Consider the following 72,089-nt stretch of genomic DNA (forward strand, 5'->3'; position numbering starts at 1 on the left):
TGGGAGGCAGAGGTTGCATTGAGCCCAGATTGCACCATTGTACTCCAGCCTGGGCAACAAGAGCTAAACTCTGTCTCAAATAAAAAAAAAAAGAAAAAAAAAAAAGAATTTTATCAATCAAACTGCTACCCCCAGAAATACTACCACTCTGAATTGTACATATTACAAGTTACCCACATTTCATGTTAAACACGCACACACACAACTTTATGAATTTTTGTAATTGGATTTTAAAATTATAACTTATTTTGTTACCTGTAACTTATTTATTTGTAATTGGCTGTAAGTGCATGGCCATAATTCATGTATAATTTAGAAATTCTTTTGGAGAGAAAAATCTAACCTACAAATTGTTTTCAAATGCAGTTACATTTTTCTAAATATTAAATTTAACAATTAGTGTCATGTCACTTTTTATATTTGTAGACATTGAATTAAACATTTGTTTTGATTTTGTGATTTTATTTTTGTGTTATGGAATCAATACGATTTTTTCCAGCGGTCTCTAGCATTTCTGCAGAGTCTTGAGAAGCACTGTTCATAGTGCCTGATGTTTATAATGGCCCTATTTATAAAATCCTTTAAGGTCATAAAATATGATTTAAATGCATAGGACATTGAACAAGTGGTAATGTTGTATTATTGTTGTGTTCTGTCTCTTGTTCCTATAAGCTAGACTACGCAGGTCTGGGAACCAAGAGTTAGAAGTTGTATTGGTTCTCCAATGTACACTCCTAGTGACCTACTTGTAAAATTCTTACTCCTTGTCCTTTAACTCTTAAGCTCTGCTGGATTGGAAGCCCTGGTTCTTGTGAGAGGGACTGAAGAACTTCCTGCAGGGGATGCAGTAAAGGTACTAGTAATCTATATTTCTATAAATCTGAAGCTGTGACCGCTACCCAATCAGTTTAGGCATCTTATGCTGATGGACCATATTGGCAAGGGTGATGATCATGAAGAACTAGAATTGCTGCCACATAGCAAGGACAGGAAGGAATATATCTTGAACTAAAGGAATTCCTTGGGTCTCTCTAGGAGCTTCCAAAGCCCAGTATTAACTGTTAATGGACAAGGTCAAGAAGCACAGCCCCAAATCAGTAAAGAAACTGAAGGTTCAGATTCTTTGAGCATGATGGCCTGGGTTCACTATAGTGTTGGCTGAGGGGGAGGGAAAGCTAAAACATGTGATTCAGAAAGAAGATGAAAAATATCAGATATGGCTTTAGGATCAGCTGCATCAGCAGGAACTAGGATCTCTACCACAGAAACTTGGGTTTGAAGGTTTTGATAGAGGTTTCAGCTGGCCACCACCTTGAAGATTCTGTGATAGTTTGGACTTAACATAGGGTTGAGCAAAGCTGAGCAGTGTGAGGGGTGGACTGCACTGGGCAGCTTATGTGCCCTGCTTCATATCATGTTGGACCACCTTTTCTCTCCTTTCCCTTCCCCTTCCCCTTCCTTCCCTTTCCCTTCTCTTCTTTCTCTTTTCTTTTCTTTTGGTTTTTTCTTCCCCCTCCCCTCCCCTCCTCTCCCCTTCCCTCCCCTCCCCTCCTCTCCCCTTCCCTCCCCTCCTCTCCGGTCCCCTCCCCTCCCCTCCCCTCCGGTCCCCTCCCCTCCTCTCCTCTCCTCTCTCCTCTTTCCTCTCCTTTCCTTTCCAGAAGGTGTCTCACTCTGTTGCCCAGGCTGGAGTGCAGTGGCACAATAATGGTTCACTGCAACCTCCACCTCCCAGACTCAAGCAATCCTCCCACCTCAGCCTCTGGAGTAGCTGGAACCACAGGTGTGTACCACAATGCCCGGCTAAATTTTGTATATATATATATTTTTTTTCATAGAGACGGGATTGTGCCATGTTGTCCAGGCTGTTCTCAAACTCCTGGGCTCAAGCAACACACCTGCCTCGGCCTCCCAAAGTGCCAGGACTATAGGTGTGAGCTACTGCACCCAGTCTTGGCCCACCTTTTTAATTTCAACATTGCTATAGCAACCAGCTCATGCAGGTATATTCTGAGAACACCTTTCTTCAAACATTCCTCACTTCTCTTGCTTTCTGCCCTGGGACTTCTCGGCTACTGTGATGGGAGATGTCCAGCCATTCTGATACATTAAAAAACCTGGACAGCAGTGGCTCACGCCTATAATCCCAGCACTTTGGGAGGCCGAGGTGGGTGGATGACCTGAGGTCAGGAGTTCAAGACCAGCCTGACCAACATGGAGAAACCCTGTCTCTACTAAAAATACAAAATTAGCCGGGTGTGGTGGCACATGCCTGTAATCCCAGCTACTCAGGAGGCCGAGGCAGGAGAATCGCTTGAACCCGGGAGGCGGAGGTTGCGGTGAGCCAAGATCATGCCATTGCACTCCAGCCTGGGCAACAAGAGCAAAACTTCATCTCAAAACAAAAACAAAAACACCTGGACATTTGAAGGTATTACTACCCTTCGGGGCAACCCTAGACCAGGGATGACAGAACCCTGTGGATAAATGCCCCTATATTCTTTTCTTCAGATGGACATATCCAAGGTAGATTTTATACAGATCCTCAGAGAATCCCCAGTGGGACTGGTCCTCAGGAATTCATAGAGATGATCAGCTTGAAAATGAATGACAGTATAGGCTTTCCCTTTCCCTCTGCTCTGTTCTTCCTAGTCAATCATGCCTGTTTCCTGGGATCACTTCCTAACATAAACTACCTGTGTGCAAGTCCCTGTCTCAGGCTCTGAATTTGGTGAAACTCTGACAGAGAGAGATAAAAACTGTTCTAATTCCCTATCCTGAATATATTGGCTTTTCCCTCCTGCAAATTGTGTGTGCATGTAACATAAATTTATAACAATAATTAATAGATTTATAAAATTAATCAGCTTTACAGTCAAGGATTGAGAGGCTTGGTTCTGAAATCTGTGTGATCATTGAAATTGCTTGGAGACGCCCTCAAACCTACCACAGCAGAATCTCTGGGGTTTTGGTCCAGAACCTTACATTTTCTTAAAATTCTATGATTCATTCTATACCAGCTGTGTTCCAGAACCACTGATTGGGATGCTCTAAGTCTGTTCCAGTGACAGAGGACTAAGAACTCATGAACTCCCAGACATTGTCAAGCAAGAGGATGATGTATAGGACCCTAAACTTTCTTTAGGCAGAGAGAGTCAGAGGAAAGGCAGGTGCACATGAGATTTTCAAAAGGCTGTGTGCTCTGTCAGATGCCTCACAACATTTCCTGGTGTTACATGGGATGGCTGATATTTTGGTTTGGCTTGATAAAATACTTTGTGAAGTTGCTGGCTTGTTCCAGTTTTGAAATTGTCATGGCATTCATTGCTTCAAAAGCTTCTTCTCTTTTCTCTGTAGATGACTATGCTCTCTTCTGCATCTGAGAGCCCTCTATTTAGTTCTAAAGGCATTCAAGTTTACAACACATGGAGAAAACAACAATCATGCTACATTTTCACCTGTTGAAAGTTCTGAGAATATAAGTTTTTAATGTGTAAATTCTATGACATTTGAAAATTCTTTTTTTAAAAGATATTAGCTTAAGAATCACAAGAGATGGTCTCCCTTGATCCTGCCTTAAAGAGGCCTTCAGAGCATTTTATAGACAAGGCCATCTTCCCACTAGGCTATGGGCACAGTGCCAAGGGCCCTCAGGCTTTACAAGGTCTGTGAAAATGGTGCAGGCTGGTGCCCCCTCACTTAGTGCCTTTGTGAAAGGTATGCCCTCTAGGCCCTTTGGGGTAACACAGTTCTGTGGTGGGTTCTCCCATTTTACATAACAAATCCACTTTGAAAATTTCCACTTTTCTGAGCCTTCCATTGCTCTCCTTCATATTCTGCAAGACAGTTTGGTGCATCTCTTGGCATTTTAGTCTCATCATTGTGCCCAAACTTCAAGGAGCCATCCCAGCAGTGTATTAGGACTGGTTCCAGGTGACTGCATCAGGGTGTCAAATCGGATCCATGGGACATTGCTCTGATGTCAGTAGAATCCCTCCTTATTCAGTCTTACATTCAACTTCCAAGATCCACTCCCATGTGCTCCCTCAGACCCCGCCAGCACACATGGGGAGCTCTTGTAGTGTGAGGTTGTGTATGCTGTTTCCTCCCATGGCAGGGACAGTATTTCCTCACTTGAGTTGTGCTTAGACTGACTCTAGTTTTTGGTTTGGAGTGAAGGGAGAGGCAAGGTGTTCTGGAGGAGGATAAGCATCATGGTACAAAGTACCTGCCTCAGGTGAGGTCTTATCCTTGTTTCCAGGTGAGAGGAGGCTGGTTTTCCAGCCAGGGAAAGGGAATGTCTTATTGGTTTAAAGGTTAAAAGGATTCGGAGTGTTCCAAGTTCTCAGGCTCATCTACCCAAACATCCTCATCCTGGGTCTCTAGATCTCATTCTTTCTGTATTAGAACTCTAACTGCAGCACAGGAAAACATTGAAGCTGTGCATTCAGTCTGTGTAACTCTGCTACCCTTCTTTTCAAATTCAGGGTCTGGATTTCAGCACAGCCTGCTCTCTGGCTATAGGAGACAAGTATTATCTCCCAGCTTCAACACTGCGAAGGAGCCATTTTTACTTTCATAGGATGTCTCGAAGTTGTTAGTTGGATAACTTGAGCCTCTTTTTTCTCTTTTTTTCAAAGTGTCTAAAGCCCTTAACAAAAGCTGGATAACTCCATAATTCTTAAAATTATCATTGCCTGGCTGGGCTCGGTGGCTCACACCTGTAATCCCAGCACTTTGGAAGGCTGAGGAGGGTGGACCACCTGAGGTCAGGAGTTCAAGACCAGCCTGGCCAACAGGGTGAAACCCCGTCTCTACTAAAATTACAAAAAATTACAGGTGGCAGGCGCCTGTAATCCCAGCTACTTTGGGAGGCTGACGCAGGAGAATCTCTTGAACCTGGGAGGCAGAGGTTGCAGTGAGCCGAGATCGTGCCATTGCACTCCAGCCTGAGCAACAAGTGTGAAACTCTGTCTCAAAAAAAAAAAAAAAAAAAAATTACCATTGCCCCTACCACTGAAGGGCTCCCACTGCCACATAAGCCAATGCTTCCCATACCACCCATGCTTCATCCAAGTTCCACCTGTGAGAGTTTTAGTAATCATGATGCAATTGCATGCCAGAGTTAATTACCACCTTACTATTAGCAGTGGAGTCTTTACTGCCCTCTGATCCAATTCCAAAATCCCATCTCAAGGGTCTGCTTTTGAGGCCCACTTCTGGTATTCTTTGTCTTAACCTGGGTTTTCCCCAAAAGTGTGAGCCTGAGAGAAGGGCCTGCATTCAGGTAGTTAATTTTAGTAAGTGACTCCAAAGAACAGGTGCCAAGGACTGAGGGGAGAGAGGATAATAGGCAAGGAGTGGGAGTTAATCCAAGAGGGCAGTCATTAAGTTCATGAGCCCATCATCCCTTTGGGAGACTGGAGCTTGATCCCAATGGGGTCCGTCTGAAAAGCTGTGCAGCCTGTGCCTCAGGATGGTCTGCTTGGGAGACACAAGAGAGGGGTGTTTACCCAAGTATCCACTTTCTTCCTTTCTCTATTAGTCAAGGGTTGCTCCATGGTGTGCTAATTCCTCATGCTTCCAAGCTTGTGCATGTTTTAAAAATGCATGGCGTCCCATATGGCGGAATAGAGATATCTGGTACAGCTGCAGCAAGACGTTTTCAGGTTATTCCTGCACTTGACTGTTCCTTGACATCGGCTGGGGTGAAAAGGTGGGCCATGATCACCTGAGGCAGGGCACGGGAGGTATCCTGTCGGGACCCAGCCAAGAACTCATTTGTTAAGTTGAAACCAGGATAGAAAATTAAAAACAAAACACACACACACCCCCCACTAATGTGCATCTTATGGGTTGTATGTTACTCTCAATTAAAAAAAAAAGTATGCGTGGAAAAAATCTTGTTTCATTTTCTCTCCTTTTATTTTTCTCTAAATGTTTAAACCATGGAGAAAATAAAATACCCCTAGGAGAAAGTCACTTGTGTTTTCCAAAGGAAAAAAAAAATAGAGTAAAAAATGAAGAAAGGGAAACAAGTGAAAAGCCAGCTGCCCAAAGGACTCAATGGAAGAAAAATCTAACCCCAAATGATGCCTGATTTGTCTTGAAGAAGATACCACATCCCTCTGCTCCATGCCAACGGCTCCTCAGCCCCAGCACCTTTTCAGCCCCAGCGCCTCCTCAGCCTTCAAGTCCCAGTTGATTTCTCTGTGGTTTCCAGCTCCTTCCCCCTTCCTCCACTCCGCAGGGCTGGCCCTCCCACAGAGTTACTGGCTCTGTCATCTGTGCCCCTGAAGCCTTTGACACAAACCTCTGTTCTAGCATCTATCAGCACAGCAGCTCTCTGTTTAACCTTCCTAATAGATCAGGGCCTCCCTATTTTTTTTTTTTTTTAACCATGGGTGCCTTTTGCAGTCCTTTGTATGAGCTCAATTTCTGAGTTTCACTCATTTAATTATTTAGCAAATGACCTTTCTGGGTCTGCTGTGTGCTGGGCACAGCGAGAGTGTGACACTATTTTATAAGACCCAGGTCCTTGCCTCCGCAGGAGGCAAAGAAATCCACTGGGCAGGTCGGAGAGGTAGCTGATTAAAAGTCCCAGCTCCATTATAAAGCCGGAAATCCTAATTTCAGGTGTTAGACGAATGGTATTGAGCTGGCAAAACCCATGGGGTGAGCTGTGGAGATAATGATTCCATCAGAGGTGAAGACACAGGGTAGCCTGTGGAGGAGGTGGGTGACCCTCAGCTAGGGACCTGAGCATACACTTCCCACCTCACACAGGCGCGTGCGCGGAGGAAACAGAGCAGCTGTGACGAACCAAGGCCAGCTTGGGCGGGGAAGAGTGGGAAAGGGGGATGGGCTGTCAGATCGCTAAATCCAGTTGCATCCAGAAAGGACGAACTTGCTGGGTGCCCTATTAGGACAATAGTTCTGAGGACCAGAAGCAATTTAAGCAAAGTCTGCATTACCTGGCCCAACCCATGTTTCCCCCGCAGCCTTTACTCCCTCCCGACCTGTTGTCCATCTTGGATCAAACTGACCCCTAGAATAAAAGTCAGCATGTGGATGTAACGGGCTGGGGCTGCCCACAAACCGGCCCTGTGAGTGCTTTGGAAAAAAACGCCTTGCCAGGAAAGAATGATTCAGAGACATCAGGGCTTCCACTCTCAATCTCAGGTCTCAGGGCAGTTTCAGGTCTAGGTCAAGAGTTGAAACAGCCCAGACAAACCATCCTCAGCTCCCTCAAAGTGAGGCTGCTCTGAACCTATCTGAGGTTTCTGGTCAGGCCTGTTCAGAAGCTTGACTAGGCCTCACTTTTCCATTGGCGGCATGTTCTGTTAATTTGGAAATTTTCATGAATTATTTTGAAAGCATCCATGACTGGGGGAAAGAAGTGGATGCCTGATTTGTCACTTTTATTTTTTCATTATTATTGTTATTTTTTGAGACAGTGTCTAGCTCTGAAGCCGAGTCACTGTCTGGGGTAAATGACCGAGATTCGTTGTCTCATGGCCATGGAAAACTAGGACGCAGACATACAAAGAGTGAGGTTCAGAGCGGAAGTTTAATAGGCGAAAACCCCGTTTTCTTTCTTTCTTTCTTTTTTTTTTTTTGAGATGGAGTCTCGCTCTGTCGCCCAGGCTGGAGTGCAGTGGCGTGATCTCGGCTCACTGCAAGCTCCGCCTCCCGGGTTCATGCCATTCTCCTGCCTCAGCCTCCCGAGTAGCTGGGACTACAGGTGCCTGCCACCACGCCCAGCTAATTTTTTTCGTATTTTTAGTAGAGACGGCGTTTCACTGTATTAGCCAGGATGGTCTCGATCTCCTGACCTCGTGATCCGCCTGGCTTGGCCTCCCAAAATGGTGGGATTACAGGCGTGAGCCACCGTGCCCAGCAGAAAAAAAACAAAAACAAAAATCCGTTTTCATGGTAAAGGTTAAACTTTACCATGTTACCCAGGCTGGTCTCGAACTCCTGTGCCCAAGTGATCCACTTGCCTCGGCCTCTCAAAGCACTGGAGTTGCAGACATGAGCCACTGCCCCCAGCCATCACTTGAATTTTTTGTTTAACTGAGGTCAATTTACATGACACACAACTAAGCATTTTTTTTTTTGAGACGCGTCTCACTCTGTCGCCTTGCTGGAGTGCAGTGGTGCTATCTCGGCTCACTGCAACCTCCGCTTCCTGACTTCAAGCGATTCTCCTGCCTCAGCCTCCCAAGTAGCTGGGAATACAGGCACATGCCACCATGCCCAGCTAATTTTTGTATTTTTAGTAGAGATGGGGTTTCACCATGTTGGCCAGGATAGTCTCGATCTTTTGACCTCGTGATCTGCCCACCTTGGCCTCCCAAAGTGCTGGATTACAGGCATGAACCACTGCACCTGGCCCAAAACTAAGCCTTCTTTTTTTTTTTTTTTGAGATGGCGCATCCTTAAGTGTACAAGGCAGTGACATTTAGTACATTCATAGTGTTGGGCGATCTGTATCTAGGTCCAAAACATTTTTGTCACCCCAAAAAGTTATCCCATATCCATCAAGCAGTCCCTCCCATTTCTCCCTCCTACAGCCGCTGGAATCACCAATCCACTTTCCATCTCTACAGATTTAACGATTCTGGATACATCACGTAAACACATTATGCAACAAATGGCCTTATGTGTCTAGTTTCTCTCACTTTGTGTAATATTTTCATGGTTCATCCATATCGTAGCATGGATCAGAACTTTATTCCTTTTTTTTTTTTTTTTTTTTTTTTTTGCGACGGAGTTTTGCTCTGTTGCCCAGGCTGGAGTGCAGTGATGCTGTATTCATCCATCACTTTTATTTTTTGCCACCTCTTAATATCTTGGATGTTGAGGCATCTGAAGATGAAACTGGGTCACAGAGTCCCTCCTGTGTTCTTCGAAAAGGAAGCAACTTGTAAAGGAAGTGAGGACAACCCAAAGTGCAACTCCCTAAATTCGGTACCTTTAGGTTAAACACACATTTAGCTGGTTAGGAAAGTCTCCTTCTGACTCTGCTGTGAAGGAGACAAGAGAGATCTTTGATGTATTTATTTATTTTCTTGCTTAAAATAAAGCACTGAGCTTGAATTCCCTAAATGGGTCTCTCTTCTCTGATTAGACAGTTTTCTTAATGCTATAAAGTGGACTTTTTGGGCAGGATAGAAATACGATGGGTGAGTTCAGTTCTCCAAATCTTGAAGTATAAATACAGCAGGGCTTGAACAATGAGATGAGAGACAGACATCTGCTGTGGGGCTTGGTGTTTGGGTTTGGCTTGTCTCCACCCTTGGGGTTCAGCCTCCACCTTATCACCAGCCCACCATTTGTGCTCACAGACCTGGGGTCCAATCAAGACAAGAGAGCTCCTTTTTCTCTGATCTCTTTCCTTACCCAGCCACAAATTACAACAGAGGAGATGAGATAAAGAGAGGAACCTAACAGTGTGTTTGCCACCCAGTAACAAGAAAGCGGCATGAGAAGGGCAAATTGATGTACAGTTAGACCTGGCTGGGAGCAGAGAAAGCTCTCTTTCCTTGTGGGTGACTCACAGTGTGAACCTGCTAATGCTGAGGGACCAGCCAGGGCAAGCGCCCCTTTGACTTTATTCCCAGAGGATGGACTCCCGGATATCCAGGCTGAATTTCACTAGCAGATTTTTCTAGAATTTTCCCCAGAGTCCATTTACTTGAATTAGAGTACTTACAGTGAAGCTGGGGTCTGAACCTGTTAATTAAATGCGATTGGTGGAAACAACAGCTTTATGGGGCTACGGCAGAATTGGTGGATGGATTTCTCCACTCTGAATATAACTCTGGTTTTATTCTAGTATTCCTGTCACTCTTAGCTTTGAGATCCTGTTGGGGTCTTAGCCTTTTTCTGGGACAGCCTATAAGCTTCCAGCATTGCTTTATCCCCAACCTCATACTGAAGTGGTAGAAAAAAGGGAAAACAAGAAGCAGGAAACTCGAATTTTAGATCCAGTTCCTGCCATGGGCAAGTCATTACCATCTCAGTGTTGTGATCTCTAAAATGAAAGAGAGAGGGGAGACGTTTGCCCAGGTGTGTTCTGTATATACCACTTCTGTGTGTCATTGTTTGAAGGATGACCTGGGGGAGGCTTTGGTCCCCACCCCTTTCCAGCCTGCTGATTACTTGGATAGAGGAAGACCTCAGGCAAAGAAATGCAGATAAGTCAGGAAGTGTAAGTCCTGAGGGCATGGCTTACACACATGGCATGAATTTCCCTAGTGTTCTGCATTTAGGATGCTATCAATTTTCACGTTAAAAATCACAGTAAAATGGAACAAAATGTTAATTTTTGTGGTTATTGTTGTTTTTTGTTTTTTGAGACGGAGTGTCGCTTTATCACCCAGGCTGGAGTGCAGTGGTGCAATCTTGGCTCACCGTTCACGGCAACCTCCGCCTCCCGGGTTCAAGCGATTCTCCTGCCTCAGCCTCCCGAGTAGCTGGGACTACAGACGCCCGCTACCATGCCTGGCTAATTTTTTGTATTTTTAGGAGAGACGGGGTTTCACCATGTTAGCCAGATGGTCTCCATCTCCTGACCTCGTGATCCACCCACCTCGGCCTCCCAAAGTGCTGGGATTACAGGCGTGAGCCACTGCACCCGGCCCAAAAAGTTAATTTTTGCTCTTTGTTGTTTTTGTTGTTAGTTATGGTTAGTTGTTAGTTAGTTGTGCTCCCCCACTCCTCCACCCCCACCCTTGGCAAATAGTATAATGACTTAACAAAGAAGGAAGTTCACTTTTATTTCACACAACAGACCAAAGTGGTCCAGGGCCCGAGGGTTGACTCTGCCATTGTCCGCACCCAGCTTCCACCTTCGGTCTAGGATGGCTGCTTTAGGTCTTGTCAAGACCCAGGCAACAAGGAAGGAGAACGGCAGCAGAAGAATAGGGTCTGGAGGCAGGGAGCATAAGGCCGATTCATGTTGCAGTTCTAGAAATAAATCAAACGGAAACACCTCAGCTATGACAGGAAATATCCTCTCCATTTACATAGGGTGTACACTGAGTAAAGGAGTTTGTAACTTTACTTCATCCACTTCATTTACATAGGGCATACACCAAGTAACCAATGAAAACCTCTAGAGGGTATTTAAACCCCAGAGAATTCTGTAATTCCAGAGAATTCCAGAGAATCTCTGAATTCCAGAGAATTCAGCCCCTAATGATCGGACCACTCCCACCCTATGGAGTGTACTTTCGTTTTCAATAAATCTGCTTTTGTTGCTTCATTCTTTCTTGCTTTGTGCATTTTGTCCAATTCTTTGTTCAAGATGCCAAGAACTTGGACACCTTCAACTGGTAACAAAATGGCAAGAGGACACTCACACCTTCCTTAGTAGGATATGATCTGGAAGTGGCACATATTCTACTCGTTTCATTACAAGATTTAGTCACATGGCAACATATTAAGCTGCAGAAAGGCTATAAAATGTTGTCTGTAGCTTGGCTATGTGCCTAATTAAGATTCAGGGCTTTGTTTTAGAGATGGGGAGAATGACTATTGGTGGACCATGCTATTCTCTGCCAGTAGGCTCATTATTTTCCAAAATGACTTGTGTCGAAGTTCAGTGCCACTAAAATTGCATGGTCATGCCAGTTTAGCAAGTGTTTATTAGGGATCTTTTATTGTGTAAAACCTCCAGACACCATGGGAATGTTGATATGGAATATGCAGGCAACGGTTAGCACACAAGAAACAACTATAGACAGGGACTAACTTAAATGCTGACTTTCATAGTTCATACCCCACATATTTTGGAAAGGATCAGCAAAATCTGGAGTATGCAGGAATTTCCCTGGAGGAGGTGACTCCAGGTGGAATCTGCAGGATGGTGTTTCTCACCAACTCCTGTATCGGCTCATAGGGTCAGGGGTCACTAAAGGAAGTCCTCACTTGACCCTCAATGCCATTCTAACCAACTTGTTAACCTTTTCACTGTATCTTTCCACTGTCAACATTGCAAAATGATAGGGTTTTGAAACGTACTTCCTCTTTCTTTTCACTTCATCTTTACGGACATATTAATGAGTGGAGTAAAGCACTCAGAAGAACAGCAGGAAAAGAGGATTCATGTATGTCAGAGGAGCTGAAGGCTCTCAATAGGTTCAGAGAATGCAGGTCTTCCAGCTGCTGAGGGTGTATGCTTCCACTATGCCTCATAGCAACCCCTGAACAAAGTGGGGTCTCTAAAGTTCTATTAACAGGCTCAATTACTAAACACCTTTAACCAGAAAATATCCCCTCTGGGTCCTTTTCCTTTACATTCCATGAGTTGGAGAAGGGAAGGAATTAGTGTAGTAGTTGAATGAATGGCTGAATGAAATGATACAGTTGATAGTGTAAGACTCTACAAGCAGCAAAAGTCTTGACTATAAAAGATACTTCATTAAAACTGAGAAGAAGATATTCATTTTTGTCCCCCGCTCCCCGGATTTTCATCTCTTAGCCATTCTCCACATTCCTCCAAAATGTGTCCTGTTTGGCAGGATCTCATGCTCTACTTTCTTGTTCTACATTTTCTGGAGTCTAAGCCTACCTTCTCTTCTCCCATTCTTCATTCCTCTATCCACCCATCTATCCTGTCATCTACCCATCCAACCATCCATTTGTGAGAAATAAAATTTAAAAGCTGTTGGAACCCCAAAAAACACTTTGAGAGATGTGAGTGTGATTTGAGTCACATACAGTTGCTATTTTTGTTTCTCAGATTATAGATTAACTATTTTTCTTATTTTTCTTGTTCTCTATCATGGCTAGAGGCAATTAAATGACCTCAAGGACAAAAACCTCCTGCCTTCTAAATTAATGACCATTGTTACAGACTAACTTCCCCTGTGTTGTGTTGCTTTGCTTAGACCAGATGACAGACAGCCCATGACTATTACACCCTCTGTAAAAGGTGACAAATGCACCCTTTACAAAAAGAAACTGCCTATAACCAATCAAGTTGCTGTAACTATGTGACAACTTTATGAAAAATGCTGTAATCCTGCTAAAAACTCCTCTGTCTCTGTCTATATAAATGAAACCTTAACTTCTGTATTTTAAACTCTGACTCCATTTCTTTGGAATTGGTGTTTCCGGGTAGGCCATCCTCAAACTGCACTTGAATAAACTCTTTGAAAGTTGGGGTTCCGGCTGGGCATGGTGGCTCAAGCCTGTAATCCCAGCATTTTGGGAGGCTCAGGCGGGTGGATCACCTGAGGTCAGGAGTTCGAGATCAGCCTGACCAACATAGCGAATCTCCGTTTCTACTAAAAATACAAAAAATTAGCCAGGCGTGGTGGCAGGTGCCTATAATCCCAGCTACTTGGGAGGCGGAGGCAGGAGAATCACCTGAACCTGGGAAGCGGAGGTTGCAGTGAGCCGAGATCAAGCCATTGCACTCCATCCTGGGTGACAAGAGCGAAACTCCTTCTCAAAAACAAACAAACAAACAAACAAAAAAAACCAGAGAAAGTTTGGATTCCAACAGCTTTTAAATTTTGTTTTTCACAAATGGGTGGTTCTGACTCTTTAGATTATTTTATAATATTTTATTATAGTTTGACACATCTATCCATCCTCCCATCCCTCTATCCATCCATCCATCCAACCAAACATTCAGGTAAACTAATGTAAACCAGAGTGTTATTGGCTTTAAAAATCATAACATTACATTGTTCCCAGTTGAGAGAATTTCTGGCATAATAACAGACTAAAGGGGTAGATATTGAGGGAGAACACAGAGTGGGTTTAACTATCTTATGTTCTCTACTTAATCAATAGCTGGTTAACTTAAATCTGTTATGCCAGGATAAAAACAAATTTGAAGATGGTTCTGCTCAGTCCACAGTCACTTCTGCCTAGTTGCTATCATTATAGAATGTGAAATAAACTGCAGCTGTGGCCACAAAGTCCCTTTTGCTGAGGCTGGGAGGGCCCAGGTTGCAGCAGATGCGGAGGCCTCTGCCAGGCACCTGCCCTGGTCTTGCTGCTGACCTCCTTGCAGGGTTTCGGTGGTGGAGCTCCTCCTGTGGTCAGGTCACTGGGATTTCGAATACGATCTGTCCTGTCATCACTTTCACTTTGATTAGCTTCATTCTGAAGAACTTTCGACAGCATTCGCAAACATGGGTCGGCATGAGAAAACCAGTTCCTCTGTATAGGACTGATTTAATCTCTTTGTATAGAGGCTGATCTTGGGAAAAAATACACTCCTGTTTACGTCAAACATACAGGACGCGTCAGCCCACAGCCACTCTCAATGCTTCCTGGGTTTTCTTGGTGGGGGCCCCTCTGCATCACTGGGACAGTGAGTGAAGAGATTGGCCCTGATGTGTCAGTCCCTGCTGGGCTTGATGCTGTTGTCTCTGGGTGTAATCAAACAATCTGTATCTTAGTGGGACATCCTGCTTGCTCTGTGTGACTCAGAGCTCTCAGGCAGCTGGTTGAAGCTTTGTTTATAGTAGTGCCACCCACTCACTCCACACCCCCGACTCCCTATAAACTACTCCACAGGTGGCCAGACTTTTGGTGCAAATAAAAGTTTGTCAACTGTTGCACCCTTTCTCCTGTCTTTTTTTTTTTTTTAACTTATCTAAACAAAATTAAGCTGTGGGGAGTTCATTAATAAAAGGTTTCTTTTACAACATTATTGGCACTCTGCAAGGCGCTTTGGAGGAGAGTGGGAAGATCAATATTACCTAGAGTAAAATAGCAGGGCAGATATTACTCAAGGGAAATCGGTTCTTAATAAGAGAGAGAATATGGATTTCTATCCGGGCAGTCAGTTTGAATATGATGAAACAGCGTGTTAGAGTCGGCGGTCTGGTAATTATCTGAGAAGTCTTAGAGACTATAAATGTGTGTGTGTGTTTTAAAAGAACAAACCAAAAAACCTCTCAGCCAAAGCTTTTCAGAAATAAAAAGCAAGTATTTCCACAGATGACCAGACACCAAAAAATTAGAACAATGTGAATCCATTAAATGACAAAAGTGCAGAGCATTTGATTATTTTCTGTATGGATCTAAAACCACAGAAATGGTGTGATGACTGCCTGCGTTTGCCTCTGGGAGGGAGGCAGAGAACAGGGAGAAAATGCAGGCTTCTAGATGGGACCGCTAATGAGAAGCCATTCCTCTTCTTTAAGCCTGGGTCTTTTACTTGTCTCTTGGACGCTTCGTGAACATGTGAAAACGGGCAGAAAGCGCAGTGGAATGGTACTGAGAGCACACCAATTTAATGGGGTGCAGGTTACTCTCCATCCTTGTCATGTGAGCCAATTAACCTTCCGGCTGGTGAAATGCAACTGGCAGTTAATTGGGCCATTGTTGAGAACAGTGCAGAGGCCTTAGTACCATTTGCAAATTGCTGAGATAGGAATCTCTGGATGGCTCCTGGGATGAGGGCAAACCAGTTCAGCTGCAGCTAAGGTGGAACCTTGGCTCTTAGGCCCAAGGAGTTTCCAGGTGACCCCTGGAAGTCCCAGTGCATTGCAGTCTTAGCACATTGCTCGAGAAGGTGAGGGAGAAGAAGAGAGAAATGAAAGAAAATTTCCAGATGAAGAAAAGACAGAGGAAGAAAGGAGGGAGGGAGATTGAATAAAAGAAAGAGGGAGAAGGTGAAGAAGGAAAGAGAGAGAGAGAATATATATAATGCTTTTAGGTGTTACCTTTGATCAGGGCGATTGACCAAGGTCAGCTTTCTTCAACGTGTATTCAGAGGAGGGCTCATGTCCTATAAGGTATTAATTGGTGTTTTACGGGGGAAATTTTTAAAAAGTGGGGCAGGGAAATCCGCTGGTCCCACCCATTTGGGAAGTGTTTGGTTCAGCAGGTTTCTCTGGTGTAGCTCCTCTCAGAGCCTTTCGTAAACTGGAGTGCATTATGGAGCTCCAAGATGGGGCCATAGTATACAATTTCTCCTTACATTATTTTATTGAGATATTGTTTATTCAAGGACAAGCAGTCTGAGAAATGGAGTTTTTGAAATAATGATCCAGGCCTTTCCTGCAACACTTAGCTGTTTCTTTCCTTTTCTTTTTTAACCATGCAACAAAACCTTTATTAGCATTTTGAACAGGTTCAGCTATTACTGAAACTTGTAATTTCTAAACTTAAGTTGGGGCAAATGGCTAGACGGCAGAGTAATGCCATCACTGGGCACTGCGGATGCAAGACTGGAGACTTAACAGCCACCCCTCAAGTGCAGGACCAGGTGCAGGGTCGACTCTTTCTGGATGTTGTAGTCAGAAAGAGTGCGGCCATCTTCCAGCTGCTTGCCTGCAAAGATGAGCCTCTGCTGGTCGGGGCTGGGGGTGGGGGGGTGCCTTCTTTATCCTGGATCTTGGCCTTCACATTTTCCATGGTGTCACTGGGCTCCACTTCCAGGGTGATGGTCTTGCCAGTCAGGGTCTTCACGAAGATCTGCATACCACCTCTCAGACACAGGACCAGGTGCAGGGTCGACTCTTTCTGGATGTTATAGTCAGAATGAGTGCGGTCATCTTCCACCTGCTTGACTGCAAAGATGAGCCTCTGCTGGTCCGGGGTAATGCCTTCCTTATCCTGGATCTTGGCCTTCACATTTTTGATGGTGTCCCTGGGTTCCACTTCAAGGGCAATGGTCTTGCTGGTAAGGGTCTTCACGAAGATCTGCATTTTGACCTGTTAGCGGATATGACGAGGCTCCGAAACACCAGTCATGTCCAGCCACAGGGACACCACCACATACTCACCCAACAAAGCCAGTCGTCCCTACCACTGAGCTATTTCTATGCGGGTTCTTCCCTTGGCCCTTAAGCTGGGATAAATCCCTGTCTTCATGCAAAGTTAGAGACATGATTAGATACAAGATCTACAATATTTGTGGATAAAAACCAAACAGTTCCTTAAGAAAACTACAACTTTTTTTTTTTGCTGACACCAGAGTGAAATTTCTCCCATTTATCCCCCATCAGCCTTTGGTAGGAGCACAAAAGCTACGTGGCAGGGCACATTCCAGCACCATGCCCATGACACCAACTCTCGTTCATTCATTCCTTGACGTATTTACATTCAAACTCCGTCCTTGTTTGCTGCTGTGCTGCTGGTTCTGGCTCCAAGCACTTCTTTCTTTCTTTTTTTTTTGAGACAAAGTTTCGCTGTCACCCAGGCTGGAGTGCAGTGGCGTGATCTCAGTTCACTGCAACCTCCGCCTCCTGGGTTCAAGCGATTCTCCTGTCTCAGCTTCCTGAATAGCTGGGAGTGGGCCACCACACCTGGCTAATTTTTGTATTTTTAGTAGAGAGGGAGCCATGTTAGCCAGGCTGGTCTTGAACTCCTAACCTCAGGTGATCCACTTGCCTTGGCCTCCCAAAGTGCTGGGATTACAGGCTTGAGTCATCACACCTGGCCTCCAAGCACTTCTTACTCTGTCCTCAGACTTACGTGCTCATGCCTGACTCCCATATCTTCAAAGTTGAATATGTCCTGATTTGTTTTCTCGTGTTTTGACAATCAGTACTCTCACTTTTTTTTTTTTTTTTTTTTCGAGACGGAGTCTTGCTCTGTCACCCAGGCTGGAGTGCAATGGCGCGATTTCGGCTCACTGCAAGCTCCGCCTCCCAGGTTCACGCCATTCTCCTGCCTCAGCCTCCTGAGTAGCTGGGAATTTGAGATGGAATTTTGCTCTTGTCACACAGGCTGGAGTGCAATGGCGTGATCTCGGCTCATTGCAACCTCCGCCTCCTGGGTTCAAGCAATTCTCCTGCCTCAGCCTCCCGAGTAGCTGGTATTATAGGTGCCTTCCACCATGCCTGGCTAATTTTTGTATTTTTAGTAGAGATAGGCTTTCACCATGTTGGCCAGGCTGGTCTCAAACACCTGACCTCGTGATCCACCCGCCTTGGCCTTCCAAGCTCTTGCAGTTTTTGATACATTCTTTGGCTTTGCCTTCTCCTCTGAACTCAGGGTTTCTAATGTCTTTACAGTCAACCAGTCTCCAGTGCAGCCCCTCACCTTGGATAACCCCACCTGTCACTCAGGTGGCTCATCTGTGGCTCAGTTCCCTCAGTCAGAATAAGCAACAAGTCTCATCTCCACCTCCTCCTGGGATTCACGTACCATCTATCCTCTAAGCCTCTTCCAGTGTCTCAACTGTGCCAGGGTCAGGAAGATTTTTCTTGTAGTGACCTAAATGTTTCTGCCAATGGATGAGTCAGTTACTTCCTCCTGTTTCTTCACAAGGGCAATGGAGAATGTAGAACGCTGCAAAGGGGTATACTGGGCATTGGCGTGTTGGTGCTGAGGTGGGCAGGTCCCTCTCTGCTGCTTGGCAACTCTGCATTCTTCTTCCTGAAAAGGAACAGCTCCCACCCTAGTGTAGCCCTCCAGATGCCCTCTGAGGACCTCCATGGTGTGGAAGGTGCTGGCACAGTTGCCTTAGGTCTGGTTTTCACTGCCAACCCCCTCATGTCATTGAAATGGTGACAACCCCCAGAACCCCCATCCCTGAGAGAACTCCCTCTAGAGACACAGTTTCAAGGGCTTGTGTCCAAACTCTGGGTAGGATTGCCCAGTGGATACAATCCTCTGGGCAGGCTTATGAGATGCTGCCCCAAATGTCCTCCTTCTGTGCAGATTCACTGCTTCCTCTGCAGACTCACGGCGTTCACTGCTCCCCACTGCAGGCATTTACTCCATTTATCTCTCATTTATGAGAGATATATAAATATACAGCAGGAAAATTACCCTTACCCAGAAGCTTAGGGGGAATGAATAAAGGAATCGAAGTACTTAGGCTTCCCTGGCATACCACCCATGAGCTCTGGGAGGGATTAGAAAGAATAATTAACTACTCTTAGAAGCCTCTTAGATCTACTTTCTTCCACTTTCTACAAATGAGGTTCCAACAAGTTGGGCCAAGCAGGAGCATACAATGTGGGGAAACTTAGGCTTCACTCTGTCTCCAAAATTAACAGGAAAAATAGTAGTGGGAAAGGTGCATGTGGAAGGAGTTATGTTTTTAGAAGGTCCAGTTATTTTTCACCAAATACAATTATGGTCTGCTCATTATAGACATTTTGGAAAATGCAGAAAAGTAGAAAGAATAAAAATATGTCTATGAAGATAAATGTGGGAGATTTCACTCTGGTGTCAGCAAAATAAGTAGTTGTATTTTTCTTTAGCAACTGTTTGGTTTTTATCCACATTGTAGATCTTGTATCTCATCATGTCTTTAACTTTGCACAAGTTGCTGGAAAACTCTGGAATGTTCATTTGTGAAATAACTAATTATTTTTGAACAATGTTTATTAAGTGCCCACCATGTGCCAGGAACTCTGCTAGGCTTTGAGGATGTTTGACTGAGCCAAACAGATGTGTGGTTGCCCATGCATACACACCATTCATAGGCGGTGTGACCTGATGGATGTTGACAGGTGTTAATAGGACTCATGGAGTGTGTAGCTAGCACTGTGTAAGCACTTTGCATCTGTGTCAGGAAAATTTAATTTCTTCATTGTATAAATATTCTTCCAGAATTTTTCCCTTCTCCTCACTCCAAGGGGGCTAGCCCACATGATTGTGCTTTCTCCTATGGGTGAGGTTGACAGAGGACAGCTCTGCCCTCAGCTTTTGTGGAAGTCTCTTGGCATAATGTCTTGGGCAAGATTGTGGCTGGGGTCCAGGAGGAAGAGGGGAGAGAGGAGCGTAGGATGGGGGAGGAGGGTGGAATCTGAGAGACAACAGCTTCTAGAGACCTGAAAGGCAACAGAGGGGGCTGGCTGAAAGCAGTATGGACCTGTGAGTTTCTCCCTGGGGAGACTCAGAGGGGAAAGGCTGGTAGCAAACCAGGGAGGAAGACTCCAGGCACCTGTGTTCCCAGCAATAGCAAAGGCCATCAGACTCCCACTTGGGAAGAGAGTAACCCAGCCACCTGACTCAAGGGACCATGGAGACCTTGACAGTGGGCATCTGCTTGCTCACCAGGGTGAGTGATGACAGGGTGTCCCAGTGTTCCAGGATTCTTGAGACCCTTGGGCATTTGTAGAACTCATCTAAGCTGCTTGGGTCACACACTTAATCCATTTTGTGTTGCTATAACAGAATACCTGAGACTGGGTAATTTATAAAGAACAGAAATTTCTCGCAGTTCTGGAGGCTGGGAAGTCCAAGACCAAGGCACTGGCAGGTTCATTGCCTGGTGAGGGTCTGGCCTCTGCTCCACACTGACACCTTGAATGCCGCATCCTCCAGAGGGGTGTGCTGTGTCTTCACCTGGCAGAGGAAGAAGGGCAAAGAGGAGCAAACTCTGTCAAGTCCTTTTATAAGGGCACCTAATTCCATTCACGAGGGCAGAGCTATAATTAGTTACTTTCCAAAGGCTTTTCCTCCCAATATTGTTGCCCTGCGGTCACCTGAATTTTGGAGGGGACACATTCAAACCATAGCACACACCAGTCTTAAGTTCTCTTTGCAACGTAACAGTAGCCAACATTAGCTCACTCCCATCAAATGCTGTCCCACAGCACTGAACTAGCATGTTTTAGCAAGCAGAAAACACACTCTTCCTGCTACTGGCTCTTATATACTCAGAGTTCCAGCTCTCTGTCCTCCTAGGTGTTTGGAACACTACCTGCTATGCAAGATTCACTCAATACGGATTTAATATTATACCATAGGCAGGATTTTTGTCCATTTATAGGGACAAAAGCAACTGGATTTTTCCAGACCAATAGTTCAAGCAACTGGAATTTTCCAGACCAATAGCTCAGCAAGGGATTGTTCGTAGATTAAGTCTCTGTGCTGTACCTACATGTCCAAGCTGAAGGTCTTTGCTAGATTCTTATACTCAGTGTATGCAAAGATGATGAGTATCTCTCAATTATTTCAATTAGTCTTCATAGTTGACCAGTGAGGGCCTATTTCTAGCATCTTCAGGTGGACTAACATACTATTACTATTATCAATTATATTAGTTTCCTGTGACTGACATAAGAAATTTCTGTAAACTTGGTGGCTTAAAACAACAGAAATGTATCCTCTTTCAGCTCTGGAGGCTACAAGTCCAAGATTAAAGTATCAGCAGAGGTGTGTTCCCTCCAGAGGCTCTAGGGAAGAATTTGTTCCCTGACTCTTCTAGCTTCTGGTGGCTCCAGGCATTCCTTGGCTTGCAGCGGCATTGCTCTAACCTCTGCCTGTCTTGACATTACCTCTTCCTCTTCGGTAGGTGTAATCTGCCACTGCCTCTTTCTCATAAGGACATTTATCATTAGACTTAGGGTCTACCTGGCTAATCTAGGATAATCTCTTTATCTGAAGATCCTTCATTACATCTGCAAAGAGTCTTTTTCCAAATAAGGTAACACTCATATTCACATTGATGAATAAGGCCCCCTAAAATGATGTATCAACATCCTAATCCCTGGAATCTTATTTATCACTGTGAATACGAGTGTTGCCCATATCTGTTTACATAGCATCTGTGTGTGTATTAGTATGTCCTTGCACTGCTGTAAAGAAATACCTGAGACTGGGTAATTTATAACAAAAAGAGGTTTGATTGGCGCACAGTTCTGCGGGCTGTGCAGGAAACATGGTGGCATCTGCTTGGCTTTTGGGGAGGCCTCTGGAAACTTACAATCATGGCAAAGGCAAAGGGGGAGCAAGGCATCTCACATGGTGGGAGCAGGAGCAAGAGAGAGGTGGGGAAAGTGCTATACACTTTTAAACAACCAGATCTTGTGATAACTCACTCACTATCATGAGAACAGCAGCAAAGGGATGTTGCTAACCCATTCATGAAGGACCACCCTCATGATCTGGCCACCTCCCACCAGGCTCCACCTTCAACATTGGGGATTACAATTCGACATATCAGTGTGGTAGAGTGCCTTGTCCTCAATTCTTCACCCCTCCCTGTTTCCCATTGCCATGTGGGTTTGCAGTTCCTCCTCCTAGAGGCAGAATATTGCCTCATCCCACTGAGATTGGACTTGGCCACATAACTTGCTTTGACCAATTGGATGTTATTAGATATGATGTGAGCAAAAGCTTTACATGTGCTTCAGAATTGAGCCTGTGCTCTTGTGCTTCAGCTATTGCCATGAAAAGAACACAATCCAGCTAGTCCACAGCTCCAAAGTGGTTTAGAGAGACATGGAGATGGCATGGGTTCAGCCTGCAGTTTGAAATCTGGCCTAGCTAAGCCTAACCTAGATCAGCCAATTGATGGGTAACCTACTGGTACCTAGGTAAGACTCATTGGTTGTTGTTTTAGGCCACGCCACTCTATTTTGGAATGGCATATTGCAGCGATGGCTGACTGATACATTCTGCCTCTGTACTTGTCATAGACACCTCCCCTCATCCACATCCCCACTGTTACTGCTACATTACTTTTCAGCGGTACCAGCAGCACTAGCAGGACTTACAGCCCTAGGTGCTAAGGTCACTCCTTGCCATAGGGCTGGGTTCCTGAGGGGCATGCTCAGGCCTTGGGAGAGAGGGAGATGGGTCCTTTTCCTATCTTGCACCATGCTGCAACTGCCCCCTCTCGCAATCTTCCCAGGAGAGACCTAGCGTCTGCATATAGCCAGTTTTCTGAAGATGAGCCTGCAGATATAGCCACCCCCCTCACCCCGTCTGTAGGTGTGGCATCTCCCTAGCTGGTTATAGACATGGATATTTGCAACTTGAATTGAACTAGCCAATTTAAATTGACTTCCATCCTTTCTACCTCTCTAACTGCCCACACCCAGGCCTTTGCTTCTAGCAATATTGAGGGGAATGGCATTATGGCAGAGAAGCTTTTTGGAGACACAAAAGGGGACAGCCAATCTAAATTCCTGTGACTTCGGTAATTAGCAGCCAGCCAGGGTGGCCACCAGTGGTTTTCTCTGAGTGGTAGAATTATGGAGGTTTTAAAAACAGTTCTTTGTTCTGCGGATTTTCTAAGTCCTCCAAATTGGATATTTTTCTTGAATCTGAGAAACAATAAATGTTAATAAAAACCAATGAAACAGCCCCACTGCTTTGAGTGAAGCCCTGAGGGCTGGGACGAGTTGGGAGGCAGGCAGGGTGGCTGTGACAGTAGATGAAACCATAGCCAGGGGAGTCAGCACCCAGCGCCTCTTGCAGCAGCAGCCCACCACTGTGGAGTTCACCTCGTCACTTGGTGCTGGCCTCCCCTGAGGGTCAGGGCTTCTAACCTTAGCTGGGCAGCTTGCAAAGAAGGTATGGGGGATACCTGAGGACTCAGTGAGGGAGTAGGACCAAATCAGACTAAATGCATCAGCACTGTAGGGGTTCCTTGCTTTGTGTGGTAAATGGATTTCTGAAAAATCATGCGAGTTACAATTCTAAATCTAAAACCATTTTACATGTGCCTGGGGAGTTTCCTGAATAAAAGGATCCTATTGTGAAGCCTTGAGTTAAGTGAATAGTCCTTCTCCATTTTGTCTTTGGCATAAATCTGGATTTTCACTTAGAGTTTTTTGGGTTTCCATGAAAAGGCAGATGATAGGAGTTCTGGAAAAGCGTATCGTGGAACTTCTGCTTAGGGTTTATGGCCAGTGGCATCATCTCTAATTGGATTATGGCTCCTGTTTAAGTCCCAGTCCTGGACCTAACATGCTATGTCCTTTGCATGTCCTGCCTGGAATGCTCTCCACCTAGATATGCCTATGGCTCCCTCCCTCTCATCCTTAAGGCTTGTGCTCAGATGCCACTCATCTTCTTAGTGAAACCTTGCACATCATCCTATTTAAAATTGTAATTCTCCAGTACCCTCTTGCCCTTTTGCCTGCTTAGTTTTCCCCATGGTACTTATTACTACTCGTTGTACTGTAGGCACACCTGGTTTTATTGTGATTCATTTTATTGCACTTCACAGATACAGTGTTTATTACAAACTGAAGGTTTGTGGCAACTCTGAGTGGAGCAAGTCTATCAGCATCATTTTTCCAACAGCATGTGCTCACGCTGTGGCTCTGTATCATATTTTGGTAATTCTCACATTTCAAACTTTATCATTATTATTATATCTGTTGTGGTGATCTGTGATCAGTGATCTTTGATGTTACTGTTGTAATTGTTTTGGGACACCATGAACTGTGCTCATATAAGATGATGAACTTAACCCATAAGTGTCATGTGTGTTCTGACTGCTCCACTGATTGTCCATTCTCTCATCTCTCTCTCTCTCTCCTTGGGCCTTCCTATTTCCTCAGAAACAACAATATTAAAATTGGCCAACCAATAATTCTACAATATTCTCTAAGTGTCCAGGTGACAGGCAGAGTCACACAACTTTCACTATAAATCAGAAGCTAGAAATGATTAGTTTTAGGGACGAAGGCATGTAGAAAGCCAAGACTGGCCGAAAGCTAGGCATTTTGTGCCCCTTAGCCAAGTTGTGAATGCAAAGGAAAAGTTCTAGAAGGAAATTAAAAGTGCCACTCCAATGAACGCATGAATGATAAGAAAGCAAAACAGCTCCATTGGTGATATGGAGAAAGTTTGAGTGGTCTGGTTAGAAGATCAAACCAGCCACAGCATTCCCTTAAGCCAAAGCCTAATCCAGAGCAAGACCATAACTCTCTCCAATTCTATCAAGGCTGAGAGAGGTTAGGAAGCTGCATAAGAAAAGTTTGAAGATAACAGAGGTTGGTTCATGAAGTTTAAGGAAAGAAACCATCTCCATAACATAAAAGTGCAAGGTGAAGCAGCAAGTGCTGATGGAGAAGCTGCAGCAAGTTATCTAGAAGACCTAAGACAAATAATGAAGGTGGCTACACTAAAAAGATTTTCAATGTAGTCAAAACAGCCTTGTGTTGGGAGAAGATGCCATCTAGGACTTACATAACTAGAAAGGAGAAGTCAATGTCTGGCTTCAAAGCTTCAAAGGACAGGCCCACTCTCTTTTTAGGGGTTAATGCAGCTGGTGACTTAAAGTTGAATCTAGTGCTGATTTACCATTCCAAAAATCCTAGGGCTCTTAAGAATTATGCTAAATCTTTGACTCATCTTGAGTTAATTTTTGTGTAAGGTGAGAGATAAGGATCCAGTTTCATTCTTCTGCTTGTGGCTTGCCAATTGTCCTAGCACCATTTGTTGAATAGGGTGTCTTTTTCCCACTTTTAAGTTTTTGTTTGCTTTGTCGAAGATCAGTTGACTGTAAGTACTTGGCTTTATTTCTGGGTTGTCTATTCTCTTCCATTGGTCTATGGGCCTGTTTTTATATCAGTACCATGCTGTTTTGGCGACTATGGGCTTATAGTATAGTTTGAAGTTGGGTAATGTAATGCCTCCAGACTTGTTCTTTTTCCTTAGTCTTGCTTTGGCTATGCCAGCTGTTTTTTGATTCCATATAAATTTTAAGGTTGTTTTTTCTAGTTCTGTGAAGAATGGTGGTGGTATTTTGATAGGGATTGCATTGAATTTGTAGATTGCTTTTGGCAGTATGGTCATTTTCACAATATTGATTCCACTCATCCATGGGCATGGGATGTTTCCATTTGTTTGTGTCATCTGTGATTTCTTTCAGCAGTGTTTTGTAGTTTTCTCTGTAGAGGTCTTTCACCTCCTTTGTTAGGTATATTCCTAAGTTTTTTTTTTTCTTTTTTTTTTTCAGCTATTGTAAGAGGGGTTGAGTTCTTGATTTGATTCTCAGCTTGGTCACTGTTTGTGTATAGCAGGGCTACTGATTTGTGTACATTAATCTTGTATCCTGAAACTTTGCTAAATTCATTTACCAGTTCTGGGAGCTTTCTGGATGAGTCTCTAGAGTTTTCTAGGTATATGATCATATATCACCAGCAAACAGCAACAGTAAAGACCTTTACCGATGTGGATGCCCTTGGTTTATTTCTCTTGTTTGATTGCTCTTCCAGTATTATGTTGAATAGAAGTGGTGAAAGTGGGCATCCTTGTCTTGTTCCAGTTCTCAGGGGGAATGCTTTCAACTTTTTTCTGTTCAGTATAATGTTGGCTGTGGGTTTGTCATAGATGGCTTTTCATCACCTTGAGATATGTCCCTTCTATGCCTATTTTGCTGAGGGTTTTAATCATAAAGGAATGTGGGATTTTGTCACACACACACACAAGAATTATGTTAAATATACTCTGCCTATGCTCTATAAAGGGAACAACAAAACCTGGATGACAGCACATCTGTTTACAGCATGGTTTAGTAAATATTTTAAGCCCACTGTTGAGACCTACTGTTCAGAAAAAGAGTCCTTTCAAAATATTACTGCTCATTGACAATGCATCTAGTCATCCAAGAGCTCTGATGAAGATGTACACGGAGATTAATGTCATTTTCATGCCTATTAACACAATATCCATTCTGCAGCCCATGGGTCAAGGAATAATTTTGACTTTCAAGTCTTATTATTTAAGAAATACAATTCATAAGGGTATAGCGGCCATAGATAATGATTCTTCTGATGGATCTGGGTGAAGTATATTAAAAACCTTCTGGAAAGGATTCACCATTCTAGATGCCATTAAGAATATTCATGATTCATGGGAAGAGGTCAAAATATCAACATTAACAGGAATTTGGAAGATGTTCATTCCAACCTTCATGGATGACTTTGAGGGGCTCACGACTTCAGTGCAAGAAGTAACTGAAGATGTGGTGGAAACAGCAAGAGATTTAGCATTAGAAGTGGAATCTAAAGATGTGACTAACTTGTTGCATTCTCATGATAAAACTCTAACAGATGACGAGTTACAAAAGCAAAGAAGGTGATTTCTTGAGATGGAATCCACTTCTGGTGATGATTCTATGAATATTGTTGAAATGAATACAAAGGATTTAGAATGTTAAATATTCTAATTGATATACTTAGTTGATAAAGCAGTAACAGGATTTGAGAGGACTGACTCCAATTTTGAAAGAAGTTCTACTATGAGTAAAATGCTATCAAACAGCATTGCATGCTACAGAGAAATCTTTTGTGAGAGGCAGAGTCAATCGATGTGGCAAACTTTGTTGTATTATTTTCAGAAATTGCCACAGTCACCCCTGCCTTCAGCAACCACCACCCTGATCAGTCAAGGTCCTCCACCAGCGAAAGGATTGCAACTCACTGAGGCTCAGGTGATTGTTAACATTTTTAGCAATAAAGTATTTTTTGGTCAGGCATGGTGGTAATCCCAGCACTTTGGGAGGCTGAGGCAGGCAGATTGCTTGAGGCCAGGAGTTCAAGACCAGCCTGGCCAACATGGCTAAACCCTTGTCTCTACTAAAAATATTTAAAAATTAGCTGAGCATGGTGGTGGGTGCCTATAATCCCAGCTACTCAAGAGGCTGAGGCAAAAGAATGGCTTGAACCTGGTAGGTGGAGGTTACAGTGAGCCAAGATTGTGCCACTGCACTCCAGCCTGGGTGACAGAGCAAGACTCTATCTCAAAATAAATAAAAAAAAAATAAATAAATTTTAAATTAAGGTATGCACATTGTATTTTTATACATAATACTATTGCATACTTAATAGACTACAGGATAGTGTAAACATAACTTTTATATGCACTGGGAAACCAAAAAATTTCTGGGACTTGCTTTATTATGATATTTGCTTTATTGCAGTAGTCCAGAACTGAACCTGCAATATCTGTGAGGTAGGCCTGTATAGGTTTTCCTGATTTTTCTTACAATCTGTGTCTCTCACTGGACTGAAGACTCCATGGGGTCAGGATTTTGGTTTATTTTGATCACTGCTATATCCCTGGTGTCTTCAATAATGTCTGGCACAGAGTCTATGCCCCATTAAATATCTGCTGACTGAATTAAATGTATGACATTAGGTATGTGAATTTTTTTATGTGTGCGTAAAATATAAATGAGCGAAATGGGCAACTGCCCCCTGGGCTGAGTGTTGCGGGGACGGTAGGTGTTGGTGGAGCTGGGACAACCTGCAGAGAGAAGCTCTTCTTTGTCTGATGGGGCAGAACTCCTCAGCACTGGCCAACTCTTGTCACAGGGAATCTGGGCTGTATTGTCAGATTGTAAAGTATTTTTTTAAAGAAAAGCTAGAAAATAAAATTTAAATAAAGTAAAATCACCTGATTTTGTTTTATTTTGTTTCATTTTGGTTTTTTTTGGAAATGGAGTTTCACTCTTGTTGCCCAGGCTGGAGTGCAATGGCACAATCTCGGCTCACTGTAACCTCCACCTCTTGGGTTCAAGTGATTCTCCTGTCTCAGCCTCCCAAGTAGCTGGGATTACAGGTGCCCGCCACCATGCCCGGCTAATTTTTTGTATTTTTAGTAGAAATGTGGTTTTACCATGTTGGCCAGGCTGGTCTTGAACTTCTGACCTTAGGTGATCCATCCGCCTTGGCCTCCCAAAGTGCTGGAATTACAGGCCTTAGCCATGGAACCTGGCCAAATCACCCGATTTTTAAATATTAGTAACCAAGTCATATTTTCACCAAGACCTTGTGTAGGTCAGACAAAAACATCTGTGAGTCAGATGACAGGTGGGTACCCAGGATGAGACCTCTGCAGTAGATATTCCACCTTGAAAATTCTCTTCTGTCCTATTCTAGCCTATTCTAAAATTCTGTACTTCCATTAAATTGTTTCCATATGTCCCACTGTAGTGGGAAGCATATTGACTAATCAAACATAAATCAAATTATGCCTTAAATGGTAAAGACGGGGCCAACTTATTTGTCTCCCTAAACTGACGGGGGTAAATTTGCTCTCTAGAAAACCCAGCCGCCTCTTTAATAGCACAGAGAAAACCGACGTGCAACGTGGACAGATTGGTTCAAGGAGCGAGGTGATGGGACTCCTGTCACATTATTTATCAGGTTTATAGAATGTAGAAGATTTCCTCCATACAAGATAGCGACCCCACTGGGCCCTAGCTCTGTGCTTATTGGGTGGCTTGCAGAAAAATAATCCCTTCTTTTCCACTCGGTCACTCCAAATTTCATTTTGTACATTGCATTTTATTCTCACATCATGGTTTCTGCTGCTTGGCTGCTATTAACAATCCTTAATGCATGTATTTGATAACTTGTGAAATGTCCCAGCAGGTCCACTGGGACCTGTAAAGGACTGTGATGAAACCATGGCTGAAACAAACAGGAAAATGTCCAACAAATGGAATTGCTCTGATGACCACCAATCCCAAGGCCACCGTGATGAATGACGCTCTTTTGCCAATTACATGGGCTGTAATTGGACCCCTTCCTGCTGCAGAACAAGTTATTTTATGACTGTAATATGGTGTATGATATGGAAATATGGGCCTTGGGACGCATCGGGAACTGTAAGTTCCTGGACAGGGTCAGACAATAAGAGGTGAGAAAGAGAGGAGCCAGGAAATGCTGGTATGCACTAATGCAGAGGTAAAAAGAGTGCTGGGGAAAAGAGAGCTAAGAGGCAAGAAACAGCAGTCATCATGGCCGGTGGCAAGAATCGCTCCAGAGGAGCACAAAGAACTCTGGCTGGAGGCTCACAAGACCTCAGTTGAAATATCAGCTCAATTTTTTTTTTTTTTTAAATCAGCTGTGTGTGACTATGGGCAAGTTCCTAAATCTGAGACTCAGTTCCATCATCTGTAACATGGAACTAGTAGAGCCTTCTCTCCCAGGGTTGACATGAAAAGCAAATGAACCAATGCATGTGTGATGCCAGGTGCAGCCTAGAGATCTCAACAGCTCCCCCTCCACCCCAGATCCTGGGCCTCGCAATCTTCAGGTATAAAATGGTAACTGGGATTGAGCCAGACCACGGGTGTAAACTCAAATGCTGACAGGCTTGAGACAGACAACCTTAAGGAGCCAGAGAGAAAACTGCTGCACGCTGCTGACCGCTTCAGGCTGACTGGAGACTGTTAGCCCTGCTGCGTGCTCTGAGTTCTTCAGCACTTACAAGAGAAGCCTCAACCCTGATCTCAAGGTGAGACCTCCTGACTTATAAATGTGGGCACCTAACTCCCCACTCCCTGTTAAAAATGCATTGCCTGGGCCACCAGTGTGTAACAGGCCAAACAAAACTCAGATCTTTCCAGCCCGTGCACCACCATTTTGCAGCCTCTAAACAGAGGATTTAGAAGGATTGTAGAAGGATTGTTTATCAGGGCCTGGGTAAATAACTCTGGGATCAGATGACCATAGGGAATGTAATTTTGACTCAGAACCCAAGCTGTGCTTGGAACTCAACAGAAAAGTCAGAAAACTTTGGTGACCCAAATCTAGGATTCAGAGAGGGTCCATTCTTTGTAGAATATGGGGAGAACCAAAAAAGCCAGACATACATCAAATAAGTGGTTTTTATACCCCCAACCAATTGCACCAGAATCTCTTGTGGTGATGCTGGGGTATTGGTATTTTTAAAGGCTCCCCAGGCCGGGCGTGGTGGCTCATGCCTGTAATCCCAGCACTTTGAGAGGCCGAGGCGGGTGGATTACCTGAGGTCAGGAGTTTGAGACCAGCCTGGCCAACATGGTAAAACCCTGTCTCTACTAAAAAACTACAAAAAAAAAAAAAAAATTAGTTGGGCATAGTGGTGGGCACCTGTAATCCCAGCTACTCAGGAAGCTGAAGCAGGAGAATCGCTTGAACCCAGGAGGCGGAGGTTGCAGTGAGCCGAGATTGTGCCATCGCACTCCAGCCTGGGTGACAGAGTGAGACTCCATCTCAAAAAATAAAAGGCTCCCCAAAAGTTCCTTGGGAGACTGAATGATGCAGCCATGATTGTGACAACCACTATAACATTTTGAAAAGGTAATCTGGGCTTACATGGAATCATAATTCTAATTTATCTTGAAATATATATTCTGTGAAATAAACAAGGAAATTTGTTTTCCAAGAACTTTTTATTTTGTTCTGTAGTCTCATCCCTCAAATTGCAGAATAATAAAAATACCTGCCCTCTCCACCTAACTCATCAACATCTTCACCTGCATAAATAAATTAACATACGTGTACCTATAAGATCAGTATGTACAATAGAAAGTTTTGTTGCTGTTGCTGCTAGAGAATTGCATTTACGTTGGCTATCAATTTTTAACTATGGAGAGTTGCAAGTACATTGAGTGGTAAATTAAACCTGGCCACACGTTATTTGAAGCTCCTTTCCTGAAGGGCTGGAGGCTGTTTCCACACTCATGGAAGTTGGGCTAGGCTTGTGACTTGCTTTGACCAATAGAGTGTGATGAAAGTGATGTGTGACTTCAGAGCTCAGGCTTCAGGGGACTTTGCAGCCTCCATTCTCACGTTCTTGGAACCCAGCTGCCATGGGTGGAAGCTGTGCTATCCTGCTGGAGTGGCCAGAGAGGAGATGCAAGTTGCTCTCATGGACAGCCCAGCTGTCAGACTCATGAGCAAGGCTGTCTGGGACCATCCAGCCACCAGCTGACTTGCCAACTGAGATCTGCCAACAGATTGCAAATGTAAAGTCGGCCTGACTGACACCATATGGAGAAGAGATGGGCTGTCTCAGCTGAGCCCAGTCCAAATTATTGACCCCCAAAATTGCGAGCAAATAAATAATGGTCATTTTAAACCACTCCATTTCAAGGGTGGTTTATCACACAGCAAAAGATCACTGATACACCTTGCCTATCTTTTAGGCATTTCTTTAATCATAGGGAAACTCTTAGAAAGTTGAGCAAATACTCATTCATTAATATCTGGGAGGCCCAGAAGTTAGCGCAATATTTCAAAAGGAATACTTACTGTTTGGATCTATTTATGCTTTGAATAATGGATAGGCATCTGAAGGAGGGAAGGGAGGTGCTGAGGTCTGGGGAGGATTTAGGAATCTCTGGATAGAATTGGATAGTGCTGGCTGGGTGTGGTGGCTTATGCCTGTAATCCCAGCACCTTGGGAGGCCGAGGTGGGGGGGTCCTTTGAGGCCAGGAGTTTAAGACCAGCCTGGACAACATAGTGAGACCCTGTCTCTATAAAAATTAAAATAAAAATTGCTGGGTGTGGTGGCACACGCCTGTAGTTCCAGTGACTTGGGAGGCTGAGGTGGGAAGATTGCTTGAGCCCAGGAGTTCAAAGCTGCAGTGAGCCATGATCGCACCACTGCATTCCAGTCTGGGTGATACAGAGAGACCCTGTCTTTTTTTTTTTTAAAGGAAGAATTAGATAGTGCCCTTTAGTCCATTTGGATGACTATAACAAAATACCATCGGCTGAGTGGCTTATAAACAACAAAAATTTATTTCTGATAGTTCTGGAGGCTGGAATGTCCAATATCAAGACACCAGTGGATTCTATATCTGGTGAGGGTCAACTTTACGGTTAATAGATGGTGTCTTCTCACTGCATCCTCACATGGCAGAAGGAGCAAGGGACCTTGCTAAGGCCTCTTACAAGGGCACTAATCCAATTCATGAAGACTCTTTATGGCCTAATCACCTCCTAAAGTTGCCATTTACTATTACCATCAATTTGGGGGTCAGGATTTTAATATATATTGAAATATATATTTCTATATATATAAAATATATATAAAAATATATTTCATATATATAAAATATATATAAAAATATATTTCACATATATAAAATATATATAAAAATATATTTCATATATAAAATATATATATAAATATATTTCATATATATAAAATATATATAAATATATATTCTATATATAAAAAATATATATAAAATATATATTCTATATATAAAAAAATATATAAAAAATATATAAAATATATATTCTATATATAAAAATATACATTTTATATATAAAATATATATCATATATATAAAATATATATAAAATATATATAAAATATCTATTCTATATATATAAAATATACATAAAATATCTATTCTATATATAGAATAGATATAAAATATCTATTCTATATATAGAATAGATATAAAATATCTATTCTATATATATAGAATAGATATAAAATATCTATTCTACATATATGAAATATATATGAAATATATAAAATATATATGAAATATATATTCTATATATAAATATATATAAATATATATTCATATATATAAAATATATATGAATATATATCTATATATAGAATATATATAAATATATATTTTATATATATAAAATATATAAGTATATATTTTATATATATATAGAAAATATATTTATATATAAATATATATTTATATATATAAAATATCTATAAATATATTTTCTATATATATGAAATATATATATATAAAATATGTATAAATATACATTCTATATATAATATATAAATATATATTATATATACTATATATAGAATATATATTGTATATATGAAATATATATACTATATGTAGAATATATATTGTATATATGAAATATATATACTATATATTTCATATATAAATATATATAAAATATATATACTATATATTTCATATATAAATATATATGAAATATATATTAATATATATGAAATATATATTAATATATATGAAATATATATTAATATTTCATATATAAAATATATATGAAATATATATTTCATATATAAAATATATATGAAATATATATTTCATATATAAAATATATATGAAATATATATTTCATATATAAAATATATATGAAATATATATTTCATATATAAAATATATATGAAATATATATTTCATATATAAAAATATATAAAATATATATTTCATATATAAAAATATATAAAATATATATTTCATATATAAAAAATATATAAAATATATATTTCATATATAAAAAATATATAAAGTATATATTTCATATATAAAAAATATATAAAGTATATATTTCATATATAAAATATATGAAATATATATAAAATATATATTTCATACATATAAAATATATATTTCATATATAATATATATTTCATATATATAATATATATAATATATATTTCATAGATAATATATATATTTCATAGATAATATATATATTTCATATATATAATATATATTTCATAGATAATATATATATTTCATATATAATATATATTTCATAGATAATACATATATTTCATATATAATATATATTTCATATATATAAAATATATATTTCATATATAATATATATATTTCATATATATAATATATATTTCATATATATAATATATATTTCATATATATAATATATATTTCATATATATAAAATATATATTTCATATATATAATATATATTTCATATATATAAAATATATATTTCATATATAATATATATATTTCATATATATAAAATATATATTTCATATATAATATATATATTTCATATATATAATATATATTTCATATATAATATATATATTTCATATATATAATATATATTTCATATATAATATATATATTTCATATATATAATATATATTTCATATATAATATATATATTTCATATATATAATATATATTTCATATATAATATATATATTTCATATATAATATATATTTCATATATAATATATATATTTCATATATATAATATATAGTTCATATATAATATATATATTTCATATATATAATATATAGTTCATATATAATATATATATTTCATATATATAATATATATTTCATATATAATATATATATTTCATATATATAATATATATTTCATATATATAATATATATTTCATATATAATATATATATTTCATATATATAATATATATTTCATATATAATATATATATTTCATATATATAATATATATTTCATATATAATATATATATTTCATATATATAATATATATTTCATATATAATATATATATTTCATATATATAATATATATTTCATATATAATATATATATTTCATATATATAATATATATTTCATATATAATATATATATTTCATATATATAATATATATTTCATATATAATATATATATTTCATATATATAATATATATTTCATATATAATATATATATTTCATATATATAATATATATTTCATATATAATATATATATTTCATATATATAATATATATTTCATATATAATATATATTTCATATATAATATATATATTTCATATATATAATATATATTTCATATATAATATATATATTTCATATATATAATATATATTTCATATATAATATATATATTTCGTATATATAATATATATTTCATATATAATATATATATTTCGTATATATAATATATATTTCATATATAATATATATATTTCGTATATATAATATATATTTCATATATAATATATATATTTCATATATAATATATATATTTCATATATAATATATATTTCATATATAATATATATATTTCATATATATAATATATATTTCATATATATAATATATATTTCATATATAATATATATATTTCATATATATAATATATATTTCATATATATAATATATATTTCATATATATAATATATATTTCATATATAATATATATATTTCATATATAATATATATATTTCATATATATAATATATATTTCATATATAATATATATATTTCATATATAATATATATTTCATATATAATATATATATTTCATATATAATATATATTTCATATATAATATATATATTTCATATATAATATATATTTCATATATAATATATATATTTCATATATATAATATATATTTCATATATAATATATATTTCATATATATAATATATATTTCATATATTATATATATTTCATATATAATATATATATTTCATATATATAATATATATTTCATATATTATATATATTTCATATATAATATATATATTTCATATATTATATATATTTCATATATAATATATATATTTCATATATTATATATATTTCATATATAATATATATATTTCATATATAATATATATATTTCATATATAATATATATATTTCATATATAATATATATATTTCATATATAATATATATTTCATATATAATATATATATTTCATATATATAATATATATTTCATATATAATATATATTTCATATATAAGATATATATTTCATATATAATATATATTTCATATATAAGATATATATTTCATATATAAGATATATTTCATATATAATATATATTTCATATATAATATATATATTTCATATATAATATATATATTTCATATATAATATATATATTTCATATATAATATATATTTCATATATAATATATATATTTCATATATAATATATATTTCATATATAATATATATTTCATATATATAAAATATATTTCATATATTATATATATTTCATATATAAAATATATTTCATATATAATATATATATTTCATATATATAAAATATATTTCATATATAATATATATATTCATATATATAAAATATATATAAATATATATTTTATATATATGAATATATATATCATATATAATAGATATAAAATATATATTTCACATATGTGAAATATATATTTCTATATATAATATATAAAAATATATATAATATATATAAAATAGATATATTATATATATATATAAAATATACATATTTCAATATTTGGGTTCCCCAAATGGGAAGGTGGTGGGAAAGAAGGTTGTACTTTCATGTGGCTCTATTTATAAGAGAATAAAATTTTTCCTAGGAGTTTCTTAGTAAACTTTTTCTTATGCTTCATTGACTAAAGTGAGATTACTTGGCCACCCTACTGCACAGGAGGGTGGGAAAGTAGCCATGTGTTGTTTCCAGTCCCTGTTGTGAGAGAGGGGCTCTGCCTTAAGAAAAAAAGGTTAAAGATGGCTGTTAAAAAGCAACACACAGAGGCGGAGCTGGCCTTTGCCCTCTTCCAGAGGACAAGTGCAGAAAGGAATGAGTGCCTTAGGATTCCAAGGTTGTGTGGTCAAGCCAGGGGTCTATTTGGGTTGCATAACAAACATCATATACAGAATACATAAATATGTCCCCGAATTATCCAAGATCTTAGATCTGTGAAAAGTGACTTAAAAAGGAGAAATATTTCAATGTTCTGACAAGACATCAAGACAGATATTTCATAGCTATTTGCCTTTTGTATGAAGTGCTTATTGTGAATTTACTCTAACCATAACACAGAAACTTTTTGCTGTTATAGTGAACAGACATTGGGCATTTGCAGAACTGGCTGACTACATTAGCAGAATGGAAGGTGGTTGTGATGGTCTGAGTGGAAAATTCCCATTAATCCATTGTGTCTTGGTGGCAGGAAGTCTGAGACAAAGGAGCTTTCTCTGTGGATGCTTTGGGAGGTTGGGTCAAAACCAAGATGGTGCCCAAAGTAATCTCTACACCTTAAACTGTTAGAGAGGAACATCATTCTCTGCATCTTTCAAAATAATGCCTGCTTCATGTTACCTGTTAGCAGAGTTGAGAGCGGATTTGGAGCCTGAGGGAGGCAGGTAATTGTTGGATTCCTCATTTCTATCAGACTCACTTTAGGCTACCAAGGTGGTAGTGGTTTCCAAGGCTGGCTTGAGACTTGACCTTTTCAAACCAACTCTTCTAATTTGCTTCAGACTATTTCTCTGTTCTTCTAAAAAGCAATTTGGTAAAGCTTCACAAATCACCTATTAAATTTGAGTTTTGTTTTGTTTTGTTTTTTTACCTATGGTAATTTGTTGACTTTTTTCTTTCCTTCTCCTTTTTTTGGGGGGTGGGGAGGTGCTGGGATGGAGTTTCACTCTGTAGCCCAAGCTGGAGTGCAGTGGTGCGATCTTGGCTCACTGCAACCTCTGCCTCCCACATTCAAGCGATTCTCGTGCCTCATCTTCCTGAGTAGCTGGGATTACAGACACTAATCTTCTGGATTTACTTGACTCTTTGGACTCTTCTTGACTGCTTTGTATGTGACACTCAGTATCTGGAGTTGTTCTAACGGTTTCCCCAGATAGCATGTAGCTAAGGATCCAAATGTCCAGTCCTGAGGGACATTAGCAGCTCCCTGAAGTCTGACTGGGAGCTGCAACCTTAACTACTTTGACCATGCAGTGGCCAATTCAATAGTTTGCTTTAAAAAAATTCTTTCTTCTTAAACTTTAAGAGATATGGACTAGTAAGAAAGTAAAATATAAATAATTTATAATTGTTATCAGAGATAACTCTCCTTTCCATGAATATCCTATTCTTTTTGGGGAAATAGTATATGTATATACTATACATATATATGCATAAATATTATATATGTATAATTTCCCCTCAAAAAGATATATATGGGAATTTATTATATATACAGTATTTACAAAATGGAATCACATTGAACATTCTGTTCTATAATTATTTTTTTCATTTCATTTTTCATTTAACAGTATCTCATGAACATTTCCCATGAGCATTTTTTCTCATGAATGTTTAACTATTCTCTAACAAGATTTTTAAAATTATTATGCCATCATGTATTTAATCTTTCATTTTTAGATATTTACATTGTTTTCATTTTTTTCTATTATAAGCAATGCTATGACATAAATAGCCATGGGGCTAAATATTCAAATAATCATATTTTAGAGTACATTCTTTACAGTGGAGTCAATTGTTTGCTAATAAACTGCCTCCTGGTACTGACCCAGAAGTGCTATGGGGTGGCATGTGTAGGGTGTGGCCAGGTGCCAGTGGTTTCGGGGCATTTGTTGTAGGGTATGCAATGGAGATGCTTGACACGGGGAGACTGCATGGACTCTTCCAATGAGGTCAGTCTGAGAAACTCAGCACTTGACAAATAGGGGTTATGTATATCTCTAAAGTAAATTCTGCTAAATTAATTTCTGTTCAGTGACACAGACCCACTTGGCCTTGGCTTTGGACTGCAGTGACCAGCAGAACAAAGTTATATGGGGTCAAGTATACATTCCCCTCCCCACCCCCCATAGTCTCAAATGCGTGGTTGAAGTCTGAGAAAGAAATTGTGACAGGAGCAAGAGCTGGAAGATTTACTGCTCTAAAGATGACTGGGTGATATGGTTTGGCCCTGTGTCCCCACCCAAATCTCATCTTGAATTGTACTCCCATAATTCCCACATGTTGGGGGAGGAACCTGGTGAGAGATAATTGAATCATGGGGGTAGTTTCTTCCATACTGTTCTCATGGTAGGGAATATGTCTCACAAGATCTGATGGTTTGATATGGGGAAACACATTTTGCTTGGTTTTCATTCTCTTCTCTTGTCTGCCACCATGTGAGATGTGCCTTTCACTTTCCACCATGATTGTGAGGCCTCCTCAGCCACATGGAACTGCGAGTCCAATTAAACCTCTTTCTTTTGTAAATTGTCCAGTCTGGGGTATGTCTTTATCAGCAGCACAAAAACAGACTAATACACTGGGTCATATTTTTGCTTATAAGTCTAGCCTCTGTTTTGTGATTTCAGGATTGTAATCTAGGATCCATGAATTTAAGAAGTCAGTAACTGATAAAATAGAAACTCAGCCAAGATGGTGGTGAATTCTGGTCCTAATTATTACTTTGCTGGAATGTTTATCTTTGGTATCTTCCCGACTTTAACCACTGTTTGCTTTTTTGTGCCCTTTTTCTCTGTCATGTGTTCTAATATAATATATAATTTTGCTGGATAAACACTTGGGGCATTTGATAGAAATGGATAAAATTAAATTAATAATTAGCCCAGTTCTCTGACTACAAGTATGGGTGTGGGAGTTAATAGTAACTTTTAAATTTCTCTTTATACTTTTTCAAATGATATATATGTATTTGAAAAGTGCACTCCCTCCACCCCTCCTTCTCCTTTTTTTTTGAGCTCTCAGGAGGATTTAAGGTGATGTGAGGTAATGACAGGATGGTAAACTCAGAAACCAAACTGTCCTGCTGTGGGTCCCACTTTGCTATCTTCTGGCTGCAGCGTCTTGGGTTAGTCATTTAATTCCTCTAATCTTCAGCTTCTTTATCTGAAAATAAGTATTTCATTAGTTTCTTTAATATGTGAAACGGACTCTGGTTAACTTAAGCAAGAAAAAGATTTACAGGAATGATACTGGGAAGCTCATGAAATGGAAGAAAGAGCTGAAGAATGGAATCTTTGTAAGGACTGGGTCAGGGATTCTACCCAGGGAGAGCAGACTACAAACGCCCTAAGCCCTGACCTGCCTCCAGCCCCGGGAGGAGGAACCTCATTGGCTAGCATTGAGTCAACACATCCTCCTCTGGCCTCTCCTTTCCCTAGAGGGGTGTTACTGGGCAGTTTGATTGGCAATTCCACCAGAGTCACATGAAATACAGAAAGGACACTTAACACCAAGGAGACTATTACCAGAGGAAGGCACATAACGAAACCCAGAATACCACCTCACAGCTCTTAGGAAGATCCAGATACTGTACCTAAGGTACCTCAACAAACAACAGCTATTGTGGTCATTATTTCTATCAGAAGTTAAGCCCAAGGTTACCCATTGGGTTAGTATGAGAGTAAGAAGGGAAATGAAGTGTTTTCTTTTTTTTTCTTTTGAGGTCAGTACATTCTCTTCACATGACATTTTACTCAGAAGTAGATTGTCTGTGCCCCTTCTCAGGCAGACTGAATCAGAATCTCTTTGGAAGAGGGTCCCGGGACTCCCCCTCTTTAACAAGGAACCCAGGCGAACCTTGTGCACACTAGTTTTGAGACCCAGAGCCGTTACTGAGTAGGTGGGAGAATTTGACTACCTGCTTAGAAAGCATTTTCAAAGGTGAGATTTTTCTCTACCACCATAGCTACAGAGGGCCTGTGTTTTGCTTGAAGGAGTAAAACAACCTAATCAGACAGATTGGTCTATAAGCTGTGGCTCACAACACTGGCTGCACATTAGAATCACCTGGGGGGCATTGACAACATACTGGTACCTGGGACCCATCATGAAGAGCCCCCGTGTGACCATTTCCCACCAGCAATCAGATGTTTTCAATGTGCTCCCAGGATGGGAGCTGCGGAGAGACATTTTTCAACCCAGTCTGGAAGCCCAGTGGCCTTGCCCTTCTGGGAAATGGCTAAGGATGCTGTGGTTTCAAAGCAAGTGCACTTCAATGACCTTGTTTGATCCTAGGGCAGATGGGGGCATGTAGTGATCTCCTGCTTCTGATTTTACAGAGGCAGAAACTGACTGCTCCGAAAGATTCATTGACTGCAGAGCCTAAAAAAGGCAGTGTGAGAACTGTTGTTCCAGCCTGAAGCTCGTATTTCCATCCTCTTCCATCTCAGAGACTGGAGGAGCATCCAGATTTTCCAAACTTTCTTTCCATTACAGGTTCAAGGAAACCTAAACATGAGCCCCTATACCCCTTACAAGAGAGCTTATGTGAGAATTCTTACTCTTCAGGGCCTTCAGCCACTTTCTGGGAGGTCTCCTAAGTCATTTCTGTCCCTCAAGCTTTGATTTAGCCACCAGTGTCATGAGTGTCGTGCCTTCCGGGAATTAAGGGAGTGAGGGCAGCACGTGTAATGACATTGTCCCTGCCAGCATCGTACTGGCTGGGCTCATCTTCTGAAGGAACATTCCCGAAGGAGCTGTGAACTCTGCTGCAAACAGAGCCTGCCTTAGAGTTCTCTTCCTTCCATGCAACACCAGACTGAGCGCTAAGCATGGTCAATACTCCATGATTAGACACAGTGGGAATCTTCTCACCCTCTGACCTCTCCCGCATCTGCCTTCTCGTGACCACCTTTTAAAGCTTATTTTTTCATTAAAAAAAAAATATATATATATATAGTCACCAAAGGACATACAAAAGCACATAAAATGAGAAATAGGAAAAAACCACATGTGATTAAAAGTATTTATTACAAACACTATGTATCTACTAAACTTGTCTTCTGTTATCTGTATAACAGCCCTTCACATGAGGAGCTTCAGAGCCTGAGTTCTTACCCCGCTCCACCTTCCCTTCCATAGCCACCAGGAAAGCACACGGCCTCTGCTAAGGCGTGAGGTACTTCCTTCTGGACCTCTTTCCTGTTTTCCACCTGTGCAAACCTCTTGTTGTTCCCTGAAGGAGGGAGGAATTGGATATTTCTGGGTCTTTGCTCTGCTAGGCTTGGCATGAAGAATAATTCCCTGTTCTGCCCATCAACTCTGCTATCAAGGCACAGCCCAAAGATAACCTCTCTGTTATGGGCTGAATGATGTCTCCTCCAAAATGTAGGTGTTGGAACTTAATGGTCAATGTGATGATATTGAGAGATGGGGTCTTTAAGAGGTAATTAGGCCAGGTGTTGGGGGGGGTCCTTAAGCTGTAATTAGGCCAGGTGGGGGTGTTTAAGAGGTAATTAGGTCATGATGACTTCTCTCCTCGTGAATGGGATTAGGTGCCATTATAAAAGGGCATGGTAGAGAAAGGTGGTCCTTTTTGTCCGTCCTTCTTCTGACATGTAAGGAAGTAGCATTCCTCTGGAGGACGCAGCATTCAAGTTGCCATCTTGGAAGCCGATACTGGATCCTTACCAGACAAGCAACGTGCCAGGGCCTTGATCTTGGACTTCCCAGCCTTCATAACTGTAAGAAAATAAATTTCTGTTCTTTATAAATTTCTCTTAGATATTTTGTCATAGCAGCATAATTGGACTAAGATAGGGCCTTTAAAGAGTTAAAATAATGCTGTTAGGTTGGGCTCTAATACAACCTGACTGGTGTCCTTTTAGGAAGAGGAAATTTGGACACACAGAGATATCAGGGATGTGCCTGCACAGATGATAGGCTATGTGAGAACACAGCAAGAGGCTGACAGCAAACCAAGGAGAGAGGTCTCAGAAGAAACCAAACCTACTGACACCTTGACGTTGGACTTCTAAACCTCCAGAAGTCTGAGAAAGTAAATTTATGTTGTTTAAGCCACCGAGTCTGTGGTATTCTGTTATGGCAGCCTGGGCAAACTAATACACCCTCTGAATCCTTCTACCACCCGGCCCTGCTCCTAGGCAGAGGTGATACCTTTTCCTTGGTGCACTCACCATGTCCCCTTTATTTAACAGTTCTCCCATTTGTCATCCCCTCTTTGCAATAAGTTCTTTGAGGGCCAGGCCTGGCTCATTTCTGCATTCTCAGCATCTATCACAGCACTGAGTACATGCCATACTTGGGAAAACATATTTGAATGAATGAGGGAATGAATGAATGAGCAACAGACTGCTTTAAGCTCTTGCCTGGTATCCTGGGCTCCTACAAGGAGCCCAACAGCTGCTTGTGGGTAGATGGACTCATGTATGTGGCAGACCTTCAGGGAAGGGCTCAGGGACTCCAGACATGGAGAGAGGTCAGGGAGATGGGCAGGACGCAGGGATGATGGTCCAGACCCCCACCCACTGCACCCCCTCCTGCTGACTCACATACCTTGGAGCAGTCCTGTGCTTCACAGCCTGCCAGCCTAGGCCCTGGCTCCCAGCCCTGCTTTCCGCCTCCACCAGCCACTTAATCAGATGCAGAAGTTGTAAATTCCCTGAGGCCCCGTTGTGTGGTCCTCTCCTCAAAGGCTGTCTCCCCACCCCAGTTTCTGGAAGTCCCTTTGGAGGGTCTGACAGACGGTCCTCCTTTCCCACCCCTCCAGCTGGACAGGCTCAGGGAACAGAAGGAGTTTTCTGGGAACAGACCGGGGAGGAGGAGCCAGGAACATTGACAAAGGCACAAATTGGGGCTTTCTGTGCTCTGTGCTTGCTGTTCAAGCGGGGATCTGAGCTGCCCCCGAAGTGGTCCATGGGCAACAGTGAAAGAAAAGAGATTGCTCATGGTGTAGTGTTTGCCTGGCCCACCTGGGATTCAGCCCTGATGCTGGACAGCCTCTTTGAATAGGAAACCCTCTGGAGGAAACAGTTCTAAATGAGAAAGAAGCCAGGCAAACAAGCCTGGCCTAGGATCAAAGCTATGGGCCTTAGAGGGTGGGCTCAGCTTGAAGACAGGCTGCATCTATCTACTGGGTCAATGTCATGAGCAGGGCGGCAGGAACCAGGCCAGGCTTAGCATGACACAGGGAGAGGGCAGCATCCCCTACTTTCAGAATCTGGCCCGTGGGCACTCTGGGGGCTCCTGCAGTGCTGAGAGGTGTCAAAAAATCTGCAGTGGCAGGATATGTTGGCTGGCAGAGTCGGATGTGCTCCAGGGAAGGCGGGAGGTTGCCTGGGAGCCAGGACTGACTTCTCTAGCAGGCGCAGTGTCTGGAGCCCATGACACTTGGGCCCACAATAATGCCTTACATTCTTTTAAAATTGGGAAGGAAAACAACATGAACTTTTAAGACACAGAATGTCTCATATCATTCTACGTATACGAAATATCCAAATTAGGCAAATACAAAGAGACAAAGTAGCTTAGTGTCTGCCAGGTGCTGGGAAAAGACAGGTGTGAGGAGTGACTCCTAAGAGGCTCAGGGTGTCTTTCTGGAGGGATGAAAATGTCTGGAATTAGTGGTGAAGGTTGCACACCTTGTGAATACACTAACACCCCAGAATTGTATGCTTCAAAAGGGTAAATTTTGTGTGGTGTGGCTTTTCTCAATAAAGCTGTTGCTTTACTTTTGAAAGGCAAGAGATTTGTGGACAGAGGAAAATAGAAGAAAATAAAGAGCAACTGTACAATATGTAGTCTTTAACCCAATGAACAAGAAGTGTATTTAAACGAACACAAAGATGAGATGTTTAGACAAAATTAAAATTGGGAAAAAGTTCATCTGGTGTACAAACTGTTGGTGGCTTTCTGGAATGCTGAGCTAAAGATAATTTAAGGCTGCATAAGTCTTTTTTAGACTCAAAAAGAACAAGCTGTGTGATCAATTAGTGATGCCTGCCCTGGGCACAGGAGAGGAAGGAGGAGGAGGTACAGGTGACAACTATTTGCCATCCTTGACTGGATGATCTCTGTGGTCCCTCCCCAACATCAAGCTCCCTCATCTGAGTCACTCTGACATGGAGTGGGTGGGGAGATGCGGGCCACAGGGAGCGGGGTTAGAAGAGGAGGGAGGATGGAATAAGGCAGAGGCCTTTTTCCATCCAACAGATGAGACAGAGAACTCTCCTTGGAGAAGAGGCAGTGGAGCCAGCGATTTAGAACAACCCCTCCTGGCGCAGACACTTATTAAAATACGTGCATCGATAGCACACTTCTTTTTCCAGTGGGGCTTAGCAATTAAGATCCTCTGTCACTTCTCGGTGGGTAAAGAGACTCGCTCTGGGCAGCGAAGAAAAATACATTTGTCATTGGAATGACAGCCACAACTGCCAAAGCCATTTTTATTAGTGGCAGTGGAGCTGGCCTTACCCCTTCTGGGAAAAATAATGAATATTAGAGGTTCTGTTTACAAATATGCACCTTTCACTGGTTTCTCTCATGGCTCAGCAATTTTTCAACGGGACAGCTTTCCTGGAAACAGTGTACACGGCCAAAAGATGATAAAATGTATCCAGAGAGATGCCTGGGGCTCTGTTTAACTGGGTAATTGGGCATAGACTTGGAAAGGTCAACCTCCCGCAGCCAAGTTGCCCCAGGTGTTGTTCTAGAAGGAGCCTCTCTGGTTAAGTAATCAGGTCTAAAGGTGTTCCTCCCTCCTTTCACCTGCTTCCCAAAGGGGCACCCTTTTACAAACCCCCTACCAACCTTTATTCAAGCAAATCTTGAGCTCACTTATCTGCACAAACCTTTCCAGAAAGAGCCCAATCTGTGAGAATCATTTCCCCCATCCCTTTGCTGTTTGAAACTCAATCTGCTTTCTCTCCCGGGCTCACTAACATACTTAAACCCTGGAACTGCTAATGAGATCAGAAAGTGATCAGCTGTCAGTTCCCAAGTGAAATTGATCAGCAATTGTCTCAGGCTAAGGAAAGAAAATGCTTCCCATGACAGCCTACAGATTTCTCTGATCCTATTTGTGCTCCTCTTTATCATCTATGAAATTTATTTTAGGGGCTATTGCCTCTACAAGATTATCTGCAGAGCCTCATGGCAGGTGCTGTCCACATGTCCACTTTAGAAAGCCCAGAGCAACTATTATCAAAAACCAAGCTCAGGGATGAAGGCACAACAGTCAGTTTGTTGCAGCTGTGATTTGTTTAAGAACTAAATACTCCTGGCCAGGTGCTGTGGCTCACACCTGTAATTCCAGCCCTTTGGGAGGCTGAGGTGGGCGGATCACCTGAGGTCAGGAGTTTGAGACTAGCCTGGCCAACCAACATGGTGAAACCTCATCTCTACTAAAAATAAAAAATTAGCTGGGCATGGTGGCACGTGCCTGTAGTCCCTGCTTCTCAGGAGACTGAGGCAGGAGAATCACTTGAACCTTTTTTTTTTTTTTTTTTGAGACAGTCTCACTCTGTCCCCCAAGCTAGAGTGCAGTGGCGCTATTTTGGCTAACTGCAAACTTAGCCTCCCAGGTTCAAGTGATTCTCATGCCTCAGCCTCCTAAGTAGCTTGGATTACAGGTATGTGCCATCACACCGGGCTAATTTTTGTATTTTTTACTAGAGATGGGGTTTCACCATGTTGGCCAGGCTGGTCTCGAACTCCTTGTCTCGAATGATCCACCTGCCTGGGTCTCCCAAAGTGCTGGGATTATAGGTGTGAGCCATGGGGCCCAGCCAAAACTAACCATTTTAAAGCATGCAATTTAATGGCATTTAGTACAGTCAGAATGTTGCTCAGCCATCATCTCTCTAGTTCCAAAACATTTTCCTCACTTCCAAAAAGGATTTTGTCCCCATGAAATAGTCACTCCCCATTCCTTTCACTGAGCATAAGGTTGTCAAGTTTCATCCATGTTTCAGAACTTTATTCCTTTTTGAGCTAAACAATATTCCATGGTAAGGACCTACCACATTTTGTTTATCCATTCATCTGGTGATGGACATTGGATTGTTTCCACTTTTTGGCTAGTAGAAGGAATGCTGCCATGAACATTTGTGCAGAAGTTTCTATCTGGACGTTTTTCATTTTTCTTGGATATATACCTAGGGGTGGAATTTCTGGGTCCTGTGGTGACTCTAAGTTTAACTTTTTGAGAAACTGCCACTATTTTCCAAAGGGGCTGCACCATTTTCCATTCTCACCAGCAGTATATGAGGGTTCGTCGTTCACATCCTCTCAATGCTTATTATTGTCTGTCTTTTATTGTAGCCATCTTAGTGGGTGTGAAGTGGCAGTCCTCTCATTTTGAGAATGAATAAGCTGAGGGCAGAGAGGAGCTGTGACCTGTTTAGCATCATTGTCAGTCAGTCTCTGGACAGCAAATCTCTGTAACTCCCAATCTGATGCATGTTCCCATCAGAACAGGCATCCTTTCTCAACACTGAGAGAGGAGCAAAGGCAGAGCAGGAAGTGAGGCTGCAATGAAGCCAGGCTTCCCCCACCAGCTATTATGATAGAACTCAATGGCTCACCATGAGTGGAGGATGGCAGCAGTGGGCCTCGTGGGAGGGGGTTCCCACCCAGTGGGCAGTCTGGCTGGGGTTTGCCCAGGCCCTTGCAGGCCTCACTTTACTTTCTAAACTTTTGTTTGATGGCAGAGAGCTTCAACAATGACATAAATTGGCTTCACCTACACATGATTGAGAACCTATTCAAAACTAGTCATAGTTTTACATGTTGGAACCAAGATAGGAGGTAAATAAGATGGGGCTGAAATTCAACATACAAATGTGTAGTCTCAATATGATTCTGTCAAGTGTTGACAACAGAAGGTAGAAGTAGGGCACAAAGGGAGCACAGACAAGGGGCTCCAACCCATTCTGGAAAAGTAGAGCAGGAGCCGAAGGTTGAAGGCCTTAAAGTGATGGTGGGAAGCTTGCCAGGCTTGCTCTGCAGACAGAGGTGGGTGAAGTATACAAGCAACTTCCCTGGGAAGGGAGGGAATGGCTTTGAAAGTCAAGTAGCAAGTCCAACAGCCCAAGGCTGCAGTGCCTTGGTGGGTCTCAACAGAGCTTTGCACAGCTGAAAAAGCATTCCTAGCAATGGGCCTATCAGCTTTATATGTGCCGGACCTATAAGCAACCCAACACATAGAATGCAAGCTGAGGACTTTTGGACAAGTGCTAAGAGGTGGAGTGAGAAAGGCGAGCATGGACTAGCTGAGAAAATAACCCTCACAGCCACGAATCAAGCTCTGTGCTTGAATGTGTACCTTATGGAAAGTATGAGGTATCAGGCTGGCTTTGTTGGTAACTCCTCCCCGACATGCAGCATGACTATTTTTCAGTTATGAAGGAAATATTATATCCCAAACAGCCCTACAAATAAAGCCTACTTTGATTCATCTTTTCCATCTTGGTTTGCATAATGCACCATTTTTTTTTTTAAACATCAGTGTGGTTTCTGCCCAGGTGGGCCTCAGCAAATTGTGAAATAGCTGAGGTTTCTTCCTCAGACCATGTAAGGCTATCATAACTCCACCTCCTCCTGATATACTGTGGAGAGTGATGTATACAGGTGTAATGTGCCCTAGGTGCTGTTACTGTAAAGTTGAATACATTTTTTATTTTAAACCTTGGTTTTAAACTCTTTACTCTTGCAAGTTGTGTTTCCAGTGCTTTGTGCTGGTAGAGATATCTGCTGAGTTCGCTTTGAGGGTCTTTTATATGAAAATCTAAGATCGGTTGACTAGTGACCGTGGCACGCAAACATGAATGTTTGCAGCAAATTTCAGCTGATATTCAAAGTTATTTCTAGTGTTAGAATTCTGGCAGGCTCTAGAATTTATACCTAGGAACATGTAGGAATGGTAATTTTTGAGTTATAAGAGGGTGAGAGAGTAGGAACCTGTCTAAAGCTTTTAAAATAAATTGGTTAGATTATATATTACCAATTGATAAAGAAATATTTCTTAAGACATTTAGTCACATTTTAAGTAGGTGAGGAGATGGTAATTGTTCATATCACAGAATGTTATTTTTCAAAATTGGGATTGCTAGGTGGGTGCCCCAGGTCTCTAAACTAGTGGTCCCTAACCTTTTTGGCACCAGGGACCAGTTTCATGGAAGAAAATTTTTCCATGGACCCAGGGAGGGGGGATGGTTTCAGGATGATTCAAGTGCATTACATTTATTGTGCTTTCTTTTCTTTTTTTTTCTTTTCTTTCTTTTTTTTTGAGACAAGGTCTCTCTCTGTCACCCAGGCTGGAGTGCAGCCAATCTCGAGATTGCACCAACCTCCACTCACTGCACCTCTGCTTCCCAGGTTCAAGCAATTCTTCCACTTCAGACTCCCACATAGCTGGGACCACAGGCATGCACCACTATGCCCAGTGAATTTTTGTATTTTTAGTAGAGACAGGGTTTCACCCCATTGGCCAGGCTGGTCTCAAACTCCTGACCTCAAGTGATCCGCCTGCCGTGGCCTCCCAAAGTGCTGGGATTGCAGGCGTGAGCCACTGCGCCTGGCCTGTGTAAATGAAATAATTATACAACTCACCATCAGGTAGAATCAGTGGGAGCCCTAAGCTTGTTTTCCTGCAACTAGATGGTCCTGTCTAGGGGTAATGGGAGACAATGACAGATCAGCAGGCCTTAGATTCTCATGAGGAAAGCACAACCTAGATCCCTCGCATGTGCAGCTTTGCGCTCCTATGAGAATCTAATGCCACCTGTGATCTGACAGGAGGCAGGGCTCAGGCAGTAATGCTTGCTCACTGGCCACTCACCTCTTCCTGTGTGGCCCGGTTCCTAACAGGTCACGAACTGGTACCGGTCTGTGGCCTGGGGTTTGAAAACCCCTGCTCTAAACCATCCATAGCACCACAGTTGTGGAAGAAGAAACATTCTTTCTCCTTTAGAGAATGAATATGACTTTCTTCTGGCTTGGAAGTAAGGCCTACTCTCTAGCCTGTTAGAATATAGACATATAGTATGAACCCTGTCTTCCTCTTTTTTCTTCCACAGATTGTGGAAGGGTTCTAGAGAGGGCACAGGCATCTTCATTTCTCTTATTGGTGCTAGGTCCTGGGCAGCATCTGGCAAAGCCTGGAGGGAGGGCTGAGAGAAGCCTGAGGGATATGGTAGGTCAGGAAGGAGAATTTCCAGGGCTGCATTTTTGGGGCACTCCTGGAGTGAGGGTGAGAAATGAGGGAGTTTTGGAATTTGATGTCTCACCTTCCCTTCTTCCTTCTCTCTCTCCATCCATTCCTTCCCTCAACAACTTTTTAAATGAGCACCTACTACATGTCAGAGAGTCTATGCTATTGGTGTGTGAGAGAGGCATGAGCCAGGGTTCCCGTGCTCCCAGAGCCTGTGGTGGATCCAGTGGAGGATGTGACATGTGTTCTCGGGGAGAGTATGCAGAGGATGAGTCTCACCCATTGATTTCAGGCAGTGTGGTTGGTTTATGAGTGATGTCTTCACAAGAGCCCCTGCAGTGGCTCACACTGCTCTGCTTTCCTGCAATTTAGTTGGCTCCACAAATACCTGCTCGCATTGCCAAATTCAGCTGGAACATCACTTCCTGACACTGGACATAGATTGCAGCACTCCTAATGCCCTGTTTGTCTCTGCCTCCTGCTTCCAGGTGGAGAGGTCCTTGAAGCCTGAGACCATGGTTTACTCAGCTGGTATCCACTGCTCAGGACAAAGAAGATGCTCAGCGATGGTGCTTGAGTGAATGAATGAATGAACCTCAGGACTTGTATTTTGTTCTCAAGCACTGCTTGTTGAGGTCATTTTCTTCCCTGCCTGCAGGCTCCTGAGTTACCACACAGCCACCTAATTTAGTCAGGGGCACTATGGAGAGGGCCTGGAAACCTGGTTACACAAGTGTTTGGCCTATTAGTTCTCTATGGCTGCTGTACCAAGTTATCACAAACTTAGTGGCTTAAAGCAACACAAATGTATTATCTTACAATGCTGGAGGTCAGATGGAGGACACAGGGTTTGAGCTAGCAGGGATGCATTCTTTCTTCAGGCTCTAGGAGAGAACCTATTTCCATGCCTTTTCTAGTTTCTTAGGGCCATCCACATTCCTTGCTCCCAGCCATTTCTTCCTGTTGCTTCTACCAGCAACAGCGGCTTGAGTCCTTCTTATACCATCATCTCTCCAGGTTTCTCTCTTCTGCATCCCTCTTCCACTGATAAAGACCCTGTGATTCCACTGGGACTACTCCAAATCCAGGATAATCTCCTATGTCAAGGTCACCTAATTAGCAAACTCAACTCCATCTACAACTTTAATTCTTCTTTGCCATGTAATCTGACATGTTCACAGATTCTGGGGAGTAGGTCATGGACATCTTTAGAGGAGTCCATTATTCTGCTTACCACTGCCTGTGATACACTTCACATCCCAGATAGGGAATCTCTTGGTTACCTTCCCATAATTCTCTTCCATTCCTGTGAATAACTGAGAGTTAACTGCTGTAAGACTTGCCATTCAAGCCAAAGACCAGTGTTAGATCCAGAAAGAACCAGGTGGGTGCTGTGGGTGAACACCTTCCTCTACAAATGGGGGTGAAAGTAAATGAGTCATGTAAGGTGCTGGCTTCTCTTTGGTTCTGAATCATGACCACAAAGATGTACTTGACCACAGATGAACCAATCTTGGGTCGAGATGACTGTTAATAACCTTGTGCCAGGAGCTCTTTTGCATATATCATCTCAATTACCACTATCACTGCAGGGTAGGTATTATTGTCCCCGTGGTTCAGGTAAGGAAACTGAAGTTGAGCCAAATTAAGGTCATGCAATAAGTGGCAGAGCTGAGTTTAGAGCTGGGGCTTAACTGATTTCACTCAATTTATGGTCAGCTCCAGGAATCCATTTCTCTTAAAAGTCCTCCTGAGGCCGGGTGCGGTGGCTCATGCCTGTAATCTCAGCACTTTGGGAGGCTGAGGCGTGCGGATCACCTGAGGTCAGGAGTTTAAGATCAGCCCGGCCAACATGGTGAAACCCTGTCTCTACTAAAAATACAAATATTAGCCTGGTATGGTGGCGCATGCCTGTAATCCCAGCTACTTGAGAGACTGAGGCAGGAGAATCGCTTGAACCCGGGAGGTGGAGGTTGCAGTGAGCTGAGATTGTGCCACTGCACTCTAGGCTGTGCGACAGAGTGAGACTCTATCTTAGGGGAGAGGCTGTGCACTTGAATTACCTGGTATGCTTTTAGATAATACCAATGACCTGCTGCAAATCAATTGCAACTGAATCTCTAGGGGTGGGGCTTGGTTGTCTGCATTTTTTTTGTTAGTTTCCCTAATTGTAAACTGCGGTTGAGGTTAAGAGGCGCTGCCATAGGAAGTGCTGTGTGTTCCCTTCAGAACCAGCTTTGTAAGAGCACTTTGTGCTCTTAACCTCAGAGTACCCAGAACTGCCCCCATCGTGTTCTGTGACTAGGGAAGAAAAGTCCAGCAAGCTGGTTTCTCTCACTCTTTTGGGACTGCACTTCTTGGCAGACTTCTTGATGAAGTTATATGGGAGCCTCTCCAACTGCCCTTCACCCCTTTCTTGACTTAGCCGCTATAGGTGGGTGCCTTTGCCTGGGTGTCTCGGTCTCCCTAAGTGAACAGGGAAGCAGAGAAACAGCTCCACAGAGTGCAGGAATATATACGTTGCACTTCAGAGGATAAAAGTACTTCATTTTCACTCTCTTCTTCCCCTTCCCCTCATTGATTTTATGTTGGAATAAGTTCAGTACCAGCAGAAAATACTAATTTGCAAAGACAGTGATTTAAGTGTCTCTCCAGACTTCTTGTTGGTTTAGTAAATCCACATAACACTTTAGAGTGGAAATAACTTGAATGCTTGCCCAGAATGGCAGACATGTGCTGTTGCCAGAAAGAGCAGTCAACTGGGGTAGAGGGAAACGGAGGTTTAGCCATGTTTTCGTGACAAGTTTGCTGTATGGCATCAAGAAGGTAATTAAAACCTCTATGCCTTACACAAAAAACAGACCCCAGGAGTGTGGTGGGGTACGTTAGGGGATTCCTCACCTTTCTAGGCCACGTGTGTTTTAACATATTAAGAGTTCTTATTCGTGAAACACTTCAAGAATACAGATTAGAGGAAATAATATAATGCCTATATATCCATTGCAAAATTTAGATAATGGTTATTATTTTGCCAAATTCATTTTAGATTTCTTTTAAAAAGAGAAAAATACATCGATGCTTACCAACCTACTGTCCCTTTCTTTTTTTTTCCTTCCTTCCTCCAATATGACCATGTACTTGACCTTGATATGTTATTCTCATGCAAGCTTTTCTGTTTTTTCTGCTTGTGTATGTATGTTTAATTTTGTATTTTCAAATTAATCATACATTTTCTTCTGTTTGTGATTTGAAAATGCTTTTCTATCCCAAATTCAAAAATATTTTCCCATCTTGTATTTTAAAGCGGTTTCACAGTTTTGCTTCTCATATTGAGGTCTTTAACCCATTTAGAATAAATACTTGTAGAGGATTGCTCGATGCCAGGAATTGGAGGCTAAAGTGATCTATGATTGTACCACTGCAATCCTGCTTGGGCAACAGAGTGAGACCCTGTCTCTAATAAATAAATAAATAAAATCGAATCCATATTTGTAAAGTTGTGCAGGAGAAACAATTTTTTTTCTATGATTTCAATAGTTCATTATTTCTCTACTGATTTATAACATCACCTCTATTCCATGTCAGGTCTTTGTATACGTAGGTCTTTTTTTATGCTCTGAATTCAGTTCTATTGGTCTAGTTGTCTATTCCTACAACAACACCATGTGGATTTAATTACTGTAACCTCATAAGTTTTTCAATTAATTTTAAATTGAGATATAATTTGCATACCATAAAATTCACTCCATTAGAGTATAAAATTTGGTGTATTTGCAGAGTTGTACAACCATCATCACTATTTAATTGCAGCACATTTTTATCACTCCCCAAAGAAACCCTGTACCCATACAGTCAGTCCTCCTTCCGCCTCCCCCTAGCTTCTGGCAACCATTAATCTACTTTCTGTCTCTATATATTTGCCAGTTCTAGTCATTTCATATAAATGGAACCATACAATATATGCTCTTTTGTGTTTGGCCTCTTAGCATTTTTTAAGTTTCATCCATGTTGTAGATTATATCAATACTACATTCTATTTTATGACTAAATCATATTCCGTTGTATAGATAGATGCCAAATTTTATCCATTCATCATTGATGGGCATTTGGATTGTCTCCACTTTTTGGCTATTATGAATAAGCCAGCCAGTATGTACATTTCTGTACCAGTATTAGTGTAAACATATGTTTTTATTTCTTTAGGATATATACCTAGGAGTACAATTACTGGATCAAATGGCAACTCTATGTTCAGCATTTTGAGAAAACATCAAATTATTTTTCAAGGTGGCCTACCAGTAATATATGAGGGTTCTACTTTCTCTACATCCTTACCAATACTTGTCTGTGTTTTTTATTATAGTTATTCTAGTGGATGTAAAGTCATATTGCATTGCGATTTTGACTTGTATTCCCTCCTGACTAATGATGTTGGGTGTCTTTTCATGTGCTTATTGTTCATTTGCATACCTTCTTTGGAGAAATGGCTATTTAAATCCTTTGTCTCATTGTATGTTTTGACATATAGTAGATGGTTCCTTCCTTTTACTTCTTCAAATTGGTCTTGGCTACTCCTGATCCTTCACTCTCTCATATGAAATTTATGAATGGACTTATCTCACACAAAAATTCATTGGGATTTATAATGGAACCTGAGCGTGTAATTTGAGAAAGTTGATTTCTGCAAATGTCTACAAACGTAAATATTGTTGGTTTCGCATTTTAATACCATCTCTGGAAGGCCTACCACCAAATTGTTACATGAGAGAGAAAGAGACTAATAGTTTAAACAAACCACTATAATATAGGTCTCTATTATACTCAGTGAAATTCATATCCCAAATAATAAATGATACATTATCTATTTAGATTCATTAAATATACTCTTCAGTTAGTTAAAAATTATTTTGTCTATAAAGACTTTCACATCACTTGTTAGATGTATTTCTATGTTCTCTATATTTTTTGTTGCGATTGTTACGTGTATCTTTTTCAAAACCACATGTTCTGTTATTGTTGTTAATATATAAGGACATTATTAACTTTGTATACCAGCAACTCTACTAAATTTTCTCAGGACTTCTATCAGTTTGTCTTTAGATGTTTCTGACTTTTTTGTGTTGATTAGCATATATGGGGATTCTGACCTTTTTCTCTTTCAATTCTTAAATCTTAAAATGTCTTCTTGTCTTTCTGCATTGACTAACATTGACAGTACAAGCTGTAATGATAGCTGGCATCTATATATTTTTTCTTATTTTAAAGAACAAAACTATGTTCTCACCATTAATGGTTAAGTTTGCTGTTCTGTTTGTTTGAGATGGAGTCTCACTCTATCTCCCAGGCTGGAGTGTGGTGGTGCAATCTCAGCTCACTGTAACCTCTGCCTCCTGGGTTCAAGCAATTCTCCTGCCTCAGCCTCCCAAGTAGCTGGGACTATAGGCATGCACCACCATACCTGGCTAATTTTTATATTTTTAGTAGAGATGGGGTTTCACTATATTGGCCAGGCTGGCCTCAAACTCCTGACCTTGTGATCCACCTGACTCCTGACTCGGCCTCCCATAGTGCTGGGATTACAGGTGTGATCCACCATATCCGGCCTTGTTTGTTTTTGATATTTTCATCTGGTTAAAAATAAATCTCTGTTCTATTTTTTTTTTTTTTTTGAGACGGAGTCTCGCTCTGTTGCCCAGGCTGGAGTGCAGTGGCATGATCTTGGCTCACTGCAAGCTCCACCTCCCAGGCTCATGCCATTCTCCTGCCTCAGCCTCCTGAGTAACTGGGACTACAGGCCCCTGCCACCACACCCGGCTAATTTTTTGTATTTTTAGTAGAGACGGGGTTTCACCTTGTTAGCCAGAACGGTCTCTATCTCCTGATCTCATGATCCACCTGCCTCAGCCTCCCAAAGTGCTGGGATTACAGGTGTGATCTGTTCTTTCTATTAACAGTTTTTTTTTTTCTGGAAGTGACGTTAGTAAGATGGTGAAATAGGAGGTCCCTGGCTCTAGTTCCCCTAACAGAAATGGCTGTTAGCAACTAAATATCAAAGGAAATATTAACAGAACTGAAAGGAAAAACAAGCAGCAATACAGTAATAGCAGAAGACTTTAATACTCTACTCATCAATAGATAACTCATCCAGACAAAGTCAATAAGCAAACAGAAGACTTGAACAACACTGTAGACCAAATAGACACACCAGACATATACATAACATGTCAGCAACAGCAGCAGAATAGACCATCTTCTCAAGCACATATGGAACATTCTGCAGAATGTTAGGTTACTGAACAAGACTTAAAAATTCAAGAAGTATGTAAAGTATATTTTTCAACCATAATGGTATGAAAATATAAATTGACAACAGAAGGAAAGCTGGAAAATTCACAAATACATAGAAATTGAACAACACACTCCTGAACAAACAATGGGTCAAATAATCAAAGGGGAAATTTTTAAAAAATCTTGAGATAAAGTAAAATGAAAACAGAACATACCAAATATCATGAGATGCAGCTAAAGCAGTTCTAAGGGGACTGTTTATAGCAATAAATGTCTACATGAAGAAAAGATCTAAAATAAACAACCTAACTTGATATCTCAGGAACTAGAAAAAGAACAAACTAAGCCCAAAGTTGGCAGAAAGACAGAAATAATAAAGATCAGAACAGAAATAAGTGAAATAGGAACTAGAAAACAATTAAAAAAATGAAACCAAGAATTGGTGTTTTTTTACGATAAACAAATTGACAAACGTTTAGCTAGACTAACCATGAAAAAGTCTCAAATCAAATCGTAAATGCAAAAGAAGATAGTACAACTGATATCACAATAATACAAAGGGTCTATTAACAGTACCAACAAATTGGATAATCTAGAAAAATAGATAAATTCCTAGAAACAATCTACCAAGACTAAATCATGAAAAATAAAAAATATAGACACCAATAACAAGGATATTGAATCAGTAATAAAAAATCTGTCAACAAAAAAAAGTCCAGGACCAGATGGCTTCATGGACAAATTCTATCAAACACTTAAGAATTAATGCCAACCCTTATTAAACTCTTCCAAAAAATTGAAGTGGAGGGCACACCTCTAAACTCATTCTATTAGACCAGTATTACCTTGATACAAAAGCCAAACAAGGACACAAGAAAATTACAGGCCAACATCCTTAATAAAGAAAAGGATGTAAAAATCTTCAAAATATTAGCAAATCAAATTCAACTGTATATTAAAGGGCTAATACCATGCAAGTAGAATTTATTCCTGAGATGCAAGGATGTTGCAACACATATAAATCAATAAATGTGATATATCACATTAATAGAATGAATGATAAAATCATATGATCCTCTCAATAGATGCAGAAAAAGCATTCAACACCCTTTCATGACATAAATGCTCTGTAAATTGGGTATAGAATGTACTTCGACATAACAAAGGCCATACGTGACAAGCTTCCAGCTAATATATTAAAAGGTGAAAAGCTGAAAAGTCCTCAAAGATCAGGAACCAAAAGGTTCTTCCTCTCATCATTTATATTCAACATAGTAGTGCAAGCCCTAGTCAGAGCAATTAGGCAAGAAAAAGATAAAAAGAAATTCAAATCAGAAAGAAAGTAAAAGTGCCTGTTTGCTGATATAATCTTATAAATATATTAACCCTAAAAGAACTAATAAATCAGTAAATTTGTAGGTTACAAAATCAACATATAAAAAACCAGTAGCATTTTTATACACTAACAATGATCTGAGTAAGAAATTAAGAAAACAATCCCATTTATAATAGCATAAAAACTAATAAAATACTTAGGATTAAATTTAACCAAGTCAGTGAAAGATCTGTACATTAGAAACTATATGACATTGATGAAAGAAATAGGAAAAAAAAACACAAATAAATGGAAATATATCCTATGTTCATCAATTAGAAGAATTAATATTGTTAAAATGTCCATACTAGACTATCTAAAGTGATTTATAGACACTTTATAGACATATATAGTCTAACATTTGACGAGGGTGCTAATAATATGATAGGGAAAGGGCAGTCTCTTCAATAAGTGGTATTGGGAAAGCTGGATATCCACATGCAAAAGAATGAAGCTGGACCTCTATCTTATACCACTTACATAAATTAACTCAGAATGAATTACACATTAAATGTAATACTTAGTAAAACTCCTAGAAGAAAACAGGAAAAAAGCTCCTTGACATTGGGCTTGGGCTTGGCAAAGATTTTTTGAATATAACACTAAAAGCACAGGCAACAAAAATGAAAATAAACAAGTGCAACTACAGAAAACTAAAGTGTCTGGATAGCAACAAACCAATGAACAACACAAAAAACAAAAACCAACAAAATGAAAGGTAACTTATATAATAGAAAATAAATGCAAACCGTATATCTGGAAAGAGATTAACATACTAAATATATAAGAAGCCCACACAACTCAATAGCAAGGAAACAAAAAAATCCAATTAAAAACTCAACAAAAGACCTAAATAAACATATTTCCAAAGAAGACATACAAATGACTGGCAGGTATCTGGAAAGGTGCTCACCATCACTAACCATCAGGGAAATGCAAATCAAAACCACAAAGAGATATCACCTCACACCGTCTAAGATGGCTATTACCAAAAAGATAAGAGAGAAGTGTTGGTGAGGATGGGGAGAAAGGGAACCCCTTGTGCACTGTTGATGGGCATCCAAATTGATTCAGCCATTATGGAAAATGGTATGGAGGTTCCTCAAAAAATTAAAAATAGAACTACCATATAATCTAGCAATTCCGCTTTTGGGTATATATCCAAAGGAAACAAAATAAGACCTCTTGAAGAGATACCTGTACTCCTATGTTCATTAGTTACAGTAACCAAGACACAGAAACAATCTAAATAAAGAGATATGGTACATGTACAATGCAGTATTATTCAGCCTTAAAGAGGGAAATTCTTCCATGTGCGGCAACGTGCATGAGCTTGACGGCTTTATTCTAACTGAAATAAGTCAGACAAAGGTGGATACTGCATGATTACACTTATATGTGGAATCTAAAGAAGTTGAACTCATAGAAACAGACTGGTGGTTGTCAGGGAGTAGGGAGAGGGGAGAAAGAAATGGGGAGATGTCTGTCAAAAGATACAAACTTTCAGTTATATGATAAAATTCTGGGGATCTAAGGTGTAGCATGATGACTATGGTTAATACTATATTATATACTTAAAATTTGCTGAGAGATCTTAAGTGTTTTCACTATTTATAAAAAATGGTAACTATGTGAAGTGATGGATATGTTAACTTGATTGTGGTGATCATTTCACAATGTTTGCTTATATCAAAACAACATAATGTACTACTTAAAGATATACAATTTTATTTGTGAATTATACCTCAGTAAAGCTGGAAAGAAGAAAAACTCAAGAATGAGAGTTTAATTTCATCAAATGCTTTTCTTTACTTCTATATGTTTTTTTTAAAAAAATTTATTGTACAGATTATATGAATAGATTTCCTAGCAATAAACCTTTCTAGGATAAAACCTACAGTCGGGATTTTTTGGTACATTGCTTAACTTATTTTGTGAATAGTTTATGAAGTTCTTATGTGTTCCTGTGTTTGTGAGATTGGCCTACGGTTTTCGATTTTTATACCATCCTGTCTGGTTTTGACATCAAGGACATATTGCTCTCATAAAATGAATAGGGAGCATTCTCTTTTTCTCTTCTTTGAAGCAATTTGAATGAGATTGAAAATATGTATTTTTTATGTTTGTTAGAATATACCCATGGAATAATTTGTTTGGGTTTTTTGATGAGTATATTTGTGCATGTGTGTGCACGTGAGCCTCTCTGCTTGTATGTGAATATATTTTAAAGTACTGTTTTACTTCCTTTAATAATAGACCTATCTAAATTTCATACGTATTCTTGGACAGTTTTGATAACATATTTTTCTAGAATATTATACCTTTTCTGGAATATTGTACCTTCAATCTAAGTGTTCAAATGTTCATAATTGTTATTCATAGTATTTTCTTATAATTTCTGAAAATCTCCGCTGCATTTGAAATTAGGTTCTTATATTTCTTCATTGGTGGTGGTTTGTGTGTGTATAATTTTTAAATCGATCTTAATCTTTGTCAGAAGTTTGTGAAATTTACTTAGCTTTTTTCCAAACAAATGCTTTTGGTTTTGTTGACTTTTTCTGCTTCTCTTTTCTCTTTTATTATTAATTTCTCTACTCATCTTTATAATTTCATTTATTCATTTTTTGATGGGTGGGGGGTTTACTTTGTTCCTCTTTTCTCAACTTTTTAAGTTGGATAGTTAGCTCACTAATTCTTGGACTTTCTTCAGTTATATATGCATTCTATACAATTTCCTCTAAGTGATGCCTATGCTATATTACCTGAAGTTTGACATATGCTATTTTTATTTCCTTTCAATGCAAATTATTTTCTAATCATTAAAATTTATTGACTCATAAATTATTTCCAAACACATGGGAGTTTGGAGGGTTGCCTTTTTTGTAGAATATTTTAATTTTTATTGTATTATGATCAGAAAGCATGGCTATGTGATATTTGTTGTTTGACATTTGTTAAGTTGACTGAATTGTAATACTATGTATTCTCTAATTCTTAGGTACAGGGATTTTGATATATCTATTAGATCAACTGTGTTAATCATGGTCTTCAAAATTTCTACAGGCTGTCTGTTATTGTATTTTCCTACAGCTTTCTTTTTATTTATTAGCTATTTAATTATTTTAACTATTACCAAGTTTCAGTTTGTAATTCTATTACCTCAAGTTGTTGAGAGTCTAATCTTGCATTTATAGTGTATTCTACCTTTTGTCTATGGTAGATTTCTCCTTGTGGATTTTGAAATTTTTAATTGTCAGGTTGACATTTTTCTTCCATGAATTTCTTTTGGCATTAATGGTTTTGCTTTTTCCAGCTGATCAGAATTATCACTGGCCTAGAAAAAATTTTTATGCTAATCTCTCAATGAGGAATTCCTAGAAAAGGTGAGTAAATTTGAACTCCAGGTCATTTGGGGGGTTTCTAATTCCCAAGGGAGACATTTTTGCTCATCTAGAACACAGGCACAGACAGATAAGACTCCTTGTTTATCTGTGCTGACAGATTTTGTTCCAGTCTGTCTTTTCTGAGACGGTATCAATTTTTGAGAGTTCCAGTTTGAGGGTTCTCAATTCCAACTCTCCTCCTTGCATTGGCCCAATATCTTGTCTCTTATACTTTTAAAAACCAAGTCGTCGTATTATTTCCCTTCTGGTAACTATATTATCAGCTCCTAAGTTGCCACTCTGGTTTTATGCTTCTCTTTGGCACCTGGAAATTTCTACTTTCTTTTTATTGTGAGCCTAATCATATATTTAAAATATTTTTAAAGTTATATTTTGTGAAGAATTCTTGGTTTTGGGAGCAAGAACTTTCACAGTTGTCATTGGTCTTCATCTCAGTGTTCCATATTTCAGGAACTGGAATTCATCCTTAGAGTCTTTTAATTGTGAAAGATGAATGTTTCAGGACATCACAAGGCAAACACCTGTCAAAACGTTTTGACTGTTCATTTTCTACTGAATTCAACATCTCAACAGTATTTAGATAGGTGCTTCATTGCTGTCAGCCAGAATGAGCCAGAATTATTCCTGGGTTGGTGCTGGGTAGAAGACCCTGGTGGGGGCTAGCAGCCTATAGGGGGGCCACTGGAGGGAAACTGAGCTGTGGTTCTCATATATGGAAGAGACATCTTATGTTCTTTTTTTTTGGAACGGAGTTTCGCTCTTGTCACCCAGGCTGGAGTGCCATGGCATGGTCTAGGTTCAGTGCAACCTCTGTCTCCCGGGTTCAAGAGACTCTCCTGCCTCAGCCTCCTGAGCAGCTGGGATTACAGGTGCCTGCCACCATGCCTGGCTATTTTTGTAATTTTAGTAGAGATGCAGCTTCACCATGTTGGCCAGGCTGGTCTTGAACTCCTGACTTCAGGTGATTCACCCACCTCGGCCTCCCAAAGTGCTGGGATTACAGGCATGAGCCACTGCGCCCGGCCTATCACCTTCTTAAAACCCCTTTCCCGGGGCAAAAAATAGCAGGCCCATGGTGAAATTTACTTGGATTTGTTTCCTGGAGAAGTCCTCTTTGATTTCTGCTTATGGGGAGACCCTGTTATAAGATTTTTCTTTGCTTATTCCAGAAACAAAGGGCTCTCCCTGATCAAAAGAAAAAACAAGCAGAATTTCCAAATGGAGTGCCTCCAGGGGAGGATTTTTCTATGTTATTCATTCTCCCTCTGTGCAAATACACAGATATATTATGGGGAAATATGCAGAGGCCTTAGTAGGTGTTCCTTGCTTAAGAAAAATGGTGACATTGATTAAAACCCTCTATTCCCTTATAAAGGAACAATTATTACACAGCAATACCAGGAGGTTCAGGCCCCATGTGGAGATTTCTTTGTGGCCTTCCCATAGTAGCCAGGAGCAATAATGCAGCCAGAAGAACTATAATTTCAGTGTCTTCTAAGTGCTAAGCCATGGTGTTGGGAATACAGAGATAGAGGAATCTTGTGGTCTTTACCCTGGAGGGGCTCACAGACGAGGTGTGTAGAAGCCACTAGAGAATGAAGAATGATAACAATCTGTAAAAGAGAATGTTGAGGAATTGAACTTCATCACAATTAAAAACTTTTATTCTTTAAAATACACTGCCAAAAGAATAAAAAGACAACCCACGGACTGGGAGAAAATATTTGTAAACTACATATCTCATAAAGGACTTGTGTCAAAAATCTATAAAGAACACTCAAAAAACAAATACCCAATTAAAAAATAGGCAAAAGATTTGAAGAGTCAGTTCACCAAAGATATATAGATGGCTAATAAGCACATTAAAAAGATGTTCAACATTCATCATTAGGAAAATGCAACTTAATACCACAATAAAATATCACCACCGATCTATTTGAGTGGCTACAATTAAAAAGATTGATCATATCAAGGGTTGGCTAGGATGTGGACTGCAGCCCTCATGCATTGTTGGTGGCAATGTAAAATGGAACAATCACTTGGTAAAACAGTTTGGCAGTTTCTTAAAAAATTAAGCACACTCCCATCATATATCCACCCACTTCACTCCTAGTTATGTGCCCAAGAGGAAAGGAAATATATAACCACAAAGAGACTTGTACATGAATATTCATAGATGCTTTATATGTAATAGCTGCAAACTGGAAACAGCCCAAATGTCTACCAACAGGTGAATGAATAAACCAAACAGGGCCCATCCATATACCAGAATACCCCACTCGACAGTAAAAAAGAATTGAACTATTGACACACAGACAGATGGATGAATGTCAAAATAATTATGCTGAATATGAAAGAAGGCAGACCAAAAAAAAAGAGTACGTGCTACATGATTTCATTAAATACAAATCTAGAAATTGCAACCTAATCTAGAATGAGGGAAAGCAGATGAGATGTCGTATGGGGATGTCGTTGAGGGAGGTGAGGGGAAGCATTACAAAGAGTCATACAGAAACTTTCAAGGGGGATGGATTGTTTACTATCTTGATTGTAGTGATGGTTTCATGGGTGTATACCTATGTGAAAACTTAGCAAATTGTTCAGTTAAAGTATATGCAGTTTACTGCAGTCCAATGATACTTCAAGAAGGCTACTTAAAAATAGGGTGATAGCACGTTAGAAAAGGCATGTTCAGACTGCCATCAGTAGACAGTACCTGGGAGTATCTCTTGACTCAAACTAACCAGTGGTCAGGGAGAGGGGAGGATGGATCTGAGATTTGAAATTTGAATGCAGGTTATTCAAGGAAAAAGGAGTGAGGAAGGGCAGGAGGGGTGGAGGCTTCTCCATGTTGGGGCTATAACAAATGCCAAGGTCCAAGCGTGTCAGAGTGTGGTGTGTTCAGAGACCTGCCAGTGGCTTGGTATGATGGAAACATAGGATGCTTATGAGCAGGAGAGAAGAGAAGAAAAAAGGAGAAGAGAGAAGAGGGGAGAGGCAGGAAATGACTGTCTCAGATCTCTTTCCATCTCTGGGTTTATGAAATTCTCATTATATGTCACTTACTTGTGTCACCAACTTGTCCAGGCATGCCCAACCCTGCATACAAAATGAGATCAGAACTCCATTTATGTACAAATTACAACGGTACCACTCTCTAAGTCCCTTCCTGCCCAAAGTATGCCCTAGTTATTTGGCAAAATCCCCGAATGGGGCCTCATATGTTCTGGAAACAGTCTGCCATGTTCTGTTCTTCCTTCTCAGCTCATACTTTTTGCTGTCTACTACTCAGGAAGCTGATTGACAGAGCTGCAATGATTTTCCTGTTCAAAGTGCCTGCTGGGAGTACTCCAGAGTTCATGTCAAGATGCATGAAATGCTGGGTGGGCCCAAAGCTTCCAGTTTCAGGTACCAGAGCATGGAGACAATCTTGTCACAGATCTGCATTGTGTTAGGCTAGCTAAGTGAGAATTACCCTTTGGAGAATTCCCTTTTCTCTATAGGTCCAGGATAGCATTGCTCACGAGAGATATTTTGCGTGAGATCTGTAATGCAGGAGTAAAGCATCAATAGTGTTTTTTCACTGCTGATCAGTGTAGGTGCCATGGCAGCCTGCCCACGTTTGTCACTGATCAGCTGTCTCGCTGGGGTGACTCTCACCAATCTCCTGCTTCTTTGAGTCCTTGGCCAGGTGTGTGTGCAGCTTTGTGGTGAAGGGGCTGGCATCCTGCAGCTCAGCCAAGGCATCGCATTGAGGCTGAAGGTGATAGATGCAAGTCCCACTTCATCCTTGTGGGCTTCAGTTTGTCCTTGCTCTTGTCAACAACCAGCTTTGCTTTGTGACTGCCAATCCAGCTGACCTACAGCAACTTCAAGGTCAACACTAGACACAGAGGGACCAGGCTGCACAGAAGGGTCTCTCACCTCCCCCAATATAATAAATCCCTTATTTTATATCGCTCACAGTGGTTCCTCTTCCCTGAACCCTGACTAATTCAGGTTTCCTGCTCACCTTTGTGCCACCTGGATCTAGGAGCAGCTCTGCTTCCCTAAAACATTTGTAAAAGCTTCTCATGAAAGCCACATCTCCGAAGTCTGACAACCCACCCTTCCACACAGAGACTCAAACCCCAGGTCTGGTTGTGGGGAGGTGCCAATACAAACCTTGCAATTTACTCACTTTTACCAACCCCACCCCAACCAAATGCCTTCCTCCTCTTTCAGTTAATAAAAACAAAAGCTCGCTGCACTTCCATGGGTGTGAACAGATGTTCTGTGTGGGCGTGAGTGCTGGTCCCCACCAGCTGCCTCAGGGCCTTGCTGCCCCAACAGCCCCCAGTGCCCTCCGAGACGTGATTAACTCCTCCCTGAGTCTTTGATTCTTCCGTTCAAAGAGTTCTGGCAACTTGACCCTTTGCTCATATGTCTTTGTTTTCACTCATTTCCTTTCCCGGCTGCTTTGCCAGGACTCTGGGATGGATTACAAGGCCTTGGTGAGGATCTATCTGACGGGAGTAGTGCACAGCGACAGACAGGAATATTGGCCTTTGTCTGCCATGCAATCCTATATCTGGTAAATGTGATTTACAAGGCCCACAGAAAATGAGAAAATGCTTTTTATTATTGTTTTAGAGATGAGATCTTTGCTCTGCTATCAGGCTGGAGTGCAGTGGCGTGATCATAGCTCGCTACAGCCTCAACCTCAAGCAATCCTCCTGCCTCAGCCTTCTGAGTAGCTAGGACTACAGGTGTGCACTACTATATCTGGCAAAAATTTTTTTTTAAATGGCAGGGTCTTGCTATGTTGCCTAAGCGGGTGCTGGTCTTGAACTCTTGGCCTCAAGCCATCTTCCTGGCTGAGCCTCCCAAAACATTGGGATTACAGGCATGAGAGCCACTGAGCCCTGCTGAAAGTGAGAAAATTCTAAAGGCTAGAACAGGATGAACTAGTAATAGAGGACTTAAGTTTGAATCTGCCTGTATGAGTCTCTCGGACTGTGGGCACGTCTCTTGCTGTCCCTTCTCTGTAAAGAAGAGCCTGGAGAGTTTTAAGATTTCCCTCCTACTGCTCCCATGGGACATTCTGAATATGATGAGAAAGTGCTCTGAGGTCTGAAAAGCAGTGTTGCCTAGTGCAGCTGTTTCTAAACCTCACTGGAACCCCCTCAGTTGGGTTACTATTCCTACACATATGCTAGAAACCAACTTTCTAGCTCTGCCACCTCCTTTCCAAAATTTTAAAATCAGTAGGTGGAAAGTGATATGGCATCTGTACTTTAAAAACCAAAATAAGACCGTGGGTGATTCTGTTGATCAGCTGAGCGTGGAAACAACTGGTCTAGTGAACAGTAGATGAAGAAAAGGGTCTTACAAAGTTTAGGGGTTCTGTCTATAAGGCCAAGAAAAACGGAAGCAATTATTCAGATAATCTCAGCACAAAACCACAGTTTCATTGGAATTGCGGGAATCATGAGTATCAGTTTCTGAGATACTTGGGTGGAAAGTATGTGGGTGGAGCCCAAATCTTATGTATTTAAATTCAGATCAAGCCTGTAGTAAAGATGACAGCGGTGGGAGATTGAGCAGAGAGGGGAGAATGGCATTTTCTGAATTCTCATTGTGCCACCATACATTCTGGATGTGTTGGGAGCCCCTTCATTTCACAGATGCTTGTTGCTAGTAAGTACTATTGTAGCTCACAAACCATGAGTCGCCACGTTTGACATGGGAAAATGATGCTTGCTATTTATTTATAATACAACATGTTTTGACTAACCATCAGAGAATATATTTTGAGGTAACTTTCCACTTTGCTTAGGATATAACATTTTTAATGCATCTTTCAGTGGATATCTATTTTTAGGTCACCATTAGTTGCCTTGTAAGTGAGATGGCCACATATTCACAGATATTTGGGGAGGCCCACAGATTTATTATTCTGCCTCATTGTCTTGTTGGTACCATATGACCAGTTAGCCTCTTGTTTCCTCATTTGAGTGTGGGAAACGGCTCTGTCTTTAGAGACTAAATGGAATGCATGTAATCTTGTTTAGGGTCATTGTTCCCGGGTCTGAGTTTACTAGATGGAGAATTTCTTCAATGCCAGGTTTCCCAGGAGGAAAATGAGCCTATTTTGGTTCCATCAAATGCATCAGTTCGCTGCTCTGGGTATCATCTGAAGAGCAAGAGGAGTCTGGGGGCCAGTATTGCATTTCATGTGAATGCTGGCTGAGTACTGCCATCTTGTGGCTGGGCAAACCCTAAAGCCTACCAGGGACCTTGGAGCAACCTTACAAAAAGAAACCAGACATCAAGAACCCATGTTCTCTACCTGCATGGAAGAAAAAAATTGACCATGAATCCCTAACAACAGTGCCATCCCTCCTTTCCTAGCTCTTGAATAAGTAACTGCTCTCTTATTAAGAGAGTCCTCTCTGTTTCTTTAAAGAGAATACATCCATTCTTGTTCTGGTTTTAGTAATTTTTGGACCAGCCTTTAGATAATCTTTTGAGCCAAGTTTTGAGAAGTTTGGAGAGGGAAGGCCTTAAAAATATGTATAGTATCCAAGGCCAGAAAAAGAGGCAGAAATTGGAGACAGGTGACTCCTGCCTCTGGGGCAGTGGCTTTCTAAGTGAGGTGTGCCAGAAGCATCAGCATCACCTGGAAACTTGTTAAAATGCACATTCTTGGCTCCCAGCTAGACCTGCTGAGTCAGAAACTCTGGAGGTGGAGCCCAGAAATATGTGTTTTAAGATGATTTGGATGCACATTCAAGTTAGAGAACCCCTGTCTTGGGGAATAGAAGCCAACCCCAGGCAAATGTGAAGCGAAGACATCCAAGGTCCATTCTGTGCTCCATTATACTCATTGCTGTTCTGTTCCCTTTTCCTGTGTTAGGAACTCAGTAAGCCATACATATTTATTGTGTGAATACTATTGGTAAGCCACTGTATGGGGTGACATGGGGGTTGGTCTGAGTAAGGGACTGGGAATTTGCGTTTCTAACAGTTTCTCAGGTGATGCTGCTGTTTTGGGAACCCAGTGTTAGAGATAAGAGCAGCAGGCCCAGAAGCCCATGTGGTTTTCAGATGGAGAGTGCAGTTCAGGCTTTTTGGGGAATCCATGTGGCTACGAGCCTGCTTCTCAACACTGCCTGCCTCTCAACCCTGCCTGCCTCCCACCAAGGGCACAGGGAGACATGTTTATTTGAAGTGAACTCTGGTCCATTATAAAGAGATTAAAATAACATGCTGTGATTTTACCACCCAAAGGTTAGGCAATTCAAAAGCCAGAACAAGCATGTGATGATTAAAAGGCATGGCAGAAAATTGTCAATAGCTTTGGAGATTTCATCCATACATTAAAAGACCTGTTTTGTGTTCTATTGGATCAATATGGCCCCAACGCTAGCACATTCACCTCTTGTTTAATTTGCCATTTAAAAATTTTGGTTAGTCCAATGACTCTAAACAATTCCAATGCAAAGAATAAATAAGCAGAACAGCAAATCAAACTGGATTTTTGGGCACAATTATATAGTAAGAACTCCAGAGCTGGAAGTAGAACTCTAATCACAGATTAGAATACAAATGTTTGCTTGTACATCATACGCAGGCTCTACTATCTGCTGAATATAAATGGCTCCCTGATTGAACTTCTAGCCTGCATCGGGTGGGAAGGTAAGAGCTAGGTTTTGCTTTGCAAAATCTTAAGTCTCACCAAGAGAATCAGGGAGGCAGCCAATTGTAGTGGCAAATACTCAAAGCTTTGGAGTCAGGAAGTTATTTATTCTCTGGCTCTCGTTTTTATTATGTATTTAGTTTTTTGAGACAGGGTCTTGCTTTGTCACCCAGGCTAGAGTGAGTGGTGCGATCACAGCTCACTGCAGCCTTGACTTTCCAGGCTCCAGTAATCCTCCCACCTCAGCCTCCCAAGTTGCTGGGACAAAGATGCACACCACGCCTGGCTAATTTTCATATTTTTTTTTTGGTAAAAATGAGGTTTTGCCATGTTTCCCAGGCTGGTCTCGAACTCCTGGCCTCAAGTGATCCACCTGCCTTGTCCTCCCAAAGTGCTGGGATTACAGGCGTGAGCTACTTTGCCCAGCCTGGATCTCATTTTTTAAAACCTGTAAATCTGGGACAATGCAACCTACTGCATGGAGTGGTTTTAGGGGTCAAGTAAAAATGGCCGGCAAGGCACAGAGTAGATGCTTGATATATAGCAGCTTTTCTTTCTTTCTTTTTTTTTTTTTTGAGATGGAGTTTCGTTCTTGTTGCCCAGATTGGAGTGCAATGGCATGATCTTGGCTCACCACAACCTCTGCTTCTCAGGTTCAAGCGATTCTCCTGCCTCAGCCTCCTGAGTAGCTGGGATTACAGGCATGCGCCACCATGCCTAGCTAATTTTTGCATTTTTAGTAGAGACAGGGTTTCTCCATGTTGGTCAGGCTGGTCTCAAACTCCCGACATCAAGTAATCCCCTCCCACCTTGGCCTCCCAAAGTGCTGGGATTACAGGTTTGAGCTATCATGTCTGGCCCCCTATAGCAGCTATTCTTAAGTCTCCAGCTTCAGAGGGCTGGGGCCAGGAGAGGTTAAGAGGTGAACATCCATATTTACAGCCTTCATGTTTGGGGCCTTCTTCTCCCTCCTAAGGTTGTTCTGTGTTAAAATGCAAGTACATGTGCCCCTGGTGGAGAAACTCCCCAGGCTATAAAATTTTTACTACAGAATTGACAGAAATGGTCCCTGTAGATTTGGCTGAAATAAGATGTGCTTGAATTGTAAAGGGATGCCCCATATTTGGGGTAGGTGCTGTGCTAGTCACAGTCAATGTGCTTGTCAGGTGCATCCCCCTAGAAAACCAGCTGAGTTTGGTGTGAAGATAATTGGGAGGAGGAGAGTTTGGGCTCAGGGAGGAAAGGCCTGGTGGGGGCCTGCAGTGGATGGGAGAGCAAGAAAGAAGGGGCATGGAGAAAAGTAGGGAGGCAGGTGTGGGGGTGCTAGAGGTTGTTACTTCCTGAAGTTGGGTCCCTCTGGGTGGAATGCCTTTCAGTGACCAGGGGCCACCTGTCCCACCATGTGACTCCATTGCTCAAGGAGCGTCCAGTGGAATAAGTGAGAATCTGAAGCAGAAAAAAATCATCCAGCAGCCATGTGATGAGTATGTAGGGGAGAGTTGAGGCTATGTGGTCAGCTTCGGTCCCGAGTTAGAATCAGATCTGTGACTTCAAGCAGAGTGACCTTGAGCTGGTTATCCAACTAATTCGTGACTTAGGCCTTCTGATAAACTGGGCTTCATAATATACTCGTCTCACAGGGCTGGTGTGAGGATCGGCAGGGGTCATGTGAGGAAGCACTTAGCAGAGTCTAGCAAGCACTTAAATAGCAACTAGTGTCATGACAAAGCTTTATGCTCTGGATGCCCTTGACGGGGCTTTTAGCTGTGTGACCTTCAAGAAGTCACCTGCTCTTTCTGAGACTCAGTTGCTTCAGCCCTTTAAAAACAGAAACAAACACAGCCAACCACAGGGTGTGTATGGGTCTGAATGAGTACAGACAAAGTCATTCATTGCAGGACTGAGTAGGAGGCAGGGTGCTGGGATTGGTGGGTTTAGGGAGGTCTGGGAGGGCACTGAAGCTCAAGAGAAGTTTGTTTGGAAAGAAAAGCATCTTCCGTTTTGACTGAGAGGAAATGGGGAGGGGATGTGGTGCAGCGTCAAAGGCAGGGTCTGCTGACGAAACTTGGTGGTGGTGTTTCTCAAACAGAAATAGGACATTCTCACTCTCCGTGACACTCAAACTCCAAAGTTTCGGCCTGGGTGGTGGTTGCACCTGTCACTGACGACCTCACTTGACTTTGAGTTAAGCTGCCCAGGCAGCCACAGCAACTGTGCCCTGGAAGGCGGCCCCGCCATCAGACAGACATGTTTTTCATATATTCCTGATTTTCATGTAGTAGTTCACTGGACATTTACTGCACACCTACTATATGCTAGGTGCAAGGGATTCAGCAGTGAATAAAACAGTTGCAGGTCTTGCTCTCAAAGACCTTTCAGTCCTGCAGGAGATAGAGGCAATAGAGAAAGAACAGCTTACTTGCATGTATAATTAAGATTTTTGCTGTGACGTTAAAGTTCAGAATGCTATGAGACTGTACAATGGGGCAAAACCTAATTTAGATTGGGAGACCAGCAAGATAAATGAAACAGGAATGGAGTTCAGATGAGAGATGAAATAACACTGGACTGAAGTGGAGACAGGCTTTCTTTTTTCCTCAAACACCTCCCTTCACATCCAGGCATAGACCACTGGAAAAGTAGTTGCTCTGCTTCCTGATATTACTGTCCTCTAAATACACACACTTTGTGTACCCCCTCCATTCATTTCCACCCCCTGTCAGTCATTCTTGCCTGTATAAATTTCAACTTTAGCCACAGCCCTGGCCTCACTTCTTATAAAGCCTGCTTCACTCTTCAGTTCTCCAAGTTCTCTCTTCCTTTAGGCTTTTTTTTTTTTTCAGGGTGGTCTGGACTGCTCTTTCAACCTGATTCTATTTGCCCATGTGGCACGTTTTGTTAATCCCATGGCCATACGTATGCTGGCATGTCTATAGTCCATCTGTGCAAATAGATGATACGTAGCATTTCCTCAACCAGAATACTGAGGAGCCTATGCAAATGAGCCATAATAGATCTTATCCGTCAGCCTGCTCACTTGAATGAGTTAAAACTGAGATACAGAGTAGTTAAAGGGGCCCACCAGTCACTGGACGAGAGTCTCGGACTATGATCATGTCTTGTTATTTTATCTTTATATCTCTTCAGGGCATTTGTTCCAGAGTCAGAATGCAATAGATGTTTTCTCTTTGATTGTTTATTCCTCGAGTTGGCCCATACATGTACTATCCCCTGTTCTTCCATTACTCATTTCAAGCAGTAGCTGTAGCATCTGTATTATTTAGCTCCTCTGTAATGACTTGATTATCTTATCTGTCAAATGGGTATAGTAATTCAAATCAACAAACATTTATTCAATACTTATTATATCTCAAGGACTTTGCAAAGCTTTGGCGGTGGGGGTGGGTGCTGCAATAAGCCTGTTAAGATAGATCTGTACTCTTGCCTT

At 40.8% G+C, this 72,089-nt stretch overlaps 2 pseudogenes; one reads left to right on the forward strand and one right to left on the reverse strand.

Moving 5' to 3' along the window:
* Positions 1 to 16,063: 16,063 nt before the first annotated feature.
* On the reverse strand, positions 16,064 to 16,696 carry LOC101059180 (polyubiquitin-like; annotated as a pseudogene).
* A 7,582-nt stretch (positions 16,697 to 24,278) lies between these two features.
* LOC129143269 (tigger transposable element-derived protein 1-like) lies at positions 24,279 to 31,386 on the forward strand (annotated as a pseudogene).
* Positions 31,387 to 72,089: the final 40,703 nt, after the last annotated feature.

This window comes from Pan troglodytes, chromosome 13 (genome assembly GCF_028858775.2).
Source record: "Pan troglodytes isolate AG18354 chromosome 13, NHGRI_mPanTro3-v2.0_pri, whole genome shotgun sequence".
In the NCBI taxonomy this organism is placed as follows: domain Eukaryota; kingdom Metazoa; phylum Chordata; class Mammalia; order Primates; family Hominidae; genus Pan; species Pan troglodytes.